The following is a 67,439-nucleotide window of genomic DNA, read 5'->3' on the forward strand; positions in this document are numbered from 1 at the left end:
GAACCCACTTATAGGAGCGGCTACACCGCAAAAAAAATAAATGTATTTCTCTCTCTGAGAGTGTGTAACATAGAATAATATGTGTATTATTCCAGAGTCAGAGTTAAAGTAACAGAGATGATTATATCCAGTGTTACAGTAACGCGTTACAAGTAACGTGTTACTGTAACACCGTTATTTTTTTCAGTAACTTGTACTCTAACGCATTCTTTTTTTAATTCAGTTACTTAGTTACCGTTACTACATGGTGCGTTACTCCGTTATTTTTTATATAGTATTTATATATACAGCGAGGCGAACAGTGACTGAGAATTGTACTTAAGTACAGTACTTGAGTAAATGTACTTATTTACTTTACACCAGTCTCTGTGTCACATGCGGAGACGAGCTGTGAGCGGCTTTGTAAGCTCGCTCGCTCGCACATACACAGCTTAACGTCAGGAAAGTTACACGACTCACTCACCCAGGTGGTGTCGATAATAGGCTTCTAATCACCGTAATTAATTCATTTGTTCGTCTATTTATTAACTGCTACCGCAGTCCCTGCGGTACATGAAAACTCCTGTTACAGTCAAGGATCACCTTCAACCTGGTGTTTGCACTTTCTCCATTTACGGTCCGTACATCTATATAAACGTTCAGATTTCAAATTATTCACGGGACTCTCAAAAGTACCCATATATTCTGTATTGTTCAATGAAAAGCATTTTAATCCGATCAGTGGCCATTTTCTCATAATGTATTGGAGTGCCTGCCAACCGATAGGGTCACTCAGTTGAAAGCATATGGAGAAAATGGCCACCGATCAGATTAAAATGCTTTTTATTGAACAATACGGATTATACAGGTACTTCTGAGAGCCCGTATATACATGTAACATCCGTGGCCATGGGATAAGCACTTTATATTTGAAATATGAACGTTTATGTAGATGTACGGGCCATAAATGGAGAAAGTGCAAACACCAGGTTGAAGTTCATCCATGACGGTCGTGACAGTCGACCGTCGTGTATCCATGGCTATTACTCATGTTTTTAGTTTATTGAAATAATGTCATGCACATTTTCCAGTGCATAGCCTACTGCAGGCCTTGGTGACTAGATTTAGAAGAGATTTTGAAGCTCTTGCTCCTGAAATGATCGATTATTTTTAAGGGGAAAAGCCATCATTTAACATGCAAGTCAATGGATGAGAAGCAGAGATTGCCAGGCGCAAATGGTAGTGTAGTAGGTAATTAATGTATTTGTGCAAGATGACCCTGCTACTGTATATAAAATGTGTATATTACTCGTTCATCATGGTTCATGTTCAAATAGCTCAATCCAAAATATAATGCTGTAGGCCTAAGTGTTAGGCTGTATTTACACACCTGCTTGTAATTAATGCTTAAACATAATTATGACCGGTATTTTTTATCAGATGATTTAGCAGATTACAATCCTATAGCGCGACCCCTGGTATAGACCAGTTGTTCTCAAACTTTTTCATGTCAAGGACCCCCTAATTGACACTTATTACCCTGCGGACCCCCATTTGAAAAGATAAGCCAGGGACCCCAATAAGAGAAGATTTTTACGGTTCTCTAGCAGTGATTCTCAACCATTTTAATTTCAAGGACCCCCAGTTTGACATGCATTATGGCTACGGACCCCCATTTAATGGCATTTATACCTCTGGGACCCCAATTCACATTGTAAAACCAATGTTAATTTAACTCTGAGAGTGTACAAATGGAATCAAATGGACCCGTAAGGGTTCATTTGGTTCCATTTGTACACTCTCAGAGTTACAGACCCATAAGGGTCCATTTGGTTCCTGTCCATCATCTAGCTGGGGACCCCCTGGAACCCCCTCAAGTACCCCTAGGGGTCCCCGGACCCCACTTTGAGAACCTTTCTTTCTTTCTTTCCTTTATTTATTCAGGGGAGCCCACTGAGAGCAAGCTCTCTTTTTCAGGGACGCCCTGATAACAGCAAAAAAAGACATACAGAATGAAAAACAATAACAAACATTTGAAACATATTACAATCATCACAGATGCAAAATAAACAGTGTTACATGAAACAGGTGCAGTTACTATGAAATGGGTGCATTTCGCCTTTCCGACATGTCGCCTTTCCGACGTTAACGAACCCTATACCTAACCCTAACCCTAACCCTAACCGCACGCGGAAGCCACTAGTCGGAGTGGCGAGATGTCGGAATGGAAGGAGAACCCCCTATGGTATGCGGTCCAGGTGGGACTCAGGATGACTGGACTTACCTGCCATGCACAGTCCCCAGTGAACATTTCTCACAAAGTTCACTGGCATTTCTATTTCATGTTATAGTTTGTAAACATGCCCAAAAACCTAAACCTTAAAGAAAGGTAAAATGGTTAACCCTAATTGGGAAAAAAAAAAGGTTTCCCCCCCCTCCCTCTAGGAAAGAGGTAACAGCCAAAAAGAGCTTAGGGCAAAGATTTAGAATGTAGTCTAAAGGAATACTTAATTAAACAGAATGTGAAATTATATGGACCTTAAAATTAAAGAGTAGCAGGATCCCAAAAAGACTTTCTTTCAAAAATAAGATGGCGAGAGCAAAAATTCCTTGCTCTGCCTTTTTCTGAAAGGATGACCTTTCTAAAAAGGCTTAGCACTGAAGTCCGACCCTAACCATTCCCTAACCCTAACCCTAACCGCACGCGGAAGCCACTAGTCGGAGTGGCGAGATGTCGGAATGGAAGGAGAACCCCCTATGAAATGTGTCCTCGAGAAGTACCCTAAATGTCTCTATTCAGACCGATCGCTCCAGTTTCAGAGAGTCCTGAAGTTTGTTCCATTTGTGTGGAGCATAATACACAAAGGCAGTCTTTCCTTGTTCACTTTTCTTACGTGGACTGGTATATCTAATGTGTTTTTGTGAACGTGTTGAGTGTCCAGAAACCTTTGGTTCTAAGAGTGAAGATAGGTATAGAGGAAGCTTGCCACACAAGGCCTTATAAATAAAAAGAATACAATGTTGTTCTCTGCGTACTGCGAGAGATGACCAACCCACTTTATCATATAAAATACAGTGATGTGTGATAGTCATCACCAGTGATAAAACGTAGGGCACTGTGGTAGACAGCTTCAAGAGGCTTAAGTGTAGAGATTGAAGCATGCATGTATAGCACATCACCATAGTCAAACATAGACATTATGACAGATTGAATAACAGTTTTTCTGCTGGAAAGAGAAAAACAGGATCTGTTTCTGTAGAGGAAACCAATCTGCCCTCTTAGTTTTTTCGTTAGGTTCTCCACATGAATCTTAAATGAGAGCTTAGTATCTATCCAAATGCCCAAGTATTTATAAGATGAGACCAGTTCAATTTGCTCAACCAATGGTATAGACCACATTGCTTAGCAGAGTTCAGTGATGCAAATGCATGTCAAGTTGATCAACAGATTGTATTTTTATCCAATGCAATAACAGTACTGAAATGAAGGCTATAAGGGCAATAATGGGAGCCCTTTTTTTTAAAAGTAACTAAAAAGTTACTTTTCACAGTAACGCATTAACTTTTGGTGTAAGTAACTAGTAAAGTAACTGAGTTACTTTTAAATGAAGTAACTAGTAATGGTAAATAGTTACTGGTTTTCAGTAACTACCACAACACTGATTATATCATACATTAATATGATTACATCATACAGGTTGTTCATTAATATGATTATATCATACAGGTTGTTTATTAATATGATTACTTCATACAGGTTGTTCATTAATATTATTTTTTATCATACAGGTTGTTTACCTGCTGTTCCTCCAGTCCACCTCATTAATACAGCACACAAAGGCCGACCAGACACCTTCACCCATAGCCGCGGGGAGACGTTTTAGGTTAAGGGTGCTGTAGCGCGTGCATGCGCACGCAAATTTGCGTTCTTTTTCTGTTTTTGTTACTTTAATTCGGTTAATTCTGTTCCAGAACACATATTGCACTAAATCCCCCCCAAATAACAACCAACAACAGGCACATGCAAAAATGCTTTTTTTATTAATTATTAATTATTCATTTTTTTTCATTAATTTTTTTTATACATTTTTTTTAGGGGGTGCTGAAGCCCCCCCAGCACCCCTACTTCCCGCGGCTATGCCTTCAGCTTCACCTTCACTTTCACCTTCACCTCCAGCTCCACACATCAAGGTAGGCTACATACTTTATATTGTTAATTCTTTATTCACAACTTTTTCACAACAAAGTGTTTTCAAAGTGTAAACAAGTTTACATAAATGGTGTAGTAAATAAAAAAATAAAAAAAGGTCACTGTAGGTCACAGAGAGATGAAATAATTTCAGCACATCCAGTGATGTGTGATGAACGTGCCTCACTTCAGTCTGTCACTCTAACATTATTTAAAATATATACAATATGTATATTTATGTATTTTATCTTGTCAAAGGGCTTAGTCGTTCATGTCAATTAACAGAGCCTTTGCGTCATTGTCTCCACCAGGCCGAAAGGCATGGCGAGAGAGTATGTTTTGCACCCTGTCCGTCCGTCCTTCTGTGTGTGTGTGTGTGTGTGTGTGTGTGTGTGTGTGTGTGTGTGTGTGTGTGTGTGTGTGTGTGTGTGTGTGTGTGTGTGTGCGTGTGTGTGTGTGTGTGTGTGTGTGTGTGTGTGTGTGTGTGTGTGTGTGTGTGTGTGTGTGTGTGTGCGTGTGCGTGTGTCATTCTGTCTGTGTACAGCTAATAATGTGGATTCACTCTCACATTCCTCCCTGGTATCAGTCTGGACTTCGGCCCATAGGGAGCGAGTATGAGAAATCAGAAAATGATTTTGATGCTTTTCACTGTTGTACGGACAGCAATTGAAAAGCAGTCACTGATTGGCCCGATACTTTTCTGATTTCTCATACTCGCTCCCTATGGGCCGAAGTCCAGACTGATACTGGGGAGGAACGTAAGAGTGAATCCACTTTATCAGTCCGGCCAATGCCAGGCTACTGTTATAGTGCCACCAGGAGGCCAATTACTCCTACAGATTTTGTCCAAAAATCCCACAAAAATCGATACATAGTATCTCTATAGTCATTAAACAAAAAGTGTCTTTGAGATTTTTCATATTCCATCCTGATTAGCTAAGATTGGCTTCCAAAGTTTGCATGAATGCTCCGTTTTGAACAAATTGCCTCTAATCATGAACACAGCATGCAATTTCCATTAAGAAATACCACTTGATTTTTTTATAAAATCAACCTCATGGTGGTGCTATAACAGGCGGATTGGTATTTTTACCTATAACTGCACCGATCTGTTTAAAACTTTGTATGTGCACTCCCTAGAGGTCAAGGAAAAACCTTTGCCCTGCATTTCTCACATCTGCCTTTTGTAGCGCCACCAGGAGGCCGACTATTTTAAACATTTTTTTTTATATTAAGCCTTCAGATTTTATCAAAATTTCACGCAAATCGGTACACATGATCTCTATAGTCATGTGATCAAGACGGATGTGTTTGATTTTCCATATTCCATCCTCATTGGCTAAGATTGACATCCAAAGTTTTACAGGAGTGGCCAGTTTTCAACAAAATGCTGCATATCAAGAACGCAGCGTCCGATTGCGGTGAAACTTCATATTTACTTTTAGTAGGCTATATGTTGCCAATACTTTTACTCAAGTAAACTTTGAATTCTGGACTTTCACTTGTAAAAGTGTAGTTCTACATTGTGGCATTCATAATTGTACTGAAGTAATAAATGTGAGTAGTTCTTCCACCATTGAATGATTGATTGATTGACATTTTTATTAGGCAAAAGAATGTAAAACAACACAGTTACATTTATAATACTTTTGTCTAAAAGGTCCGACCAAAAAAGTCCTTGTGGACTTATTTCCGTTGGGGTCCTTGAATTAATTTCATAGACATATATAGTAGCAACCAAACAGTTCAAAAATCAACATAAAAATACAGAGAAAAGGGGAGGGGGGTCGTCTGTCTACCAGGAAACTGGTACGACCTCCTCTTATGGCCTCCAGAAAGATGCGTTTTTAGGGCTGTTTTAAATGAGCCCAGCGAACTGCATTTTTTGAGGGATGGGGTTAGACTATTCCATACCTTGGTGGCCGTGCTGTAGAAGGAGAATTTGCCCATGTTTGTTTTATGGGTGGGTGGTACCAGATTGTTGTTAACGCTCCCTCTAGTTTCGTGACTGTGGGTCATGGGCCCCAGTCCGAGAAGTAGTCGAATCAGTTTGTTTTGGGAACTTTGAAGCTTAGTCTTCAGTGACACTGAGGTGTTGGAGTACCAAGAGGAGCAAGCATAGTTAAAAAAAAAGGGGCTGAATCAGGGCCCCTGAGAGGGTCCTGAGGGTTGACAATAGAGGAAACTCTGCCCATAAATCTGGTTCTCTGGTTTACTCTTTTGACCACCTTTGTTGCCATGCTTTCACCTGTCAGGTATTTGTCAAGAATACATCCCAAATAGGTAATCTCTTCTTTGCTAGAGATGAGCCTTGAATGGTAACCGCCTTCCATTCCGACATCCCACTACTCCGACTATGTGGCTTCCGCGTGCGGTTAGGGTTAGGTATAGGGTTAGTAACCGTCGGAAAGCTGACATGTAACCGCCTTGAAGTCATTTACTTTCATCTTACTGAGGGAATGTTTGGTCCCAAAGAGAATGGATTCAGTTTTCCCAAGGTGTAGTGACAGTTTGTTATCGGTAAGCCAGGTACGGATTTTTGAGAGTTCAGAGCTGAGAGGTTCCTCAACTTGCAACTTGTTCTCACCCGAGATCAGGAGTGCCGAGTTATCAGCGAACAAATATGATGGTAAGCTAAAAGCAATAGGTTTTGATGGTATGTTGGTGAGCTGGATGCAATATCTGGAGGGGAGAGAACAGGTGGTGGAGGTGAACGGAACCCTGCCCCCCCCCCCTCCCAGTGAGCTGTGGCCTTCAGCAAGGAAGTATACTAGGACCTCTACAGTTCCTAATATGAGTGCATCCACACATGATCGGAAGTCTAAAGTCCCATCCACTCCCATGTTAAGTTAAAAACCGGAAAGACCATCCCAATTTGCGTCCAGAAAATCATATCCGGGTTCCGCTCAAGAAACGATCACCCGGAATTGATAGGCACCAACCAATAGGACAGATACGTCCTGCACAGTCGCGCTGCTACGCGTTGTGAGCTTGTAGATCGGCTATTTTTGGCTTATGTTCCCTCCCATGCTGGGGTTCATGTGGTTAATCATAATAATGTAATGGTGTTTTAATTTTGTCAAAGCACCTTGACATAAAATATTAATATTATCCAGTGGTATGAAAACATTAGCTAATGTTTTCATATCACCGGATAATATTGATATTTTATATTGCACATGCATAATGTTTTCATGATGAGTAGTGTTATTCAGTCCTCACTTGTACAAATAGCCCTAGTCACGGAACTACACTTCCTGAAAAACTTTACTGCCCACCAGCTGCTCAAAGCTCCGGAAGATATCAAAGTAACGGCGGATCCGGAACAAGGGCTCGCGTCACCTAGCGTCAAGTTGGCACTAGCTGGCGCTCATGTGTGGATGCACCCAGTATGTGAACGACATGTCATCAGCATGTGACTGCAACCTGTTCCTGTTCGCAGATGACTCGGCTCTGCTGGTCTCAGACAGGGACAGGCTGCAAGTTGAAAAAACTCTCAGCTCTCAACTCGATACGATCCGCATCTGGCTCTCTGACAACAAACTATCATTACACCTGGGAAAAACTGAATCCATTCTCTTTGGGTCTAGTGTTAACCTTAGCCAGGTTGAAAGCTTCACAATCAAAGCGGGTGATGATGTTATCACAAGAAAAGAGGAAATTAAGTACCTGGGTTCCATCTTAGAGGCAAATCTTTCCGGTGATAAAATGGAAGAAAGAGTATTCAAAAAGGTCAACCAAAGAACATGTTTTTTTGTACAGGATTTCCTCTCTAGTCAGTAAGAATACTTTGAGGATTCTTACAGGGGTCTAAGGCCTTAAACAAAAGGCTCCCAACTGGTAAGGCTACTTCTTGGCCTAAAAGGAGAGAGCCGGACCAAAATACATATATATTGTGTCTGCCTATAATCAGTCACCAACATACCTGATGCAGTTGACTTTTTTCATAGAAGCCCCCCTGTGCTCCATTCTGCAGACCCCAGCCACAGCTAGAATGGAGCCTAGAGCCTAATCCTCCATTTGGCTATTTACGTCGCTCCAAACCTTCTTCTTTTTTTTCACGAATCGTCTCCATGTAGTGTCCTGGCACGCACACATGCACTGTTTGTCACTCATGAGCTGCCGTTCCTACAGAACGGCTCTGATGCGTGAACTATTTCACGTGTAGCGTTCCCTCCCCTCATATATTGTGTCTGATTATAGGCAAACACAATATATATGTATTTTGGTTCGGCTCTCTCCTTTAAACATACAACTCATCTAACCCCTGCTCATTTTGCTAGGGTCGGATGGCTCAGGGTTGAGGACAGAGTAAAATGTGGAATGCCCTACCAAAAGTAGTGAAGGAGTGTCAAACCTTACTCACTTTCAAAACTGCCTTCAAAGAATACATTTAGGAGGCTGCAATTTGAAACTGGCCCCTGTCAAAGCATAACCTTGCCACCCCCCCTCGAACTGCTTACCGTATATATTTTGTGTTTTTTTGTTTTTCTTAGCTTTGAAATGTTCATATGATGTTCTGCATAGTAGTGTATATCTGTCTGTCTTTTACTGTCTCCATGAATTGAGTACGTGAGGATCTCATTTGAAACAAGCCATTGCTGCTGTCATGGGCGATTCATTTTAGTTTACCTTGTATTGTAAACTGTACTTCCATGTGCTTTTCTCTGCAAACTTCTGAATAAAGTATTCAATCAACCAAAAACCACAAGCTTAATATGATATACAGTAGTTGGGGGGTATTTGAGAGATATGTGACGTCACTTTTAGCAAGGTACTGGTGAGTACACTTTAAACAAGGCTAAAATAAATGTTATATTGATAAGACGTGGCTAACTGAGCTAGCATCTCATTCTTCCATCACTCCTCCTGGCTTCTTCGCGTATAGGAAAGACAGAGACCCTGTACTGAGCGGTAAGCAACGTGGAGGGGAGTTTGTGCCCTGATCAACAACAGCTGGTGCAAAGATATTAAAATCCTAGATAGCCACTGCTCACCAGACCTTGAACTTTTAATCATAGCCTGCCGTCCTTTCTACCTACCACGTGACTTCAGCATTGTGATTGTAGCCGTTGTTTACATTCATCCTGGAGCTGATAAGGACACAGCTATAAGGGAATTACACCAGGCTATCAGTGCACAAGAAAATCGTCACCCGGAGCCATCTGCCTAGGCGACTTCAACCGGAGAGACCTAAAAAAAGTATTTCCCAAATTCCACCAGCATGTCACCTGCAGTACCCGCGGTGACAATATTCTTGACCACTGCTACACACCCTTCAAGGATGGATTCAAAGCTCTCCACCGCCCACCGCTAGGAAGCTCTGACCACTACGCCATCCAGCTGCTACCTGCCTATAAACAGAGGCTAAAAAGAGAGCCGGTCGTTCAGAAGGAGATCCGAATCTGGTCCGAGGACACAGACGCTATGCTACAATCCTGCTTCTACCAGACTGACTGGGGGATGTTTAAGAACGCCGCTGGGAATAACATCAACAAACTCTCAGACTCAGTCACTGGCTTTATCAGTAAGTGCATAGACGACATAGTCCCAAAAAAGACAGTTCGGATCTATCCCAATCAGAAACCATGGATGGACAGCGGAGTACGTGTACATCTGCATGCACGGGATGCTGGTTTCAAATCTGGCGACGTGGAAACGTGCAACATGACGTGCGTGGCCCTAAACATCAGGAAGGCGAAAAAGGCCTACACTGAAAAGATGCAAGACCAATTCAGCAATGGCGACATCGGGAGCACGTGGCAGGCGGTACACACCTTGACAGACTGCAAAACAAGAACCAGAAGCGAGGTGAACCCGCCTGCCTCCCTCCCCAACGAACTGAACACTTTCTACGGCGGCAGCCAAGCGGGGCCATCAGCAGCACCAGCAGCAGAGGAGAACCCTCTAACCATCTCGGAGAGAGAAGTGCGTACAGCCTTCGCACGGGTCAACATCCACAAGGCAGCCGGACCTGATGGGATCCCAGGCCGGGTCCTTAAGGCATGTGCAGACCAGCTGGCGGGTGTCTTCGCTGACATCTTTAACCTCTCCCTCTCCCAGGCTGTGGTCCCTGCAGGGTTCAAAATGTCAACCATTGTGCCCATTCCCAAAAAGGCCAGAGTGACATGCCTGAATGACTGGAGACCTGTCGCTCTCACCCCGATCGTCAGCAAATGCTTCGAGAAACTGGTGAGGGAATACATCAGCTCCACGCTACCTGCCTCGCTGGACCCGTGGCAGTATGCATACCGCAAACACAGATCCACCGACGACACTATTGCCATGGCTCTCCACACCGTCCTCTCGCACATGGACAACAAGCTGCTGAAGGAAAAATATGTACGTATGCTGTTCGTGGACTACAGCTCAGCATTCAACACCATTGTCCCAGCAATACTTGACAAAAAGCTCAGAGACCTAGGGCTACACCCAAGCATGTGCGACTGGATACAAGACTTCTTGTCCAACCGACATCAGGTGGTGAGAATGGGCAGCATCACATCTGACCCCCTGACCCTCAACACCGGAGCACCCCAGGGATGCATGCTGAGCCCTCTCCTCTACTCCCTGTACACGTATGACTGCATAGCCACACATGTCTCCAACACCATCATAAAGTATGCGGACGACGCGACAGTGATAGGCCGAATCGTCAACAACAACGAGTCTGACTACAGAGAGGAGATCAACTCACTGGCGCTCTGGTGCCGGGAGAACAACCTCGCTCTCAACGTCGACAAGACCAAAGAACTGATCGTGGACTTCAGGAGGCCGCGGAGAGACCATACGCCCATCCTCATCGACGGTGCTGCAGTGGAAAGGGTCAGCGAGTTCAAGTTCCTCGGAGTACACATCGAGGAGGACCTAAAATGGGAGACGTCCTAACAGGCTGTTTCACGTCCTGGTATGGGAACTGCACTGCCCGAGAGAAGACCAACCTACAGCGAGTAGTGAGATCGGCAGAACGAATAATGGGAAGCGAGCTCCCAGCGCTCCAGGATCTGTACAAGAAGCGGGGGGCATACGTTAGTCCGACAGACCATTACTCCGACTATGTGGCATCCGCGTGCGGTTAGGGTTAGAGTTCGGGTTTGGTATAGGGTTAGTATAGTAAACGTCGGAGGCATGCGCTGTCGGAGGAACGGTCTGTCGGACTAACGTATTGCACCCACAAGAAGCGGTGCGTGGTCAAAGCCAAGCGCATCATCAAGGACAAGTACCAATTCACAAACTGTTCAGAACCCTACAACGACCGCGGCCGGGCAAGGGGACCTACCGCAGTATTAAGAGTTCCACCACCAGGTTCTGGAGTAGTTTCAACCCGGCTGCTGTCAGAATGCTGAATGAGGCATGAGCCCCCTTCAGCAGCCTGACAACAGGCGGTACTGCCCAGCTGGTCGCAGATTTTTTCTGGCTCTTCCTGAACACACCTGTGGACTACACCAGGTACAAATTACTTTTTTTGTTGCTCTCCCTCATGGAGCTACTTGCGGAATATACCAGGGTCAGTCCACCCTCAGGTTGACACGCACTGACCTTTTGCACCTTAATTCCATGTATAACGCACAAACTTTTTTGTCTTTTTTTATTGCGCTCTTTTCTCTCTAAGCACCTTAACGTCTATAAGTATATCATGCACAGTATACATACATTGCTGCTATGCTCAGGCACCTTAGTTTGTTTCTTTATCTCAGGTACTTTGTAAATATGTAGATAACTTGTTTGGCCTTCCATTGTTCTCTTGTTCGATCTCCTTCCCACTTGCCCCCAACCCCTCTTCTTCTTCTCTCTCCCCACTCTTCTTTCTATGGAAATTAACGTTGCAACCCACTTTTTTACCTTGTAAACCTGTGATGTGACAATAAACCTGATTCTGATTCTGATTGATTGATTGAATTCTTACTTTAACAGTTTGCAAAACAACACATAAAGTACAGTTCTATACAAAGGAAAGCTGAAAGGATTTAACCCTAGAAAGCACTATGGCTTGTTTCCATTGGGTCCTGTGTATTCAATTCATCAACACAATACATTATGTTGTCTAATAGCGCTCACTCAGTCATTATATGATTAAAATAACATGAATTGGTACAACAGGATGCTGATGATGGCTCACCTTCAGAAAAAAGTGATGCAGAAAAAGGTGAGTGTTTTTCTGTTCTTGTTACAGTTCAATGCTTAAGTTAATAAGTTGTTAGCTGGTGCTACATTTTGTTTGCCCAGGTAAAACTGTAAATGTACCAGTTGTTACACTACTATGTATGTGGGATGTACAGATGAGAGCTTTATTTATCATTCATATAATGACATTATTTTCCACAATTTTTTCCTCTTGCAAGGTGAACAGTTTGTGATGAAGAACAGGGCAAAGTTGATTCAACGCGCCTCCACAGTCATGGCTATAGTAGACAGTCTAGGAACCACCATGGTTCATCATGAGATCTATCAAAGTATTAAAGCTGAGAAGACACCTATCGACCAAATGAGGATGCTGTATGCAACGGTGATAGTTCCAGGTGCAACAGTCATCAAAGCAGCATTTTATGATGCCCTCAAACAACACCAACCCGACCTGTTGAAGAGCCTTGGTAAGACCAGATGTAGTATTGTATTAGTTTATAGAAGCAGTGCCATAGAGTGAATGCAGCCCAATCACCAGAGGACAAACATATGTATTCTATTATAATATATATACTTTGACATTAAACAATCAAAGATTGACTTGATACCGTCCATATCTATAGACATGCAACAAAAGTCAAACTATGTGGATCAGCGCAAAGTTGCTCACTCGGCGCATACTCCCCTGGACGTGTGTTTGAGGCATTTTGAAGCCATAGAACCTGTCCACTAGGGATTGAGACTATAGAACCTGACTAGGGATTGAGACTATAGAACCTGTCCACTAGGGATTGAGACTATAGAACCTGACTAGGGATTGAGACTATAGAACCTGTCCACTAGGGATTGAGACTATAGAACCTGTCCACTAGGGGCTATGTTATTATCAAAAAACTTTTTTTTTGCTAAATCGATTGGGTGGGCCAGCTTTCTATGTGGGTGGCCCACCCAGGCCCACCCATGGCTGCGCCCCTGACACACACACACACACACACACACACACACACACACACACACACACACACACACACACACACACACACACACACACACACACACACACACACACACACACTCTCTTATAGATGGCTAGCCTCTTGCAGAGCCACACAGTTCTTTACCAGGCTACCATCAGGTTTATTACTAGAAACACCTGGTATCAATAGAGAGCAACTGATGTGTCATGCATTATGTTAATAAACATTATACTGTACAATGACAAGAGTCCCATTACATGAACATCATGTCTTCTCACGGAGCTCACATCATTATCCTCTTCTCCTTATGCAGGAGCTGAACTCTTATCAGAAGACTCAGCTAACAATGATGGTAAGGACCCACTCTGCTGATCAGCATTGTGAAGCCAATGGTCAGTTATGAAAGACAAGTATTGGTAAAATGTGGCTAGATTTAGTTTCCATATAAAAAACATTTTAGAATTTTAAAGACATATTTAGGAAAAGCTGAGGAAGGGGAGCCTTCTGCAAACTTTCTTTTCAACGTTAATGCATCTCAATATGGGCCTGGCAGACCACTTCGGCACGCAGATATTAACACATTGTATAGACATATTCTGAGGAGGTTTTCTGTCTATACTCAACATTGCGCATGTGCACCAAGACCAACTCTTTAAAAGGATCCCTGGCTAATAAGCCAAATATGCATATTATTATATATTTAATACATTATATTATATGCTTAATACATTATAATTGCCCTCTATAACTAAATTGTAAAATTAATAACATCTTAAATATTTTATTTATTTTATAAATAGTTCATCTTTCACTCAATAGGGGCAATGCCCGTTGCAAATTGATGATGTAATTTGCCCATGTGTGGTCTAGCCCTATGGAATTAATGGTTTAAAGCTGGATTTAACAACAGAACAAATTGTTTGTCAAATCCAATTTGACACCAAGGTTAGTGACCGTCGGTTTTATAAATGGCTGCAGGGCCCAGATCCAGAGAGGAGGGTGGTCTGAACACCATGACCTCTGTTTTGCGTGTCTTCTCCTCCATGTCATCAGCGCCCATACCCTAGGTGGGGTTGGCAAAAGGGCCTTTCTGGGTGGAGTTTGCATGTTAGTTAATACCCTCACAAAAACATGTAGTAATCCTGGTCGCTATACTGCCTCCCCTATGACAGCCTGATGGAGGGGAATGGAACTGGTTGGAATAACGTGTTCCTTCCACGCGCTACGTCCTACCGGGGAAACTCCCCCTTGTTGGGTGACAAGAAAGTCAGTTGGCTCTCATGCATTGAATGAGGCATGAGCTCGGCCCTGGGCTCCCTAGGCTGGTGGGGGGAGTGTAGTGCCCAGGATCACAAATTGGCACTGGGTGAAAAAAGGGTTACAAAATCGCGGGATAAAAAAAATAACACAAGAGACTAAGTCCCATACTTTAGCACTACGTGGTTGTCGACGGCCGGGAATTAAGCTTAGACATGTGTTCAATACAAACTGATGTCCAAAAACTTGTCTATTGAGTTTATAACTAAATCATTTATTCTCTGTAGTTGTCTGTCACCTCAGCATACACACATTATGCAAGATAAACAGTCAAACACACAGGATACAGACCACCAGCCCTCTCAAAACACAGTCAAACAACTGTTTGCCTCTCCCACTCAGCAACATCTGCGCTTGATTAGGGACCTTGTTAAATACGCTGGCAACCTTGGCCTTGACCATGCCCTGCAGTAATGTCACCAAAAAAAGAAACCAACAGAAAAGATATGGCTCTTACACAAGTTATAACAATAACATGCTGATGTTTAGACCACTAACTTTAGTCAACAGTCAGTTTTAGACAGAAATGTTATTCCATAATTCATTTCATTTTGTTTAATTTTGATATTATTAGTGATAAGTAATAATAAAATACATATTGTACAGCTCGGGACAGTGACATAGTAGTTTTAATATATTCATTATTAATCAAATGGAAACCTGTTCCAAATTTCATCAGCTATAGTAGCAGACACAAGATCCTCTTTTAAATTAAGAATTACCAAGACCTCTTATCTAAGGACTTTACCATAACATTACATATGTCCTCTGTTCTTTGGCCATTTAGAAACTCTTGCTGCTAAACAACAACTCAAGATGAATCTGAAGACAAAGTTTCAGCGTTTCTTCGGGTGGAAACTAAACGAGGAAGATCAAGGAAGCCCAACACCTCTGAAAGAGATCTTCACAGAGATCTACATCACAACGGGAGGGAGTGGACAGGGCAATATTGAACATGAGGTCAGACAGATTGAAGCAGTGTCCAGGAAATCAACCACAAAAGAAACATCAATCAAATATGAAGACATATTTAAACCTTCACCTCCAGAAAATGAACGGATCAGGACAGTGATGACAAAGGGAGTGGCTGGCATTGGGAAATCAGTCCTCGTTCAGAAGTGTGCTTTGGACTGGGCAGAAGACAAAGCCAACCAGAGTACTCACTTCATGTTTCCATTCACGTTCCGTGAGCTGAATTCTGTGAAGAAGAATTACAGCTTGGAGCAACTTATTCATGACTTTTTTGTTGAAACCAAGGACGTACCAATCTGCAACTTCAACAATCCTAATACTGTGTTCATCTTTGATGGATTAGATGAGTGTAGGCCTCTTCTAAACTTAGAGAACAATGAGATCATAACTGATGTCGCAACGCCAACCACGGTGGCTCTGCTGGTCACAAACCTCATCAAGGGAAAGCTGCTTCCCCTTACTCGCATCTGGATAACCACACGACCTGCAGCATCCAATCAGATCCCTTCTGAACATGTTGACAGGGTGACAGAAGTGAGAGGATTCACTGACCCCCAGAAGGAGGAGTTCTTCATCAACAGATTCCGTGATGACAAGAAGCAGGCCACAACAATCATCTCACACATCCAGACATCACGAAGCCTTCATATCATGTGTCACATCCCAGTCTTCTGTTGGATCATTGCTGCAGTTCTGGGGAACCTGTTGAGACTTAAGAAGAAAGTAGCGCTGCCAAAGACCCTGACTGCGATGTTCATCCACTTCATGCTGGTTCATTCCAAACATAAGAAGGCTAAATATCATAACAAAGCTGAGGCACAGTCTGACTTCAATCCGGATCAGGCCATTCTGTCACTGGGAAAACTGGCCTTTGACCAGCTGGAGAAAGGCAACCTGATCTTCTATGAAGAAGACCTGACAGAGTGTGGCATTGATATTGAAGAAGCAGCAGTGTACTCAGGAGTGTTCACACAGTTCTTTAAAGAGGAGCATGGGTTGCACACAGACAAGGTGTTCTGCTTTGTCCATCTGAGTGTTCAGGAGTTTCTGGCTGCTCTTTATGTATTTCACTCTTTCATCAACACTGGTGTCAACTTACTGTCACAATCCTTCAAATGGTCTAAGCTTGTTACAAAGAAGAAAACTCGCTTCCACCAGAGTGCCGTAGACAAGGCCTTACAAAGTGAAAATGGACACATGGACTTGTTCCTCCGTTTTTTGCTGGGCCTCTCACTGGAGTCCAACCAGAAGCTCTTACGTAGACTGCTTCCTATGAAGACAAGAAACATGTCGCAGACCAATAAGGAGACAATTGAGTACATCAAGAAGAAGATCAGGGAGAATCCATCTCAAGAGAGAATCATCAACCTGTTCCACTGTCTGAATGAGCTGAATGATCATTCTCTAGTTGATGAGATCCAACAGTACCTGAACTCAGGAAGTCTCTCCACAGACCAACTCTCTCCTGCTCAGTGGTCAGCTCTGGTCTTCATCTTGCTGTCATCAGGAAAGGAGCTGGATGTGTTTGACCTGAAGAAATACGCTGCCTCAGAGGAGGCTCTCCTGAAGCTGCTGCCAGTGGTCAAAGCCTCAAACAGAGCTCTGTAGGTGAACTGATAACTGGAAACATGTTATATTTTATGTCATCTTATTTTGTAGGCAAGGACATAAAAACATTTTGTATAATCACTTTTGTTTCTTCAGGCTGAGTGGCTGTAACCTCACAGAGAGGTGTTGTGAGGAGTTGTCATCAGTTCTCAGCTCCAGCTCCTCCACTTTGACAGAACTGGATCTAAGTCAAAATGATCTTCAGGATTACGGAGTAAATCAGCTCTGTATTGGACTGGGGAGTCCGCACTGTAAACTGAAAACTCTCAGGTCAGTAGTCCTGAACCTTTTAAACAGAAGAGCATGTATATCATGGCTTAAACACACGTGGAGTTTACCTGTTTAATTGATTTATATTTTATTAGGAGGAGACATACTGTGAAATGTAAATATCAGAGGAAATACAAATCCCTTAAACACTTTTATTAAAATTTAGAGGTCTTTTCAGGTTATCAAAACATTAGAACATGTATTAAACTAGAGAAACAAACAAGAGCTATCACCTTTTGTGTCTCTCCCCCCAATGGTGGGGTGATAGATAGATAGATAGATAGATAGATAGATAGATAGATAGATAGATAGATAGATAGATAGATAGAAAAGCATCAAGCTTTAGAACCAAAACTACGATGCGATGACAATGTTACATTACAACAAATGCTTCCTGCGAATTAAATTGTGAATCTTACTGGTATAAATCAAGTTGTGTCATTTGCTGTTGGTAAATAGTTTAAAACTAATTAATTCCTCCCCACACACATTTCTGTGTTGTCACTGATGTTGTATCCTACTGACTCACCTTTCTGTGAGGAGCCTCCACCAGGAGGAGATAAGGGCCTTCGTCCTACTCCTCCCGCCCAACACTCCCCGCTGACAGGTGCTGCGTCAACATGCAGGAGTACATGTAATGACCAATATCACCGTCCCCGCCCGACTTCCTTCCCCCTGAACACAGGCCAATTGTGTTCGCATAGATGTCCGACAAAGCCGGATGCACCACGATGGATTCGAACCCACAACCTCCATGGTGGTGGGCAGGCACTTTACCACAGTGCCTCCCAAACGCCGCTTTAAAGGCTATATATTATAGCCTTCAAAAAGTCCTATATTCTGCATTTCAATATAGTATTTGACGTTCTGGTCATGCAGTCCCATGACGACAGGAATGCAACGGAACCGACCTGCAGGGATGGGAATGTGTTAGAATATGATGATGGGAATTTGAATACAGCCTAAATGATCAAACTTACATCTGTTGTTCAACTAAGAGAATGAAAGTCCCAGGTAACGGCAACATGAAAGAGCTACTGTAGCCATGAAGCTAAAAATAATCACATCCAGCACACAGTATCATAATGTAACAAACATTTAGATAAACATCAACATTAGTCTCTTGCTACATTATTGTTAAGTTAAGTAGACCTAAATAACAGTAGTGTTGGCTAATTTTACCTGAAGATAGTGGAACAGAGCTGGATGGTAACTTGCATTGGTACCCGGACACATTGTAGAAGTTAGGTTTATGCAGTAGAGGTTCTACAGCATAAATCAGCACAAACGTTTTTTAGCAATGCATCCATAGTATTTCTACACATCCAATTTAACTTTATTTGTGGAGGATAATCCTTCTTCAACAATTCATTTGGAATATAAACACAACACAGTGCAAGAGCCCGCCTCCTCCACAGCTACATCCAATACTTTCCACACACACACAAACACATAACTGCAGACAGCTGTTTCCCTATCCTCTGATTCTCTCTAGATCACATATGTAAATGGTCAATACACATCACTGAGAAGCAACGTTAGCATCTCGCTAGCAGCTCCAGTATAGAACCAGTTACATTCTGTTCTAGTTGGTAATAAAGGGAAAGCTGACCAAAGACAAGACAGAGTGTCACAGAGCAGTAACTGCATTTGAGGTGAACAAATGGACGTTAGCCATGCATGCTACATGGAGAGCACAAAGCTTAATCAGCTCATATTGTAAACAAACAGATCTGAAACAGACTTGACAAGAAACAGTCAACGTGACGGTGACGTAGAAATGTAATTTGTCAACACATCCATTCACTATCGCCAGGGGAGGAGCTTTACCCTGGATTTTACTGCCATAGCCACGCCCCTGACCGCGCCCCTCACATGACCCTGTCTAAGCGATGTGATTGGTTAAAGACAAACTTGGTTCTGACCACAGACGAACCAATCAGATTCTAATCTCTCCCTGACCTCCGGTCCCTAAGAGGCCCCTGACCTCCGGTCCGTAAGGGGCCCCTGACCTCCGGTCCCTAAGGGGCCCCTGACCTCCGGTCCCTAAGGGGCCACTGACCTCCGCTCCCTAAGGGCCGTGACAAAAGGTTAAAGAGCATTGATAGTTTTAGGTATTAGATGTTCGGGCCACTACGCGGCCCTCACACCTACGTCGCACCACCAATCCAACTGATAAGCCCATATATGGGGATCTCTGTATCTGTGAGTCCTTGTCCCTTTTATGCCCATATAAGGAGATGTCTTTATCTGCCAGTCCTCGTCCCTTCTATGCCCATATATGGAGATCCCCGATGTCATCAGTATATGCCCATATATGGGCATGCCCCATTTGTGCCCAAATATGGAGCTCACAACGTGTCACGTTGTGATGCATTGAGCTTGTATATCTATCATTTTCACTAATTTGGAAATGTGCCTAAATGCCTAAGTGGTTAATTCATGATGTATTTTATGTTTGGTTCTCTGGGTTCGTTCCTCAAAATATAGTGGCGTGAAAATCCTAATGTAACATGTATCCTATGTATCCTAATGTGTGTGTGTGTGTGTGTGTGTGTGTGTGTGTGTGTGTGTGTGTGTGTGTGTGTGTGTGTGTGTGTGTGTGTGTGTGTGTGTGTGTGTGTGTGTGTGTGTGTGTGTGTGTAGGTTGTCAGGCTGCATGATCTCAGAGAAAGGCTGTTCTTATCTGGTCTCTGCTCTGAGGTCCAACTCCCATCTGAAAGTATTGGATTTGAGCGTCAATCATCCAGGAGACATCAGGATAAAGGAGCTGTCTGCTCTACCACTGACTCTCAGGTATGGAGAGAACCAGTGTGTTCTAGTAGGTTTAGAGTGAATCATATTGTGATGCTGTATAGTATTGTTTAATGTTGTAAAATCATTATCAATCAATGTTTCTATTATCAAATAGAATATTCACCGCTCACTTTGTCTCTCCTCCAACCCCAGGGTGGACCATTGTGGAGAGCACAGGCTGGATCCTTTGAAGAGGTGTAAGTGTGTATTCCGTTTCATTCCTGAAATCAAAGCAGCACACATCCAGATATTTACTTTATTTGTTTATTTGGTCTGGAGAATGCTCATTAATGAACGCTAAAACATGATGTATTTATTGCGTACAAGATTAAGTGTAAATATGCCGTTTTTAGCGAAAGCTCATTTCCATCCGTAGTCCCCAAAATATAACAATAGAAATACATAGATATCAAAACGCTCATAATCAGACATAGGCCTGTTACAAACATTTAAGAAAGCCTAAGTACAATTTAGGCATTTAGCAGACGCTCTCAATCCGGAGCGATTTACAGTAAGCAAGGACAACACAACGTGATCAAATCCATAGAAATAATAATCTACTAATAAACTAATACATAAGTAAACCAATAACCTATCATCAGTCTAACCGTAGAATATATATCTAAAAATTAAAAATCTTTACATTGAAACTATACACACTATAGGATGCCAGGTCAACAATCACCTGGCATCTGTCTACATAACATAATATCTACGTTACATTTAGCCTTTGCATAATCCTGCAAGGTCATCAAGGCTATAGGTAAGTGCTACGGGCTGAGGTGGAATCTCAAGAGGTGAGTCTTCAGATTACGGCGGAAGATTGGGAGTGAGTCTTCCGTTCTAATTGCAATGGGGAGTTCATTCCATAGTTTGGTTGTCAGAAGGGAGAAGGGTCTGGATGTGTCTGGATGTGTCTGGATGTCTCTGGATGTCTCTGGATGTGTCTGGATTAGGCACCAGGCTATAGTGGTTGCTTAGTCAGCCTGTGTGATCTGCTCATTAAAGGGGAAGTAACACAATGAACTCTATTTTGTCACAATTTAATTGTGTAATAGTTTTCCAATTGTGAAAATATTTGCCAATGCAACTATACACTGAAAGGGTCTGTGTTGAGAGCTGTCAGAAGAAGGATGTGCCATATTGGCCACGATTCCGAAAATCCCTCCCACTGCCTCGGAAAGGGCGGAGCCAAAACAACACGTCACACAATTACACTATTGTACACTCTTGCCCCAATATGAGCTTCATCTGTGGGTATAACCAGTGAGGTTATGGAGGAGGGGTTTTCTGTTTTTATTTTTCTCCCTCTCGATTGTTTTGTTCTGTCCGGCTGGAACAAACAATGACACTACATTAGATTAATATGTAGACCAGGCCCGGATTGGACGGTCTGGCACTTCTGGCAGATGCCAGAAGGGCTGGGCAGGCTGGGGCCGCGGCCAAGCCAAGCAAAAAATATATTTTTTTACAATGTCAAAAACAAAACACCCAGCCTGCACCGGGCCACGCCCACCGGCTCTTTAAGAGAAATTGGCCGGCCCGGTCCATTCACTACATTGTCATAGCGGGGTTGCAGTGATAGTGACACTTTGGTGGAGGGGAGGTGGAGGCTCTGTTCCCCCCGGCCCCCGCTCAAGTGGTTTGCTCCGTACGTTTGATGCAAACCACTTAAAAAAAAGCCGGGCAGGAATACGTCAATAGAATGTAAACAGGTGGATTTTACTGGCAGGTGAAATGGAGAGAAGCTAAAAAACGAAAATGTCTGGAGGCTGATGCGGGGAAATGTTTAAAAATAACAAAGATGTTTGCCCAGCAGTGCTGAAAAGAGTATATATATATACATATATATATATATATATATATATATATATATATATATATATATATATATATATATATATATATATATATATATATATATATATATATATATATATATATATATATATATATATATATATATATATATATATATATATATATATATATATTGTTAATGTCGGTCCATAGTGCTGCTGTCAGTGCAAGCACTAGTAGAGTAAAGAGTGTTAATGTCGGTCCATAGTGCTGCTGTCAGTGCAAGCACTAGTAGAGTAAAGAGTGTTAATGTCGGTCCATAGTGTTGCTGTCAGTGCAAGCACTAGTAACACCGCTGCTAAAGAAAATGTGACTCAAGTTGCATGTGAGCGAAGCTTTTCCACCGAAAGCACTGATGCGACAGCTTCTCATTCAATAAGGTAGAACATAGCCTACAGTTCTTGTTTATTATTCTATTCTATTCTTTGCTTTGGTCAGCTGCTGCTGTGCGTCTTTACGCAGTGCAATGTTGGTGTGTGCGTTACAGTGCTTGTGTTTTTGGCCGCCGTGCCCTGATCTTTGTCTCAGATATATTATATATATACATAATAGCTCAAAACACGTCACATCGTGATTCATGACGCGTTGTGAGCTTGTAGATCTGCTATTTTCCACATAGCCGATGTATACAGTAGGTTTAAAGGGCTCATGTGGCCCATATAGTCGCTTCTTTTGGGCTTGTTTTCCTAGACCTGGTTGTTAGTTTCTCTCATAGAACCTGGCAACACTGCCCGCAGCGGCAGTTGTTGGTGGCTTGTTTTACGTGTTTCTCTGTGGAGTGTGAAGCTGTATATTAAGTGCAACAAATAATCGTATGCATATAGACAATGTGTAGATGATTTGATAGACAAGTGAGCGCTATGATATTAAACTTGGACTGTGACTAGATCGCCGTAAAATTGAGCTACTGTACTGACGTGACCTATTAATGGAGTAATAGTAAAGAATGTTCCTATGTATATTCGTGAAATATGAACATCTACAATGGTTAAATAATAATTAGCATGGATTATTACAAACGAAAAACATCTACCATTTTAAATTGGTCTAGTAACTAATCAGGATGCAAAAGCAGCAACCATGCAGAGCTAATTAACACTCAGATTAAATACGCTATAGCTAAAACGTTTGACAAGCAATAATCGAAATACAACTAACACAATTATATTTTTCGTTTTGTTTTATATATATTTAGAACACACTATTATTACTGTTGCAATGTTATTTAAACAGTAAACCTATATGGCCTAAAATAAAATATAAAGTGAGAAAATAAGTAAAATCTGGCAAATATAAGAATTAAACGGACTGGAATTATCTGCCAGTCCGTGCCTGATGTAGACTAGCATTTTTTAATGCAATTAAGCGATTATTTATATTATTATTGAAGATTGTGAAACCTGGGCAACTACGTACTTGCATTAATTAATGAATAACCTTTTTATCAGCGAGTGTGAGTGATCACTAGTCTGGTCTGCCGCTCGGGGTCTGTCACCGGGAACAGAGGGAGGAATATTAATGGATTGCATAAAATACAAGTAAAAATATAGCTGCAAGCAGCGATAATACGGGGCCAGTGAATAGAGAGAGAGAGAGACATGGAAACGGAATAGATTGAAGAGAGAGAGAGTGACATGGAAACAATAGATTGATGAGAGAGAGAGATGGAAACATAATGGTTTGATTGGACATCTCAACCTACTGCCATTAACAGGATTCGAACTCTCAACCTTCAGACTAATAGGCTGCAACACTACCTATAGTGCTATAGCTTTGTCCAGGCTGATATTGTCTGTTGAAGATCATAAACTCTTGCCTTCTTTCATGAACCAAGCCCCTGTTTCACTAACACTAAGATCACTCGTTCACAAGCCATTTACCAATGAAGAAATTGTACATCTCCTCAGAACCAAAACTAATGAAAGTAGCCGATCTACAAGCTCACAAACCATGAAAAGTTGTGAGATTGTAGATCAGCTATTTTCAGAATGAAGTATGTCATACGTAAAAAACGTACTCTCAAATAAGCATTTCAGGTTATCTTTACCATTTGCACATGTATTCATTGATACAGTCATGTTGTTTGCAATTCAACTTAAATTAAGTCTACATCAAGTGAGGCTTGAACTGACGACCTTGAGATTGTGAGGCATTCATTTAAGGGAGACGCCATTGGCCCAACAGACAAGTAACTGTGAAAAAGGAGATCAGACAGATGATACAGTTTCACGCAAATAGCTGAAAAATCCTGGGTTTAAGTGTTTTTCAAACTGCTCAAAATTGCGGACAATCTAAGGGCGGAGCTTAATGGTCAAATCGATACGTGTGTTCCTCATGAGTCAAGGCACATGTGTAAGCAAGTTTCACGACTTTCGGCCAAACGAGGCATGACTTATGCCTGTTTAAAGTCTGCATTTTCAAAAAATTGCTATAGCGCCCCCTTTTGGCCAATTGGAGTAAGATTGGTTTCAGTGATATTTGGAATGACCCTGTACATTTCTGCAAAGTTTCAAAGAAATGTGAGTCTGCATGTATGTTTTAGGCACAGATGAATAATTTTCATAAAACTGTAATAGTTAAAATCTATCTCCTCCTGGGATTTTTGAGCAATCTGCACGAAACGTTTACCACTTGAACTTTGGACCTCTGCCTACAAAAAATTCCAACGGATTTTCCATAAGTGAAAAAATGCAGAAGTTAGGAGCCAATGACTGTTTTTCATATAATTCAAAATGGTGGGAGATCTAAAGGTCAGAGGTCAAAAGTCAGACCACGAAAGTTGTCGGGCATGAAGAGACGCATGTGTGTATTGAAGTTTCATGGTTGTAGGTCAAACAGGGCATGAGTTGTACCTGTTCAAAGTTGGCACTTTCAATTGAGTGCTATAGCGCCACCCTTTGACGAATGAGTGTGAGAATTATTTCTTGGTAGTTTTTCATGAGCATCTACCATATGGCCGAGTTTCGTAAAAAACGTATGCACGGTTACGCCAGAACTGGCAAAAACAAGTATTTTTCAAACTGCTCAAAATTGCGGAAAATCTAAGGGCGGAGCTTAATGGTCAAATCGATACGTGTGTTCCTCATGAGTCAAGGCACATGTGTAAGCAAGTTTCACGACTTTCGGCCAAACGAGGCATGACTTATGCCTGTTTAAAGTCTGCCTTTTCAAAAAATTGCTATAGCGCCCCCTTTTGGCCAATTGGAGGAAGATTGGTTTCAGTGATATTTGGAATGACCCTGTACATTTCTGCAAAGTTTCAAAGAAATGTGAGTCTGCATGTATGTTTTAGGCACAGATGAATAATTTTCTTTAAACTGTAATAGTTAAAATCTATCTCCTCCTGGGATTTTTGAGCAATCTGCACGAAACGTTTAGCACTTGAACCTTGGACCACTGCCTACAAAAATTTCCAACGGATTTTCCATAAGTGAAAAAATGCAGAAGTTAGGAGCCAATGACTGTTTTTCATATAATTCAAAATGGTGGGAGATCTAAAGGTCAGAGGTCAAAAGTCAGAGGGTGAAAGTTGTTCAGCATGAGGAGACGCATATGTGTATCCAAGTTTCATGGCTGTAGGTCAAACAGGGCATGAGTTGTACCTGGTCAAAGTTGGCATTTTCAATTGAGTGCTATAGCGCCACCTTTGGACGAAAGATTGTGAGAATTATTTTTTGATCGTTTTTCATGACCATCTACCATATGGCCGAGTTTCGTAAAAAGCGACAGCGCGGTTCAGCCAGAACTGCGAAAAGTGGCAGAAGAAGAAGAAGAAGAAGAAGAAGAAGAAGAAGAAGAAGTGACAGAATACTGCCAATAACAATACGTGTACAGAGCAGAGCTCTGTCCCCGTAATTACTCATTATGCAGAATGTTCCATTTCACAAGTTTTCAAATGTATAAAACCAGAGGTTCGGCCGTCTAGTAGTCCCGTCTAGCACATCGGAGACAGACAGTGTAGACGTTCATTGCAACACCGGTGCTTGTTTCAACACGCAAACCTAACTTGTTGGAGACCCAGACACACACACAGCCACGCATGCGCACCACTCTCAATTGTATATTAGGATGTATAGAAATCTTTTTTTTTTTTAGCAGATCTACAAGCTTGTAGATCGACTATTTTCAAATGGCTGAAATGTATATAGGGCTGAAGTGGTAAAAGTATGTTTTGTAATAATCAAAATCTACAAAGTAACTAGTATCTAAAGTTTTCAAATAATTGTAGAGGAGTAAAAGTACAATATTTGCCTGGATTTGAGTGGAGTAGACGTAAAAGTATTGAAAATTGGAAATACTCCAGTAAAGTAAAAATATCTCAAAATTGAACTTAAGTACAGTACTTCAGTAAATGTACTTAGTTACTTTAAACCACTGATACTCGGTGGTCTGAAGGGCTTTCAGTTTCCATTCTACTTCTCCCCCGGGGAGCGGGTGGAGGGGAGAGGACTCTCCCTGGGGCAAAAAATAAGTCTTGTGTCTACATGACTTGACTTTTTCTTTTGACTAAATAATCAGTGTATAGAATAATGTTGCTCCATTATATCTACACATCAGATCATGAAATAAACAATCTGTCTGTCTTTTTTTAAATGTATCTTGCTACCATAATTGACGGCCACAGTCATGGAGTGTACACGAGTGTATCGCCTCAATGGCCAAGCAGACACATGGCCCAACTAACTCCACATTTTCCCCCAAAATTCCTCAATATTCTGCCTGTCAAACCAGCTGCTTCGCATCCCATCACTGTACTTGCAGGATGTACAATTAATATCAAACGCATTATGCTCCAATACTTATGCAAATCACTTCGCCACCTCAAAATTCACGTCCGGGTGTTTCTTTTCACCAGCCAATCATAAGTGACCACCCTTTCACGTTGCCACGTCCGTTGCCACGTTGCGCTGACGTACGCTAAACAAGCGCTGCCGTGCGCACTATGCGAACGAGCCCAAAGGCGCGCAAAAATAAGCCGACCATTGCTTAGACACAAAGTCAGACCTGGCAACGCAGCCTACGCCAATCATGTGTGAGAGATCTACAAGCTATGGGGTAGAGACGCCGTGTGCCATGCACCGTATCTTAGCAACAACGAAAGCGCTCACTCTCATTGGTCCTGTCACGCTAAGAGCAGTTTCCAGACAATGGCATCGCAGAGAGCTTGCTGTAGTGTTTACATATATCTATGGCTGTAGCCATCAGTCAGTCGCAGCGACGACAGACAGGGCGCTGTGATAGTTGCCATATAGCTAACGCTAACGTGGTTGTCATACCTGCAGCGGCTGTGCAATCACTTTGTCAACTATATTCGTGTGGTGAATGTTATTATTGCTGCTCCGTTAGTCCATTGTAGATGATGTATGTTGTGGTATGTAACGTAATGGCAGGACCGCCCCGTGCAACGCACGTTTAGGCTGCATTATGTTGTAATTTCAGATAATTTCGGTCCGACTAGGGCAGTGGCTATCCCCCGCCCCCCCCGCCCCCCCCCCACATCATATTTGAACTGGGGACCCCCCCATTTTGTTTGACTCCGTTCCACAAGTCAATATTGTGAAAATAGCAGATCTACAAGCTCACAACCCTCACGTTGAGAGGCGTTGTGAGCTTGCAGATCGGCTATTTTCAACATGTTTGCCTCTTTCTTATATTATTTGACAATGTGCCCAATGTTTTATAGTATAGTTTGTTGACTACTTTTGTTGCAGTAATGGTCTATTCCTTTACTTTAGCTTTTTCATTGTCTCCGCCAGGCCGAAAGGCATGGCGCCAGAGTATGTTTTACCCCCTGTCCGTCCGTCTGTGGATAGCTAATCTCCCGCATCGTTGCCTTGCTCGCAGCGAAACTGTGCACACACTCCCTGCATGCCAATTCAGAACCTCTGCCCCCATTTCAATACACGCCGTCTCCGTTTGTAGATGTGTGTGTGTGCGCGCGCACACGGAAATTACTTCAACGCGCGTGTGTGTGTGTGTGTGTGTCTGTGTGTGTGTGTGTGTGTGTGTGTGTGCAGTACTGTGCGTCTTCTGATTATTAAAAGACGCATCCAACTCACCATTCGTGTGTCCACATGCACTGTTGTGCAAACACACAAAAACAGCCGCCATCTCCACACACATTCCTTGTGTGTGTGTGTGTGTGTGTGTGTGTGTGTGTGTGTGTGTACGAGCGCAACAACACACAAACGGCCGCCATTTTGACCAGATTGTACAGGGTCACACATTTCCGTATAACACCCGCCACCGAAAAGATGTGATGACTCATTGTATTATTATTTGATTATTAGATAATGATTATACATGCCCCATGATTATTATAAGATCATATATCTTAATCAAATATTATAATCATATGATATAATTAATCATCAGAACTTATTAATACTCATAATAAAATAACAATATTAAATAACAATATATTGCCCATTTCCCCCCAGCCATTTCGCCATTTAGATATGTATATATATATAGAGAGAGAGATAGATAGAGATAGAGATAGAGATAGAGAGATAGACAGATAGATAGATAGATAGATAGATAGATAGATAGATAGATAGATAGATAGATAGATAGATAGATAGATAGATAGATAGATAGATATCCAGTAAAGTGCAGTACTTGAGCACATGTAGTTATTTACTCACCTCTGTAATTTAATTCATGACTCCCAGGATCCATTCTCTTTTGGACTCCTCTTAGGACATGCTTATGTCTCCTACAGACTACGCTAGGCTACTTTACAGGTCACACTTGGACCATTGATAGGCAGGAGTAGGCAGCTTTAGCTTTGTAAAAGGTGTGAATGGGCCAGCCAATGTATCACTTCAGTAACGTCACTGGCGGCCGGCGGCTGTGTCTATTGTTGTCGGAGCAGAATTCATTTTCCTGGCAAATCTTCACTGACCGGGCCATGGCCCCACTAGCCCTCATGACGCTACGCCAGTGATCGGCGCTGCCAAGTGGTCTCTACGTGGGCGTGGGCGCTACGTGGGCGTGGACGCTACGTGGGCGTGGACGCTACGTGGGCGTGGGCGCTAGATGTGAGGCCGGCACAGCCGGCCGAACTTCTAGTTTATTTAACCAGTAAAATCACATTGAGACCATAGTCTCTTTTACGAGTGTACACTGGCCAAGAGAAGAGGCAAATTAATGTTACACAGCTCTGCCAGTAACAACAAATACATGTGTACATGTCTACATGTGTACATGTCTACATGTCTACATGTCTACATGTCTACATGTCTAGATGTCTACATGTCTACATGTCTACATGTCTACATGTCTACATGTGTACATGTGTACATGTCTACATGTGTACATGTCTACATGTGTACATGTCTACATGTGTACATGTCTACATGTCTACATGTCTACATGTGTACATGTGTACATGTCTACATGTCTACATGTGTACATGTGTACATGTCTACATGTCTACATGTGTACATGTGTACATGTGTACATGTCTACATGTGTACATGTCTACATGTCTACATGTGTACATGTGTACATGTCTACATGTCTACATGTCTACATGTAGACATGTACACATGTCTACATGTCTACATGTGTACATGTGTACATGTGTACATGTGTACATGTCTACATGTCTACATGTAGACATGTACACATGTCTACATGTCTACATGTGTACATGTGTACATGTGTACATGTGTACATGTCTACATGTGTACATGTGTACATGTCTACATGTAGACATGTGTACATGTCTACATGTGTACATGTCTACATGTGTACATGTGTACATGTCTACATGTAGACATGTAGACATGTGTACATGTGTACATGTGTACTTGTGTACATGTCTACATGTCTACATGTCTACATGTGTACATGTCTACATGTCTACATGTCTACATGTCTACATGTCTACATGTGTACATGTCTACATGTCTACATGTCTACATGTGTACATGTGTACATGTGTACATGTCTACATGTGTACATGTGTACATGTGTACATGTCTACATGTCTACATGTGTACATGTCTACATGTCTACATGTGTACATGTCTACATGTCTACATGTCTACATGTCTACATGTGTACATGTGTACATGTCTACATCTACATGTCTACATGTGTACATGTGTACATGTGTACATGTGTACATGTCTACATGTGTACATGTGTACATGTGTACATGTCTACATGTCTACATGTGTACATGTCTACATGTCTACATGTCTACATGTGTACATGTGTACATGTGTACATGTCTACATCTACATGTCTACATGTGTACATGTGTACATGTGTACATGTGTACATGTCTACATGTGTACATGTGTACATGTGTACATGTGTACATGTCTACATGTCTACATGTGTACATGTCTACATGTCTACATGTCTACATGTCTACATGTGTACATGTGTACATGTCTACATGTCTACATGTCTACATGTCTACATGTGTACATGTGTACATGTCTACATGTCTACATGTCTACATGTAGACATGTCTACATGTCTACATGTCTACATGTGTACATGTGTACATGTGTACATGTGTACAGTACATGTCTACATGTCTACATGTCTACATGTCTACCGGCTCCGGCCGTGGAGGGAACAGGACTCCTGTCTCCTCTGCCCCGACACAGCAGCAGCAGCAGCTGAGCGGGGAGACCAGAGCCGACAGACCACAGAAAATAGGAAGTACTGCAACATGATTTGTTATTTTTACTTGTTAATGTATGTATATAAAATATAGATTCCTGTGGAATCTCCTAATTACACCAACATTGTTCTTGTGAAGCTGTTAGTTTGTCCTTTTTTATTAAGTTAGATTTAGTCATTTCTGGCAGAGGGAAGCACATGATGCTTGGCGGTGAGACGGTCTGCCCAGAGAGCAGGCTGTGGTAGCAGGTAGACAGACAGAGTTCAGCTTAGTTATAAACATTATATTAACTAGTCTTATTGCTCATCTACAGCTTCTATTTTACATTTCAAAATGCAAGCTGAGCTGTGAAATATTTCCCTCATATGTATGACGTCACGGAAGTTGCGTAATCGCTAGTTTCCCGAAGACGAGCCTCTAGAGGGAGCTCTGTTTATAACTTTAAATGTGTCTGTGTGTTTTTCTTTTTTTAAATCCCCAAAATGTGTTTGGACATCCTTAGGGGGTCTTTGACAGATATACGTCATTACTTTAGAAAAGGAAAGCTCCTGGTTCTCTTCCTTTAAGGGTAGGATTGGTTGGGTATCGAAACTCGGTTCCAAGTAGGAACCGATTAAGAAATGGCGGGTACCAGGTACTCATTAACATAATGTAATTTTGGTTCTGCATATCGGTTCCTAGACGCGCTAATAACCGTTCAAACAAAGGCTTCATGATGACAAGTTGACTATCTGTCAGGACCTGTCTAACTTATGTGATCATATCACACATTCACACTGCACGCGCACACACACACACACACACACACACACACACACACACACACACACACACACACACACACGCACACACACACACACACACACACACACACACACACACACACACACACACACACGCACACACTTTATTTACTTTATTTATTATTTATTATTATACATTACATGTAGAAAGTTAATTAGTGCTCAGACAGGTTATACGTCTAATATGACCAAACATTTAATAACATTAAACATTTATTACAACTCAATCAGACGTCAGGACAGACTGACAGAAACACCTGAACCATCACTCACTGTAATGGTTCTGAAACTGAGACTGAACCCCCCCTCCCCCTCCCCTAACCCTTGTGTCAGGGACCCCCCCATCTGAAAATGTTTTGTGTCAGGGACCCCCCATCTGAACATGTTTTGTGTCAGGGACCCCCCCATCTGAACATGTTTTGTGTCAGGGACCCCCCATCTGAACATGTTTTGTGTCAGGGACCCCCCCATCTGAAAATGTTTTGTGTCAGGGACCCCCCATCTGAACATGTTTTGTGTCAGGGACCCCCCCATCTGAACATGTTTTGTGTCAGGGATCCCCCATCTGAACATGTTTTGTGTCAGGGACCCCCATCTGAACATGTTTTGTGTCAGGGACCCCCCCATCTGAACATGTTTTGTGTCAGGGACCCCCCATCTGAACATGTTTTGTGTCAGGGACCCCCCATCTGAACATGTTTTGTGTCAGGGACCCCCCCATCTGAACATGTTTTGTGTCAGGGACCCCCCCATCTGAACATGTTTTGTGTCAGGGACCCCCCATCTGAACATGTTTTGTGTCAGGGACCCCCCATCTGAACATGTTTTGTATCAGGTATCCCCAGAAATCAAAATTATTCAAACTCTTTCAAACAATTTCAAGTTTCTTCAAAATTTTTCATAAATATCAGATGTAAAAGCTTGCAGCGCGGCACGAAGTGATGCACTGTGAGCTTGTAGATCTGATATTTATGAGAACCACTGTTCCAAAACACTAAAATCTAAAAGGACACTTTCCTGGTTTTAATGGGTTAACACTGATTTTACTGTGTGTGTGTGTGTGTGTGTGTGTGTGTGTGTGTGTGTGTGTGTGTGTGTGTGTGTGTGTGTGTGTGTGTGTGTGTGTGTGTGTGTGTCAGATGTAAACTTCATATAGAGCGCTTATAGATCAGCTATTTTCAATAGTTTTGATTAATATGGAGATACAAGGTTTCTGCCTGACAGCAACAATATACTTTGTCTCAGTATGAAAAGTGCAAATAACAGATCTACAAGCTCACAACAAATCACAATGTGACACATTGTGAGCTTGTAGATCTGCTATCTAATGTAATTAGATCTATCTAATTGAAGCATTATCTTATACTTACTACAAGCTCATAGCGTGGCACCGAGTGCCGCGCTATGAGCTTGTAGATCTGCTATTTTTTTAAGAAACTTTGAATATATATATATTTTTAAGGTGAACATTATAGACATTATAGAACATTAAATGCTCATAGCGTGGCACCGAGTGCCGCGCTATGAGCATTTTTAACTCAAACAAACATTTTTAACTCAAACAAACATTTTTAACTCAAATCTTTCCTTCTGGGGGATTCTTCAAATGATTCTAATTGTGGGGGTCAAGGACCCCCACAATTATATGGATTTGGCCGCGGACCCCCATCTCAAAATATGTTGTTCCAGGGACCCCCAGAAGCAAAGATTTGAGTTAAAAATGTTAAAACATACATATTTATACAAAGATTTGCAAACAGTTTCAAGATTTTTCAAAAATAGCAGATCGGTGCCGCGCTATGAGCTTGTAGATCTGCTGTTTTTGAGTAGCCCAAGTATAAAAGGCTAAAGTAGTTAAAATGATTGTGATTCTATATTAACACATTTTGCTGGGGATCCCCTGGAACCCCCCCAAGGACCCCTGGGGGTCCCCGGACCCCACTTTGAGAACCATTGCTCTGAACAACCTTCATAGTCACAGTGATTTATTTAAAGGGCCAGACCACTGTGGTAGAGGTTTGGTTTGTGTAGTTACCTTGATGTCATGATGGAACTCCAAAGGACAAGAAATGTAAAATAATTTCTCCATTGATTAGAAATTAATCATTCTAAATATGCTCCTAATTACATTGTACGCTGAAACAGATCTCAAAGTCACTCTTTTACCACCTAAACAAACACAAACAAAGCTGATTCAGACAATATAGAATATCACCAAACCCACTACTGAACATGTTTTATGTTGGGGACCCCCAGAAATCCTTTTTTTTTTTTTTCAAAAAGTTTCATGCAATTTCAAGTTTTTTTCAAAAATGTTCAAAAATAGCAGATGTACAAGCTCGCAGCGTGGCACAAAGTGACATGCTGTGAGCTTGTAGATCTGCTATTTATGAGAACCACTGTTCCAAAACACTTTCCTGGTTTTAATGGGTTAACACTGAGGATTTTTTTTGTCTCGGTATGAAAAGTGCAAATAACAGATCTACAAGCTCACAACACATCACAATGTGACACATTGTGAGCTTGTAGATATGCTATCTAATTTAATTAGATCTATCTAATTGAAGCATTATCTTATACTTTGACTATTCAAAAATAGCAGATCTACAAGCTGCTATATTTATAAAATGCTCATAGCGTGGCACTGAGCATTTTTAACTCAAATCTTTGCTTGGATTCTACAAATGTCTTCTAAATCATTTTTCTAAACGTATATAATATCAGTGGTTCTCAAACTGTTTCCATGTCAAGGACCCCCACAATTATATGGATTTGGCCGCGGACCCCCATCTCAAAATATGTTGTTCCAGGGACCCCCAGAAGCAAAGATTTGAGTTACAAATGTTTGCTTTAAATTTATATATACAGTATATATTCAAAGATTTGCTTAAATTTTCACGATTTTTCTAAAAGAGCAGATCGGTGCCGCGCTATGAGCTTGTAGATCTGCTATTTTTGAATAGCCTAATTATAAAAGTTGAAAAATGATTGTGATGCTATATTAACACATTTAGCTGGGGACCCATTTAACCCATTAAGACCGAGAACGCATCGCTAATCAAAAATATCAGATCTACAAGCTCATAGCGCGGCACTATGAGCTTGTAGATCTGCTATTTTTGAAAAATCATGAAAACGTGTGCAAATCTTTGAATATTATAGTTTTATAAAGCGAACATTTGTAAAATATTTTGTTCCAGTACAAGCTCGTAGGCCGCGCTATGAGCTTGTAGATCTGCTATTTTTGAACAGCCAAAAAAAGAAAGTTTGAAAGTGGTGTAAAGTAACTAAGTACATGTACTCAAGTACTGTACTTATATACAATTTTGAGTATTTCCAATTTTCAGTACTTTTACTTCTACTCCACTACATCTCAGAGGCAGATATTGTACTTTTAACCCACTATTTTTTTCATTTTAAAACTTTAGTTACTTTGTAGATTTTGATTATTATTACAAACCACTTCAGCCCTATATACATTTCGGCCATTTAAAAATAGCAGATCTACAAGCTCACAATGAGACGCATTGTGAGCTTGTAGATCTGCTATTTTCAAAAGATTTTTATATGTTTTATACATTTAAAAACTGGGTAATGAGACATTCTGCATAATGAGTACTTTCTACTTTTGGTACTTTAAGTACATTTTGATGCCAATACTTTTGTACTTTTACTCAAATAATTTTTTAATTCCGGACTTTTACTTGTAACAGAGTATTTCTACATTGCAGTTTTGATACTTTTACTTAAACATTTGAGTATTTATTCCACCACTGATTATTGAACAGATAAATAAAAGTTAAAATGACACAGATGCGTTCCTGGTCTTAATGGGTTAAGTTTCAAAATGTTCAGCATTAATAACATGGCCGACACAGTGACTCAGGTGTAAAGTGTTTCATTAGTTGTGATATTTTGTCTTTTGTTTTTCTCACAGATTTCTGTCAGCTTTCACTGGATGAAAACACAGTGAACAACTACCTCATCCTGTCAGAGGAGAACAGGCAGGTGACTAAGGAACGAAGAGAAGTCCAACTTCGTCCTGAACATCCACACAGATTTACCTCTTGGTCTCAGGTGTTGAGTAAAGAGAGTCTGCCTGAACGTTGTTACTTTGAAGTAAAATGGAGTGGACGTGTTGCTGTAGCAGTCAGTTATATAGACATCAACAGAAAGGAGGCGGGGCTATCACGCTTTGGTCACAATGACAAGTCCTGGATGTTAGATTGGTCACATGGTTCAGACTACATGTTCCATCACAACAGCATTCAGACTAAACTGTCAGGACCTGATGCCTCCACATGGGGGGGTGATGGTGGGGGGCTAATGGGCGTGTACACAGATCACAGAGCAGGTACTGTGTCTTTCTACTGTATTAATGACAACAAACAGACCCTCCTCTATACAGTAAACACCACCTTCACACAACCTCTATATGCAGGGATATGGGTTAATGCTGGTGCTACAGCAGAGGTGTGTGAGATCTGGTAAACGTGTTGAAACACTTACACCCTACAGTATGTATAGAGAATATATAGTAGAGCTTACAGATACAATATATACATATTACTGTACTTAACTGACTGGAGTCCCCCAGGGGTCTGTACTTGACCCCCCCTCCAGTGCAATGCTTGTAGATCTGCTATTTTCAGACAGGGGGATGTGTTGTGAGCTTGTAGATCTGCTATTTTCAGACAGGAGGGATGCATTGTGAGCTTGTAGATCTGCTTGCGTTGTGTGCTTGTAGATCTGCTATTTTCAGACAGGACGGGATGCGTTGTGTGCTTGTAGATCTGCTATTTTCAGACAGGGGGATGTGTTGTGAGCTTGTAGATCTGCTATTTTCAGACAGGAGGGATGCATTGTGAGCTTGTAGATCTGCTTGCGTTGTGTGCTTTTAGATCTGCTATTTTCAGACAGGAGGGGAAGCGTTGTAAGCTTGTAGATCTGCTTTTTTCAGACAGGAGGGATGCATTGTGAGCTTGTAGATCTGCTTGCGTTGTGTGCTTGTAGATCTGCTATTTTCAGACAGGAGGGGAAGCGTTGTAAGCTTGTAGATCTGCTATTTTCAGACAGGAGGGGAAGCGTTGTAAGCTTGTAGATCTGCTATTTTCAGACAGGGGGATGTGTTGTGAGCTTGTAGATCTGCTCTTTTCAGACAGGGGGGTATGCGTTGTGAGCTTGTAGATCTGCTATTTTCAGACAGGGGGGTATGCGTTGTGAGCTTGTAGATCTGCTATTTTCAGGGTGGGGGATGCGTTGTGAGCTTGTAGATCTGCTATTTTCAGACATGGGGGATGTGTTGTGAGCTTGTAGATCTGCTCTTTTCAGACAGGGGGGTATGCGTTGTGAGCTTGTAGATCTGCTATTTTCAGGGTGGGGGATGCGCTGTGAGCTTGTAGATCTGCTATTTTCAGACAGTGGGGGATGCGTTGTGAGCTTGTAGATCTGCTATTTTCAGACAGGGGGGATGCGTTGTGAGCTTGTAGATCTGCTATTTTCAGACAGTGGGGGATGCGTTGTGAGCTTGTAGATCTGCTATTTTCAGACAGGGGGGATGCGTTGTGAGCTTGTAGATCCATTCCACATTAAGTTAGCTCCACCATTGAGAAGTTCAAATCCAAACTAAAGGCTCTGTTGTTGTTTGTTGTTGTTTTGTTTGTATTAGTTTTAGTTTTCTGGTTACGTAATAGGCTTTTATTATAGCTTTGTGAATAGATCTCACAGTCTATATGTTGATATTGTCTCTTAAAGCACTTTGGGTTTTTAAATGTGTTGCAGTATACAAATAAACTTGACTTGACTTGACAACCTCAATCTGTTTTTATTATTACAAACCTTTATATTTATATTTATATAAAACACATCAAACAAGTCATTACATGTATTTGGTCCCTGGAACAACATATTTTCAGGGGGGGTCCGCTGCCAAATACATACCATTTTGGGGGTCCTTGACATGATAAAGTTTGAGAACCACTGATATTATAGCAATATACGTTTAAAAAAAAAAAAAACTGTTAGGATTTAGAAGATTTAGAATGTCAAGGACCCCCACATTTATATATATTTGGCCACAGACCCCCATCTCAAAATGTTTCGTTCCAGGGACCCCCAGAAGCAAAGATTTGAGTTACTGATGTTCACTTTAAAAACATATATATATTCAAAGATTTGCACACATTTTCATGATTTAAAAAGAAACTGCAGATCTACAAGCTTGTAGATCTGCTGTTTTTGAACAGCCAAAGTAGGGGATGTTTTTGTGTTGTGATGAAAAACTATGACATACATATGATTTGTGTACATATGTGCCTGGATGGAGATGGATTTAAAAAAAGAAAACATTTTATCACTGAAAACGTGTTATGTAAATGTGACCGTAGTCTAGTTGTTTCCCCAGCGTTAATATATGCCTATTTAAAACCTTAGAATTACTCAATGTAATCAACTCAGTCAACAGGTCTTTAGAAGCTACTACCACTTTAAAGGAGACACACCATGAATTTCACTTTTTTTTTTTTTTTTTGGGCTCCCCAGTGTCTCTTGTTGCCCAAAAACATTTTTTTTTAAACATTCAGTCATTCATTCTCATTTCAGAGATTTTCAGAATGGGCGTGTCTAAACAGGCCATCTCAGAATGGCAAGTTTGCTTACATCACAAAACTTTTTGCCCATGTATTTTGACAGACAGAATTGCTCAGTACCGCAGTACAGCACCCCTCTGCCCAACAGGACGTTTTGGTATTGCAGCTGAAAGTGCTTTATAAGCCTGAGAGAATTGACTTGGGATGAGTATATCTGAGTGTTGATTTAGGCTCAAACCTTTTGGAAATGGTTTGAGGGACATACACCATATGATATTAAATATCAAATATTTTTTTTTAATTCATGGTGTGTCTCCTTTAAGAGATCAGCCTTGTGTGCATGGGATCTCATCTTAAACAAGCTCAGTGCTTTATGAATCTTCCAGTTTAGTAAACCTTGTATTGTGAATTTGTACTTCCATGTACTGTTGTTGATTGATTGATTGATTGATTGAAATTTGTATTAGGCAAAAGAATGTAAAACAACACAGTTACATTTATAATACTTTTGTCTAAAAGGTCCGACCAAGAAAGTCCTTGCGGACTTGTTTCCGTTGGGGTCCTTGAATTAATTTCATAGACATATATAGTAGCAACCAAACAGTTCAGTTATCAACATAAAAATACAGAGAAAAAATACCACGATGTACAAAAAAGCATCTCATGTCCTAAATTAAGTACATCAATCAAACAATCAATCAATCAAAAGCCTAACTGTGTTTTCAGACTGTGTTCCTTTTAACTACCTCTGATTGGTCATTGTGACGGTCCATCACTTTTCCAGGCGTATGATTGGTTGGGGGGCGGGACGAGCTAGGAGGTGGGTGTGCTTAGCCGGTTTTAGGAGGGAGAGGTTTGGTGTGTCTGAAGAACTTACATGTGTGTCAAAACAGGAGCATTACGTGACAATATTAACACTTAGTGTTTAAGTGTTGAATGATTTTACTCATCTGTATTAACAGTGTTTAATATTTGTCCTGTTTGGAGTCAAGGCGAGTCCTGGTTCTAACGTTTTACTGCAGTAAGCAGGGGGCTAGAGTTACACTGTTGTTAGCTTCATGCTAGCTGAGTTTCAATGTTAATATGTAAATATTAACTGGCAAAGATCGCAGCTGAGACAGAGCGCAAACGTCGAGGCACAGACGGCTGTGTTGTTGACGGACAACGGATGATGAGAAACAAAAATACAACGGATGCACGCTTATGAGAAACAAAAATAAATATTCACTACTACGACTACTTTTGTATTTGACATTTTCCAATTTCTCTAAATATTATAAACTTTCACATATCGCGTATGAAAAGGCTACTATGGGCTACAGTGAAGTCGGACCGAATGACTGAAACGTTTTTTCTTTTTTTACTCTTGGTGTGGGGATTATGTTATGAAAGAAGAGAAATTGCAACTGCTTTAGTCCATGGGAAACCATAAACCTACATCTAAATGAGTTGCCATATTTACATATTAACATTGAAACTCCGCAAGATATTCCTCTACACTTATTTAGTGAGAACATTGCTCCTCCTGGCCGCCCAGCCCCGCCCCTCGCCCCCTTCTGGCTTCAACCACCCGGGAGAAGACTGTTCGCGGGCTAGACACTGTTGTTAGCCTCATGCTAGCTGAGCAGTAAGCAGGGGGCTAGAGTTACACTGTTGTTAGCCTCATGCTAGCCGAGCAGTAAGCAGGGGCTAGAGTTACACTGTTTTTAGCCTCATGCTAGCTGAGCAGTAAGCAGGGGGCTAGACACTGTTGTTAGCCTCATGCTAGCTGAGCAGTAAGCAGGGGGCTAGACACTGTTGTTAGCCTCATGCTAGCTGAGCAGTAAGCAGGGGGCTAGAGTTACACTGTTGTTAGCCTCATGCTAGCTGAGCAGTAAGCAGGGGGCTAGACACTGTTGTTAGCCTCATGCTAGCTGAGCAGTAAGCAGGGGGCTAGACACTGTTGTTAGCCTCATGCTAGCTGAGCAGTAAGCAGGGGGCTAGAGTTACACTGTTGTTAGCCTCATGCTAGCTGAGCAGTAAGCAGGGGGCTAGACACTGTTGTTAGCCTCATGCTAGCTGAGCAGTAAGCAGAGGGCTAGACACTGTTGTTAGCCTCCTGCTAGCTGAGCAGTAAGCAGGGGGCTAGACACTGTTGTTAGCCTCCTGCTAGCTGAGCAGTAAGCAGGGGGCTAGACACTGTTGTTAGCCTCATGCTAGCTGAGCAGTAAGCAGGGGGCTAGACACTGTTGTTAGCCTCATGCTAGCTGAGCAGTAAGCAGGGGGCTAGAGTTACACTGTTGTTAGCCTCATGCTAGCTGAGCAGTAAGCAGGGGGCTAGAGTTACACTGTTGTTAGCCTCATGCTAGCTGAGCAGTAAGCAGGGGGCTGGACACTGGTGTTAGCCTCATGCTAGCTGAGCTAACGTTCAGTGTGAGAGGCAACACCGGGCTCGTTTTGGAATAATAAAGACTTTCGGACACTGTGTTCGTTTGTCCTTCCCCTCGTGCTGCTACCTTGCCGTGGTGGGGAGGCTTGCGTACCTCCGTGACTCTGAAAGCTATTCCGGAGGGGGTTCATACCCTCAGTAGGTGCAACCAAGCCGGGCAGGTTTTAGAGTAGAGGTCGGACGAAAAGCAGCACCTGGTCCTCCAGGTTGGGGGTTGGGCGTGGGGCCAACAACCCCACCCTGTAAAACATTTGCAGTTACAGAAACGACGACAAGAAAACTAAAAGAGGACACGGCACTGGGAGAGAAAAGCTCTTCAGCTCGAAGACGCATGACGTTGTGTGGTGAAAGCCAGGATCCCCTGGAAGCTGCAGGACCGACCACCCTTCTCTCAACCAGGGAAAACATAACCATTGGAACATGGAATGTAAGAACAATATACCAAGCAGGGAAAACATTTCAAATAGCACAAGAGATGAAAAACTACAATCTTGCACTACTGGGAATCAGCGAGGCAAGATGGACGCAAGCAGGACAAAAAAGATTGGTAAGTGGAGAGCTGCTGCTGTACTCGGGCCATGAAGATGAGGGTGCCCCACACACAGAAGGGGTAGCTCTCATGCTATCAAGATCTGCACAGAGGGCATTGATAGAATGGGAGGCCCATGGACCAAGGATCATTACAGCATCATTCAGAACAACAAACAAGAAGATAAAGATGAAGGTCATCCAATGCTACACACCAACAAACAACAGTGAAGAAGAAGAAAGGAGGAGTTCTACGACAGACTTCAGAACATCCTGGACAAACATTCAGAGAAAGATACCACCATTCTCATGGGAGACTTTAATGCAAAGGTAGGAGAAGTAAACATCGGATATGAAGAGGTGATGGGAACACATGGTCTGGGAGAAACAAGTGAAAACGGAGAGAAGTTCATGGACTTTTGTGCACTGAACAAGCTCGTTATCGGAGGCACCATCTTCCCCCATAAGAGGATCCATAAAGCAACATGGGTATCACCAGACCATACTACAGAGAACCAAATAGACCACATTTGCATAAGTAAGAAGTTCAGAAGATCACTACAGGATGTGAGAGTTAAAAGGGGAGCAGATGTAGCATCAGACCACCACTTGCTAACTGCTAGACTGAAACTCAAACTAAAGAAGAACAAAACGGAGAGAACAGCTAACAGACAGAAATACAACGTGAGCATATTGAGGGAGGCAGAAAAACAGGAAGAATACAGACTCAAACTCTCAAACAAATTTGAAGTTCTCCAGGACCTACTCGAAGACTGAAGCAGCATTGACAGCCAGTGGCAACACATTAAAGACACATTCACATCCACATGCCAAGAAGTGGTAGGATACAAGAAATTTCAACAAAAGGAGTGGATATCTACAGAAACTCAACAAAAGATCCAAGCAAGAAAAGAGAAAAAGGCAGCAGTGACAAATAGCCGCACGAGAGCATCAAAAGCAAAGGCACAACAAGAATACACGGATGTCAACAGAACGGTAAAGAGGAGCATTAAGGCAGACAAGCGGAAATACATCGACAACCTAGCAGAAGAAGCAGAGGAAGCAGCAAGAAACGGGAACATGAAACAGTTATACGACACCACCAGAAAGATGTCGGGCAAATATAGTAGGCCACAAAGACCGGTCAGGGATAAAGAAGGAAACAGCATTAAAACAAAGGACGGCCAATTACAGAGATGGGCAGAACACTTTGAGGAACTGCTTAATAGACCCCCACCAGCAAACCCCCCAGATATCCATCCAGCACAGACCGACCTCCCCATCAGCTGTGACATACCCAGCAGAGAGGAGATCAGGAAAGCCGTACAACAGCTGAAAAATGGAAAAGCAGCAGGGCCAGATAACATCCCGGCAGAAGCCCTAAAGACAGATGTTGATACCACCGTGAGCCTGCTGTATCCACTTTTCAAAAGGATCTGGGAAGAAGAAACCATACCATCAGAATGGAAAGAGGGCCTTATTAACAAGCTCCCAAAGAAAGGAGACCTGGGAAACTGCAATAATTATAGAGGGATCACCCTACTCTCTGTGCCAGGAAAAGTGCTAACTAAAGTCATACTGGAAAGAATTAAAGATGCAGTTGACCAGCAACTAAGAGATCAGCAAGCAGGATTCAGAAAGAATAGGTCATGTGTCGACCAGATTGCCACTCTCCGTATAATCATAGAGCATTAGAGTGGAACTCCCCGCTCTATGTCAACTTTGTCGAATACGAAAAGGCATTCGACAGTGTACATAGAGAGACCACCTGGAAGCTACTGAGACACCATGGAGTTCCCCCTAAGCTAGTGAACATAATTAAAAACAGTTATTCTGGAATGACCTGTAGAGTGATACACGAGGGACAGTTCACAAACCAGTTTGAGATCAAGACCGGGGTTAGACAGGGTTGTCTATTATCCCCATTCCTGTTTTTACTAGCCATTGACTGGATTATGAGAACAACAACAGCACAAAGGAAAAATGGAATCCGGTGGACATTATGGACACAGCTGGATGACTTAGATTTTGCAGACGACCTGGCACTATTATCACATAGTCACCATCAGATGCAAGACAAGACCAAAACACTTGCAGAAACTTCCACACAAGTAGGACTCAATATTCATGAAGGAAAAACTAAAACAATGAGGATAAATACGACCAGGGCAGAACCAATCTCTCTAGGAGTCCTTCACCTACTTGGGGAGCATCATCAGCAACCAGGGTGGTACGGATGCAGATGTGAAAGCTAGGATAGGCAAGGCAAGAACAGCATATTTACTTCTCAAGAACATCTGGCGCTCTAGAGAGATACAGCAAACAACAAAAATCAGAATATTCAACTCCAATGTAAAATCTGTCCTGCTTTATGGGTCAGAGACCTGGAGAATCACAAAGATAAATATAGCTGCAAGCAGCGATAATACGGGGCCAGTGAATAGAGAGAGAGAGAGACATGGAAACGGAATAGATTGAAGAGAGAGAGAGAGTGACATGGAAACAATAGATTGATGAGAGAGAGAGATGGAAACATAATGGTTTGATTGGACATCTCAACCTACTGCCAGTAACAGGATTCGAACTCTCAACCTTCAGACTAATAGGCTGCAACACTACCTATAGTGCTATAGCTTTGTCCAGGCTGATATTGTCTGTTGAAGATCATAAACTCTTGCCTTCTTTCATGAACCAAGCCCCTGTTTCACTAACACTAAGATCACTCGTTCACAAGCCATTTACCAATGAAGAAATTGTACATCTCCTCAGAACCAAAACTAATGAAAGTAGCCGATCTACAAGCTCACAAACCATGAAAAGTTGTGAGATTGTAGATCAGCTATTTTCAGAATGAAGTATGTTATACGTAAAAAACGTACTCTCAAATAAGCATTTCAGGTTATCTTTACCATTTGCACATGTATTCATTGATACAGTCATGTTGTTTGCAATTCAACTTAAATTAAGTCTACATCAAGTGAGGCTTGAACTGGCGACCTTGAGATTGTGAGGCATTCATTTAAGGGAGACGCCATTGGCCCAACAGACAAGTAACTGTGAAAAAGGAGATCACACAGATGATACAGTTTCACGCAAATAGCTGAAAAATCCTGGGTTTAAGTGTTTTTCAAACTGCTCAAAATTGCGGACAATCTAAGGGCGGAGCTTAATGGTCAAATCGATACGTGTGTTCCTCATGAGTCAAGGCACATGTGTAAGCAAGTTTCACGACTTTCGGCCAAACGAGGCATGACTTATGCCTGTTTAAAGTCTGCCTTTTCAAAAAATTGCTATAGCGCCCCCTTTTGGCCAATTGGAGTAAGATTGGTTTCAGTGATATTTGGAATGACCCTGTACATTTCTGCAAAGCTTCAAAGAAATGTGAGTCTGCATGTATGTTTTAGGCACAGATGAATAATTTTCATAAAACTGTAATAGTTAAAATCTATCTCCTCCTGGGATTTTTGAGCAATCTACACGAAACGTTTACCACTTGAACTTTGGACCTCTGCCTACAAAAATTTCCAACGGATTTTCCATAAGTGAAAAAATGCAGAAGTTAGGAGCCAATGACTGTTTTTCATATAATTCAAAATGGTGGGAGATCTAAAGGTCAGAGGTCAAAAGTCAGACCACGAAAGTTGTCGGGCATGAAGAGACGCATGTGTGTATCGAAGTTTCATGGTTGTAGGTCAAACAGGGCATGAGTTGTACCTGTTCAAAGTTGGCACTTTCAATTGAGTGCTATAGCGCCACCCTTTGACGAATGAGTGTGAGAATTATTTCTTGGTAGTTTTTCATGAGCATCTACCATATGGCCGAGTTTCGTAAAAAGCGTATGCACGGTTAAGCCAGAACTGGCAAAAACAAGTATTTTTCAAACTGCTCAAAATTGCGGAAAATCTAAGGGCGGAGCTTAATGGTCAAATCGATACGTGTGTTCCTCATGAGTCAAGGCACATGTGTAAGCAAGTTTCACGACTTTCGGCCAAACGAGGCATGACTTATGCCTGTTTAAAGTCTGCCTTTTCAAAAAATTGCTATAGCGCCCCCTTTTGGCCAATTGGAGTAAGATTGGTTTCAGTGATATTTGGAATGACCCTGTACATTTCTGCAAAGTTTCAAAGAAATGTGAGTCTGCATGTATGTTTTAGGCACTGATGAATAATTTTCATAAAACTGTAATAGTTAAAATCTATCTCCTCCTGGGATTTTTGAGCAATCTGCACGAAACGTTTAGCACTTGAACCTTGGACCACTGCCTACAAAAATTTCCAACGGATTTTCCATAAGTGAAAAAATGCAGAAGTTAGGAGCCAATGACTGTTTTTCATATAATTCAAAATGGTGGGAGATCTAAAGGTCAGAGGTCAAAAGTCAGAGGGTGAAAGTTGTTCAGCATGAGGAGACGCATATGTGTATCCAAGTTTCATGGCTGTAGGTCAAACAGGGCATGAGTTGTACCTGGTCAAAGTTGGCATTTTCAATTGAGTGCTATAGCGCCACCTTTGGACGAAAGATTGTGAGAATTATTTTTTGATAGTTTTTCATGACCATCTACCATATGGCCGAGTTTCGTAAAAAGCGACAGCGCGGTTCAGCCAGAACTGCGAAAAGTGGCAGAAGAAGAAGAAGAAGAAGAAGAAGAAGAAGAAGTGACAGAATACTGCCAATAACAATACGTGTACAGAGCAGAGCTCTGTCCCCGTAAATATAGCTGCAAGCAGCGATAATACGGGGCCAGTGAATAGAGAGAGAGAGAGACAGACATGGAAACGGAATAGATTGAAGAGAGAGAGAGTGACATGGAAACAATAGATTGATGAGAGAGAGAGATGGAAACATAATGGTTTGATTGGACATCTCAACCTACTGCCATTAACAGGATTCGAACTCTCAACCTTCAGACTAATAGGCTGCAACACTACCTATAGTGCTATAGCTTTGTCCAGGCTGATATTGTCTGTTGAAGATCATACACTCTTGCCTTCTTTCATGAACCAAGCCCCTGTTTCACTAACACTAAGATCACTCGTTCACAAGCCATTTACCGATGAAGAAATTGTACATCTCCTCAGAACCAAAACTAATGAAAGTAGCCGATCTACAAGCTCACAAACCATGAAAAGTTGTGAGATTGTAGATCAGCTATTTTCAGAATGAAGTATGTCATACGTAAAAAACGTACTCTCAAATAAGCATTTCAGGTTATCTTTACCATTTGCACATGTATTCATTGATACAGTCATGTTGTTTGCAATTCAACTTAAATTAAGTCTACATCAAGTGAGGCTTGAACTGGCGACCTTGAGATTGTGAGGCATTCATTTAAGGGAGACGCCATTGGCCCAACAGACAAGTAACTGTGAAAAAGGAGATCACACAGATGATACAGTTTCACGCAAATAGCTGAAAAATCCTGGGTTTAAGTGTTTTTCAAACTGCTCAAAATTGCGGACAATCTAAGGGCGGAGCTTAATGGTCAAATCGATACGTGTGTTCCTCATGAGTCAAGGCACATGTGTAAGCAAGTTTCACGACTTTCGGCCAAACGAGGCATGACTTATGCCTGTTTAAAGTCTGCATTTTCAAAAAATTGCTATAGCGCCCCCTTTTGGCCAATTGGAGTAAGATTGGTTTCAGTGATATTTGGAATGACCCTGTACATTTCTGCAAAGTTTCAAAGAAATGTGAGTCTGCATGTATGTTTTAGGCACAGATGAATAATTTTCATAAAACTGTAATAGTTAAAATCTATCTCCTCCTGGGATTTTTGAGCAATCTGCACGAAACGTTTACCACTTGAACTTTGGACCTCTGCCTACAAAAATTTCCAACGGATTTTCCATAAGTGAAAAAATGCAGAAGTTAGGAGCCAATGACTGTTTTTCATATAATTCAAAATGGTGGGAGATCTAAAGGTCAGAGGTCAAAAGTCAGACCACGAAAGTTGTCGGGCATGAAGAGACGCATGTGTGTATCGAAGTTTCATGGTTGTAGGTCAAACAGGGCATGAGTTGTACCTGTTCAAAGTTGGCACTTTCAATTGAGTGCTATAGCGCCACCCTTTGACGAATGAGTGTGAGAATTATTTCTTGGTAGTTTTTCATGAGCATCTACCATATGGCCGAGTTTCGTAAAAAGCGTATGCACGGTTAAGCCAGAACTGGCAAAAACAAGTATTTTTCAAACTGCTCAAAATTGCGGAAAATCTAAGGGCGGAGCTTAATGGTCAAATCGATACGTGTGTTCCTCATGAGTCAAGGCACATGTGTAAGCAAGTTTCACGACTTTCGGCCAAACGAGGCATGACTTATGCCTGTTTAAAGTCTGCCTTTTCAAAAAATTGCTATAGCGCCCCCTTTTGTCCAATTGGAGTAAGATTGGTTTCAGTGATATTTGGAATGACCCTGTACATTTCTGCAAAGTTTCAAAGAAATGTGAGTCTGCATGTATGTTTTAGGCACAGATGAATAATTTTCTTTAAACTGTAATAGTTAAAATCTATCTCCTCCTGGGATTGAAAAAATGCAGAAGTTAGGAGCCAATGACTGTTTTTCATATAATTCAAAATGGTGGGAGATCTAAAGGTCAGAGGTCAAAAGTCAGAGGGTGAAAGTTGTTCAGCATGAGGAGACGCATATGTGTATCCAAGTTTCATGGCTGTAGGTCAAACAGGGCATTAGTTGTACCTGGTCAAAGTTGGCATTTTCAATTGAGTGCTATAGCGCCACCTTTGGACGAAAGATTGTGAGAATTATTTTTTGATCGTTTTTCATGACCATCTACCATATGGCCGAGTTTCGTAAAAAGCGACAGCGCGGTTCAGGCCAGAACTGCGAAAAGTGGCAGAAGAAGAAGAAGAAGAAGAAGTGACAGAATACTGCCAATAACAATACGTGTACAGAGCAGAGCTCTGTCCCCGTAACTATAAATAAAGTGCAAACCTTCATCAACAAATGTCCCAGAAGAATCCTGAATATACACTGGCCGGACAATATTAGCAACAACGATCTGTGGACAAAAACTAAACAACTCCCAGCAACAGACAAAATTGGACGAAGAAGATGGAGCTGGATCGGGCACACACTGCGCATGGGTGTTCACTCTCCATTCCGACATCTCACCACTCCGACTAGTGGCTTCCGCGTGCGGTTAGGGTTAGGGTTAGGGTTAGGTATAGGGTTCGTCAACGTCGGAAAGGCGACATGTCGGAAAGGAGAAATGCACCCCTGCGCAAGCCAGAGTCAAACACCACCAGACAGGCAGTTGACCCAGCTCTATCTACAAGCTCATAGCGCGGCACCGAGTGCCGCGCTATGAGCTCGTAGATCTGCTATTTTTAGAAAAATCTTGAAAATGTGTGCAAATCTTTAAATATATATATATATATATATATATATATATATATATATATATATATATATATATATATATATATATATATATATATATATATATTTCTTTTAACATTTGTAACATATTTTTGTTCCAGGGACCCCCAGAAGCAAAGATTTGAGTTATACATATATTCAAAGATTTGCACACATTTTCACGTTTAAAAAAAAAAATAGCAGATCTACAAGCTCATAGCGCGGCACTCGGTGCCGCGCTATGAGCTTGTAGATCTGCTATTTTTTGAATAGCCAAATAAATCTAAAATGACACAAATACGTCCCCGGATTGAATGGGTTAACAGCTATAACAGATGACGTCACACTGGTTGGAAATGAAACCCATAGACCATATTCACATGGCGGCCATATTGCCATTAAGTCAATGAAATGCCACCCCAGTTGCCACAGCAACGCAATGTTAAATTCCAAAATGGCCACTGTGTGAATATGCACTATTCTGTCAGGTCTCACTAGGACACGCCTCACTAGCCAACACACAGGAGGAGGTTGTTGACACAACCCCCAAACAACAGGTTGAAAATTGATTGGATGAAACGATCACCTGTGCGTCCAGTCTCAATGTTAGTGAACAAATCATTGGTCTGTAACCAGGCTAAGTCTGAACTCAGTGTGAGGTTGGTTTAACTGACTCCTGGTGTCTGATGGGAGAGAGAGACGTCGTCTTTTCCACTGAAACGTGCTGCTGTGTATGGAACCGTAAGAGACACTGAACTGTTATCATGTCGTTGGGTGAGTTAACCACAGAGTTATAGTTATAATAAGACACTCGTGGGGGGGGGGGGGGGTTGGGACAAGGGTTTTCTTATTGAAAAAGAAGTGGAAGATATTGGTCTGAAACTTAACAGATGCCACATGCAGATGTTGAGATGACCAAAACAATTGCTAAGCACAGAGTTCATGTGGAAAGAGCCATTGGCAAAATTGAAAACTTTAAGATTATTTCTGGTAAGATCCCAAATACTCGTCTAGGTAATATTATATGGTATGTGGTTAGCATGCTGTCCAACTTCCAACCACACATCATCAAAGACGAGTGATCGAACTCCTTGACATTGAAAATGTTTTGCTTTTCCTCAATGTGATTCCGAAGGTTGGTTTCTTTTTCCTTTTTTTTTCTTGTTGGAATAAAGGGTTGATGGTACAATCTCTACTACCCACTATACTGAAACTTGTGGAATGAAATTTGTATTGAAACAATACTCTCAGTTCAGCCAAGTGCTTTTCATTTACCTGATGGCTCAAACCACTTCCAAGGGGGTATTTGCTTCCTCCTACAGCTACCTCGACAGGGGGTCTGTTGGCCAAATAGCTGATGGGTGCTCCTGTCTGTCGCTGCAGCAGGCTCAAGTCCTCCTCTGTTATGGAGTTGCTCCTCATCCTAGCAAAAAACAAAAAAAGAGTGTACTGCTATGAATGATCCCATAGGAACTTGGTTGTTAACAAATATCTTTATGTTACTGTATGTGTGGACCTCATAAAGATGAGCTGATGATATGCATCAGCCAATGGTTTCTTAAGAAATAAACTTAAATCAAAAGAGGCATGGCGCATATTGTGAGTTAACCTTGTTTGTAAATAATTTAATAATGATTTAATAATACGTCTGAATACCCCTGCCCCCCGTTCATCTTGAATTTACCTTTTCCCAGTGTAGTGACAGTCAACAGGTCTCCGTTTGCGGTCTTTCTTGGCTCTTTCGACCACGACGGACGATATGGGCACCCGGTTTATTTTGGGTCCTCTGGGTTTGTGCCATTGTTGTGGCAAACTAGTGCACGATCTTATTGGGCTTTGTAGTTGTGCTTTCATGACATCCAGAGTGTGAATCAAACCCACGATGTGGGAACAATATCCAGGTGCGCTAAAAACAAATGGAAAACAGGATGATTTAGCAATGGGCTAAAACACATTAGCCCTGAAACGTGACTGAGTCCCCCCGGTTTATAGCGGTGTTCGATTTTTTTTTAGATTGCCAACTCTCACATGTACATGAACGTTCAGATTTCAAATATAAAGTGCTGACCCCACGGATGTTACAAGGCGACCCGGACCGCGATAATTACCCGCGTCTCCCGTATTGTTCAATAAAAAGCATTTTAATCTCATCGCCGGCCATTTTCTTTTATTTATTTTTTTTGTAATGTATCAGAGTGCAATACACCTCCCAACCATTAGTGTCGCATGGTTGAAAGTGTCGGAGACAATTTGGAGAAAATGGCCGGCGATCGGATTAAAATACTTTTTATTTAACAATACGGGAGATACGGGTACTTATCGCGGTCCGGGTCGCCTTGTAACATCCGTGGCTCTGGGGTAAGCACTTGCCACTTTATATTTGAAATCTGAACGTTTATGTACATGTGAGAGTTGGCAATGTAACAATCGAACACCGCTATAAACCAGGAGGACTCGGCACCTCATGTGAACCATGGCTAAAAACACATAGCGCTTTTATCCAAAGCGCTTTGCAATGATTGTGCCATTCACCCATTCACACACACATTCATACACCGATGGAGGAGGAAACCATGCAAGGCACCAACCTGCTCATCGGGAGCAATTAGGGGTTCAGAGTCTTGCTCAAGGACACTTCTCTGGGGGAGCACCCCAGCCCGGGATCTAACTGGGAACCTTGCGGTTTCCAGTTCACTCTACCCGGCCATTCTACCCCTGAGCCACTGCCGCCCACTGTTGCTAGTGTACTGAGATTTTCACTGGCAGTACAAACAATTGCCCCAATTTCTTTCACTGGTGAGATCAACCGTTCTCCCTTTTACTCTATATTTTGAAAACACTGTAAAATACAGTGTACATTGATATCCCATGATAGTGTTGATTTTGACAGCAAATGTTTATTTAGTTTTAGTCATATATAATAGTCTAGTCATAGTCTTTTGAATAAAATTCCATATAGTTTTTGTCATATTTTAGACATTTGAAAAGTTTTAGTTTTTGTCTAGTTTTAGTCGACTAAATATCATAAGATTATAGTCGACTAAATCTACAGTTGATTTAGTCGACTAAAATGTATGTTGGCGGTGCCTTGATGGTGTCGTAATGGCTGATTTTATACTTGGTTGCATGCTGAAAATAGCAGATCTACAAGCTCACAACGGGTCTGCGACACATTGTGAGCTTGCAGATCTGCTATTTTCAGAGCGAAACCAAGCATATTACTTGTCTTTTAGTTCTCCTGGATCTCTGCTCCACTAGTTCTACTGGATCTCTTCTCCACTAGTCTTAGTTCTACTTGATCTCTTCTCCACTAGATCCCTCACTAACCTTTTAGTTTAGCTTTTATTTGTTGACGAAATTGTTGATATATTTAGTCTTAGTTTTAGTCTTAGTTTTAGTCTTAGTTTTAGTCTTAGTTTTAGTCTTAGTTTTAGTCAACCATGATTTACTTTGAATACATTTTAGCAGGTACACTTATTTGTCCACGGTTCACATTTACCCACACTACAACGGTCACCCCCAAACCTTCTCACCTGGGTCAAATCCTACTAAATGTACACTTTACTTTACTTTGGCGTCAAGTGCAGATATCAAGCAAAACTGAATGTTCTTTATGTTCCTAATCCCTGTAGGTTAATAGTTTACCGTTCTAACGTAACCACTGTTTGTACCTTATGTCTCATCTTTACCGTTTCACAGAACCTTGCAGACATTGACAGAGCAAAGTTGAGGTAGAATTTATTTTTTATTAAATTCCGTTTTACCCAACCTCCAAACATTCTAACTTCCATGTTCACATTTAAACAGTCAGTGTAATTTTTTAAGTTCACAATCAGGTCCTGCTCAATAGTGCAATTTAACAGGAACATAAAACAAAATAAATGTGCAAACGGTATAGTTTTAACACATTTGACAAAGTATGAAAATAAAATTAAAAATGCAATTTAACAGTTAAAGTTCAGTTTGAACAAAGTGGTCACAGGATAGAGTCCAAACTAACAGCAAAATCCCTTTCTGTAGTGAGGCGTTTATAAGGAATAATATTAACATGGACAAAACATGCTGGATATTAAGACTACATTTTGGGATGTTGGCTGTATGTTGTCAAATGTATTAATCTATATTTTGTTGTTGATCAAATGTGGGGTTTTGTAGTGTGATTTTGATGTGAACATGCATGCGCTGCCACTAACAATCAATGAGACAGACAGCTGTTGTGCAGTTCACTTGTTCTACTGGGTAGTTCTAGTAAAATGGTAGCTTGAACGTTTTAAAACGCAAGTGTAGGTAGGCTACATTAATGATGCTAAAATAATTGGACCACATCGGTCTAATACTTTCTCTCTCTCTCTCTCTCTCTCTCTCTCTCTCTCTCTCTCTCTCTCTCTCTCTCTCTCGCACGCGCTCTCTCTTGCTCTCTCTTGCTCTCTCTCTCTCCAGCTCTCCGGTCTCTCCTCTCTCTCTATCAAAAGCATTGCTTGGCTTGCGCGCATTTTAAGCTGGAATATAGGCTCGAAATCAACCCTACCCACTGTTTATGCAGTGTTTCACTTGATGTTGAGTCTCAACTAACTGGTGTCTACCGTATTGACAGCAGAGGAAACGGTGAAATCAGCGTGGGGGGGGGGGGGGGGGGGGGGGGCATGGGGCATCACGGCCACTTGTGTTTTATTTTGTTCATTACTGTTACATTCAGTGTGTCCCATATTGGTTCACAACGGGACGATGGGACCCTGCCCTGGTCGGCAACGCCGCAAGTAACTTGGCTAATTATAATAGTAATTTCTCCACGCTGTAGATAGGCCTTTCTACTAATTAGTATTCATTTGTAACAAGAACAAAAACAACACTGGGATCTCGGGAACCTAACCTACCACCTACCCCCCCCCCCCTCTCTCTTTCTTCTTTTGTACATATTTTTCACTCTTCATACCAGTAAAGTATCATTCATAGTCGGACGTAAGGATACGTAACGAGCGCCGGCGCTCCTTGCGTTGTCGTTTTTTACTCCCCCTCCGTCACTTACGGCTCCCGTTTTTCCGTCCGTTCAGTCGACATTCACCGTCAGGCCGACGCACGTTCACTACGTTTTGCCTGTTGTACCACTGGGCTACAATGCTAGTTTCATAGTTTCATAGCATTGTAACCTGTTGCCAGACTTTGTGAGAGAAATAAGTAACCAGGTCTATGAAAACAAGCCCAAAAGAATCGACTTGGCCACATATGAACAGTGGTGGAAAAAGTACTCAAATGTTTTACTTAAGTAAAAGTATCACTACTCCAATGCAGAAGTACTCTGTTACAAGTAAAAGTTTGGAATTAAAAAAGTACAAAAGTATTGGTATCAGAAGTAAAAGTACAACATTTTTTGAAAATAGCAGATCTACAAGCTACGAGCTTGTAGATCGGCTATTTTCAAATAGCCTATGTATAAAATAGGGCTAAAGTGGTTAATGTATGTTTCATAATATCATCATTTATATCTGAAAAGTAACTAGTAACTAAAGTTTTCAAATAATTGTAGTGGAGTAAAAGTACAATATTTGCCTCTGAGATGTAGTGGTGGTGGTTTACTAGTAAAAGTAAAAGTATTGGAAATTGGAAATACTCAAGTAAAGTACAATTACCTCAACATTTACTTAAGTACAGTACTTAAGTAAATGTACTTATTTACTTTACACCACTGCATATGAAAATAGCAGATCTACAATATATATTAGAGAATCACTGGTTTAAATAGTAATTGGCCCAAATAAGCAACTACACTTTAGAAACAAGCCCAAATAAACCCGCAACCACCAATAAAAAATTGCTTGTTTGTTTACAAGCAACTATACAGAAAAATAAGCCCAAAGTCGCTTATAATAAGCAGACATGGCAACATTGGGTACGTGCAATCTCTCCCTCCTGAGCGACCATGCATGTGTCCGTAAAGAACGGACGGAATCCCTCACCGCCTGACGCACGTTAAAGACCCATCTAGGGACTTTGAACGGGCCTTAACCTGTAAACTGATTGTATGACATTCTGTATAGTAGTGTGTATCTGTCTGTCTCTTATATGTCATCATGATTTGTGTGCATGGGGATCTCATCTAAGTGCTTAACTGAGCTATCCAGTTTAGTAGACCTTGTATTGCGAATTTGTACTTCCACGTACTGTTATGTACTGTTCTCATGTCTTACTAAATAAAGTACATCAATCAATCAATCAAACCGAAGTCAGTTCCCGGGATTCCCGGTGTTAAACCCTACTGCTTACAGGTGGCTGCAATTCGGAACTGGCCCCTGTAAAAAGTTAAAGAAACTTTCATGTCTGCTTATTATAAGCGAGTTTGGACACATTTTTCTGTGACGTTGCTTGTAAATATTGGTGGTTGTGGGTTGTGTATTTTGGGGCTTTTTTTTAAAGTGTAGTTGATTATTTGGGCTTGCTTCACAATTTTAGAATGATTTTAACCAGTGGATCTCAATAATCTTTATGTCATGGACCTCAAAATTAATATGTACCCCCATCAGAAAATGTTTTGTGGCAGGGAGCCCCGTACCAGATTTGTTTCAAAGATATGTTCAAATATTTCACATTTTATTTCAAGATCTTTTTTTGAAAAAAAATATCAGATTTACAAGCTCACAACGCGTGGCATTGTTTGAGCCACTGTGACAAATGCACATGAATAACGTTGGAGCCCAGCGGAGGAAGGAACCTGCTGTTGCTGCCGTACGTGCAGGGACGTGCACAGATAGACTCTAGGTGGTGCTAGAGCACCTGCCCTTTGCCCTCTTGACCAGAAGTGCCCTTTTGAAAAAAAGAAAAAAACACGTTTTTTTTCCAGTTTACAGCAGGGGTCTTCAACAGGGGGTCCGGGACCCCTAGGGGGTCCTCAGAGTTACTACAGGGGGTCCGCCAAATCTTTATGTGATATGATTTTTCTTTTTACCATAACCACTCGAAACCTAGCATCCCTTTTCTGAGGAGAACTTTAGCCAAAAATAGCCGATCTACAAGCTCACAACGCCTCGCGCTGCGAGGCGTTGTGGGCTTGTAGATCGGCTATTTTTGGCAAAGAGGTATAGGTGTAGAGGGAAAAAAGAGCAGACCAAGTAAACAAAAGGTGCGCAAGGTGCCCTTTTTTTTTACTTGAGCACCTGCCCCTCAAAATGTCTGTGCACGCCACTGCGTACGTGGGACATCGAGACACCGGTCGGTGTGTGGAGACGGGAGGAGCCGAGGCCGGTGAGATAAAACCAAGAGTCCAGTTCTTTCTGGATTACAAACTACAGGGTTACAACCTTAGATACGATTTGGGCCGCGTCGTGCGGAAGAGACTTTTCATTTCATTTGGATTAAGGAAATTTGCGTTTGCGGAAGCGCGGTAAAGGAGAGGACGATCACAGGGACTATTTATTATTTAGATAACCGTTATTTAAATAATAAATAGTCCCTGTTATTAACAGGTGTGTGTGTGTGTAGCAGACTTCTAAACACTGTGTGTGGTTGTTTATTGTTTATATTTACATTGTGATCCGCGGGGTTACAAAGGACAGTGGGATTTGTTTCTGTTGGGAGGGACCTGTGAAACGATTATTGTTTGTTGATTTGTTTGTTTGTTTGTTTGTTTATTTTATTTATCAGGGACAGAGAGAGACAGGGACAGGAGTACTTTTCGAAGTGTACTCAAATCAGTAATAAGTATTATTTTAGTACCGTTTTTTTTTTTCTTTGGTTAATAATTATCCTTTCAGTTATAAAGGCCGATTGTTACACCTGTTGGAGACTGGCTAAAGACAACAGACAAATTGTGCAATGTAATAATTTGTAACCCTTCAGACAGCCGTCTCCGCACGTCCGTTGAATTGGTGAAATTAAGAGCAGACAAGACTTAAAATTAAGTGTATTTAATAATAAAGCAGTAAGTTAAAATAATTACAGATTGAATATAGAAATGTACTTAACAGAGATCTCTGGGCTCCCAATGAACTTTCCTTAACAAACAAGTTATGTTCCCTCTAGTTCATGAGGTCTAGCGGGTCTCTCTCTCCCTGGAGCCTATATGCCTATTATCATGAACAGTTTATCAGTAGAAGTCCCCATTGGTCCGCCAGGTTCTCTTCCGCAGGGTGTGTGAGTAGCCCCCCTTGATTTACAGGTTCGACCGATGACCGGATCTCACAGGCCGAGTCCCTCGCACCTGCGGAATGCAATCACAACCTCCCTAACTAGTGGATGCAGATATCATTGTAAGCCTCCTCTGTCTCAGTGTCAGCCCGGAACAGGGGAGTGAGTTTTTGTCTATACTGGGTGATCACACACAGAGTTCCGCTATGCAAGCAGATTAATATGAACATATTTATCACAATAACTCTACTTCTAAGAATATCATACTAACAGAGCTATAATGATTTCATAGGGTAATAATGTATTTTCTTTGGGTGTTTATTCACAACAATGAAACAACAGTATTTAGGACACACATATGCTCTTAGTCTAACCAACTGCTAATAACTAAAGCTTAAAAGGATATAAGTTGCCAACACACCACAGATGAATATTGTGAAAATAGCAGATCTACAAGCTCTTAACACCTCGCACTTTGAGGTGTTGTGAGCTTGTAGATCGGCTATTTTCAAAATGCTTGCCTTTCTTCGGTAATATTTGACAATTTGGCCAAATGTTTGACAATTTTTTTAATAGTATAGTTGGTTACTTTTGACACAGTACTGGTCTTATTAGTTTATTTTTATTTGTCGTTCTATCTGTATTAAAAAGGTCTTAAAAGTCCTTAAATGGTCTCTTAAAGACACATTTTTTTTACTCAAATCTTTGCTTCTGGGGGTCCATGGAACAACATATTGTATTTTCAGGTGGGGGTCCGTGGCCAAATGCATATCATTTTGGGGGTCCTTGACATGACAAAGTTTGAGAACCACTGATATTATAGCAATATAGTTTAAAAAAAAAAAAAACTGTTAGTATTTATTTATTTGTAGAAACTCGGTGCCGCTCTATGAGCTTGTAGATCTGCTATTTTTGAATAGTCAAAGGAATTAAAAAAATACGTTCCCGGTCTTAAGGAGTTCAGGAAATGTCAAAATGTTGAACATATATCATGATAAATGTAAATGCCTCTTAGCTGCACATAGTGTTTGTTGAGTCAATATCTCTGCTTTTTAGAAACAATTGAAAATAAAAATGACACATAATGTTGAGTACTTTGTTGACACGTATTGAAAGAAAAAGGTACACAAGAGACATAACATACTTAACAGGGGAATATATTGGTTAAATATGGTTGAATATTTAACACCTAAATGTAGTGTATGGATAAAATGTTTTGTTTTGTGTAAGGTGATTATGGCCATTATGATTCATTTTCTGTTGACATGGTTCACTCATAGGGGGCGCTGTGGGGAAAAAGCAGCACATGTAGCAAAAGTTCCACAGGAAGTGAGGTATCAGGAACAACTATAAAAGTACAGGAAGTGAGGCGGCCGTGGGTTCCATTTTAGGTTTTGAAAAAAGTGTTTGGTGGTGTTTGAGAAGGAGACTCTTACTAAACCAGCCTATACAGCCTCTACTAAACCACTGAGCAGTGTGGCCGGAGAACTTATGGATCTGGAAGGAGAGAAGTTTGGTGGAGGAACATTTCTGAGGGTTTAGCTCTGAAGCCAGTCAGAGCTTTTGGACAAAGAAACCCATGTGACTGACCCTGACTTGAAGGTTGGTTGAGGAATATACTTTTTTATGTAATGTATTGCCTTTTCATTTGATGACTTTGGGGACCGCCTGATTTTCGGAAAATATAAGATCGACAATATCTGTTTGAATACTTTTGGATTACTTTTGGATTACTATACTCATTGGAGACATTGAGACAAGTGTACTGATCGTTTAATTGAATTGAATAGAATTATTATTTTGGTTGATTAATATTGGGTCAGATAAAATACTGCATTTAATTTCAAAAGCAACAGTTTAGTGTTATTTTTGGTCTGCAATACAGTTTGTTTACAGTATAAAGAATTACTGCCGCAGGTACAGGACCTTTATTTCTTTAATACAACTTTATGGTTCTGATTGTTATAAAGTGGCTTCATGTTAACAGAGCTGTTAAAAAGATACAATGATCATCTAAAAGGACCAGTACATGTTCTCATACTGTGACTACATAGCGGGGCGATGTCTTACACAACCTGGCTGAAGTTACGTAAGAGAGAAACACAGGAGCGTAGCTTTAGACACGCCCCTTATGATAGAAGAGTTCCAGCGTTGTACATTCAACCATTTAAACCACACACAGCGTTGCAGTGAACAGAACAGGCTGGATCAAAGCATACACATTCATGTAGGGTAAGTGTTATCCATCAATATACTAGAACACATCCCTCTAGTCTGGTCTGCTGGGATAAAGGTTCATGTCTGCTGTTCTCACCTTTATCTTTATGAAGGTTAATGTTGTGCTGTGTTTTATACAATGTATTACAACCACTTGTAATTATGTATCAACGTTTGGTTGAATGTAAAATACAAACAATGTAGGAGAACTTTTAGTTTGTTCCTTTTCTCTCTGTCTCTCTACCTTCTGTATCAGTCTGTTTAGTTCTGTGTGTGTGTGTGTGTGTGTGTGTGTGTGTGTGTGTGTGTGTGTGTGTGTGTGTGTGTGTGTGTGTGTGTGTGTGTGTGCGTGCGTGCGTGCGATGGCAGTGCGGAGGTGAGACGCATGTGGACACCAGCAGTGTTAATGTTGTTGACTAAGACTAAGAGACTAAACAATGTCAGAAAACTAAAATATGTCTCAAACTAAATGGAGTTTTATTCTAAAGACTAAATCAGAATTTTCTGTCAAAATGAACTCTGGAGCTAGTGTTGTTTTTTGTAACATCTAACAACCACACCGTTGTACCAGTGTTAATGTAGTACAGTAGGTGCAGATTTAACATGCATTTTGCAACGCTGCTGCTTGTGCCATGGACTGTGTGTGTGTGTGTGTGCGTGCGTGTGTGTGTGTGTGTGTGTGTGTGTGTGTGTGTGTGTGTGTGTGTGTGTGCGCGCGCGCGCGCGTGTAAAGCATGTTGGAGAGAGGTTGTTTAAATGCAATATTTCTGTCTTAATTCTCTCTCTTGTTAGAACTTGTTTGGCTGAAACCAAAGTGGAAACAAACACATTCTCTCTCACTTGCGCTCTGTCTCTCGTTCTGGCTTTCTCTCTTTATCTCTCCCTCTCTCTCACCTCTCACCCCCCCCCCCCCCCCCCTACTGTCAACTGTCACTCTAGCAGAGTCACTTTTATTTCTAAATGTCTCATGCATGAGCGAGGAACGCACGTGGGCGTGCACAATGTTTAACATGAGCTGAGTTCACATGCACACAATCTGCTGTGTGTGTGTGTGTGTGTGTGTGTGTGTGTGTGTGTGTGTGTGTGTGTGTGTGTGTGTGTGTGTGTGTGTGTGTGTGTGTGTGTGTGTGTGTGTGTGTGTGTGCGTGCGTGCGTGCGTGCGTGCGTGCGTGTGCGCGCGTGCGTGCGCGACAATGGTGGCACGGAGGTGAGACGCCTGTTGACGCCAGCAGTGTTAATTTTGTTGACTAAGGGCAGCTACACCCTGTAGGACTTTTAAAGAGCTTTTGTGCGCACTCCGCCATCTCTCTTTGATTCTGTGGGGACCGGCTGTATAGTTTATCCATAAAGGACTGGAAGTGGTTAACCCCACCAACATCTTTCACTGCATCAGATACAACCAATTCCAGCCTATGGTTAAGACAGTGCCAAATAATAATATTGAGGTAGCGCTCTGATAATCTCTTGACAACACCTGATTTTCTACCCAACATCACACTAGCGCCATCACTTGTGAATGCAATCACATGTTTTTTAAGGTAGTGATCATCAAAACCATGCCTATTAAAAAACAGGCTAACATACTGTGTTCTATTGTCTCTGCTTTTTGGTCTGAGAACTCGATCAGTTCTAAAAACAGTCTCTTGTCGGCTCACATTTTAAATGAATAGTTTACTGATAATCCTATAGTTTACTGAGAAACTACACTGTCTCTGTATTCTATGATCCTATAGTTTACTGAGACACTACACTGTCTCTCTGTATTCTATGATCCTATAGTTTACTGAGACACTACACTGTCTCTGTATTCTATGATCCTATAGTTTACTGAGACACTACACTGTCTCTCTGTATTCTATGATCCTATAGTTTACTGAGACACTACACTGTCTCTCTGTATTCTATGATCCTATAGTTTACTGAGAAACTACACTGTCTCTCTGTATTCTATGATCCTATAGTTTACTGAGAAACTACACTGTCTCTCTGTATTCTATGATCCTATAGTTTACTGAGAAACTACACTGTCTCTGTATTCTATGATCCTATAGTTTACTGAGACACTACACTGTCTCTCTGTATTCTATGATCCTATAGTTTACTGAGACACTACACTGTCTCTGTATTCTATGATCCTATAGTTTACTGAGACACTACACTGTCTCTCTGTATTCTATGATCCTATAGTTTACTGAGACACTACACTGTCTCTGTATTCTATGATCCTATAGTTTACTGAGACACTACACTGTCTCTCTGTATTATGTTTATGTGTTTACCTTGCCTACTGTTCTCTCTCTCTACGTTGTCCTCAGACGAGCCCTCCATCGGCGTCTCCAGTCATCTGGGTTCTCCATACATCTGGCCAGCTCCTTTGTGCTTTCTGCACCAGCATCTTTCCTTAGTACATCCACGTAGGTAGGTGTTTATACATACTTATCTTTGTTGAGATCGTGTGTGTGTGTGTGTGTGTGTGTGTGTGTGTGTGTGTGTGTGTGTGTGTGTGTGTGTGTGTGTGTGTGTGTGTGTGTGTGTGTGTGTGTGTGTGTGTGTGTGTGTGTGTGTGTGTGTGTGTGTGTGTGTGCGTGTGCACGCACTTGCTAAACCATGTGTGGGCAGACACCTCTTATCTCTGTATTTTAACTTTTTCTGTAAATTAATGCCGTACTTTACCATTTGATGTCACGCAAAAATAGCAGATCTACAAGCTCAAAACGCATCGCACTGCGACACGTTTTGTAGATCTGCTATTTTTTCTATTTTTGAAAAGTAACATTTTTATTTAATTTTAAATGCATTTAGTTATACTTATGTTAACTTTATGAACTTCAATACAAATACATTGGACATAAAAAAGACAATAGAATGTTAATACTATAAGCTACTTATATAGACTGAAGTCATTAAAGCGGGTCATGTTTACATGTTAGGAATCATAACAGCTGAAATCAATAATATATCACTATTCTGATATTAACCTGTGGGCCGCATTAAGTGAAGGTGGGGGCCACATGTGGCCCCCGGGCCACCAGTTGCCCATATATGGTATAGACTACTCTATGTAAGGGGGGACAACATTTTGGGCCTCCACTTCTTTACCATTTATCATGACTGGTGAGAAGTATTTTAGCAAAGAGAAAATCAACGCCACGTTTATGTCTTATAACTCACCTGAGCTTTGTTGACAGTGTGTGTAGGTGACCCCCCCCCCCCCCCCCACTGTGTGTGTAGGTGACCCCCCCACACACACACAGTGTGGTGTGTATTGTAAAGGTTATTGTGTCAGTGTTACAACACTTTGACTAAATCTAATCTAAATCTTACAAACTGTGAAGGTCTGTCTGTCTGTCTGTCTGTCTGTCTGTCTGTCTGTCTGTCTGTCTGGGGACAGACACATCTTCACTGATGTAGGATCTGATCTGAACCAAATGGACCCTTACAGGTCTGTAACTCTGAGAGTTTAAGTAATGGAACCAAATGGACCCGTAATGGTCCATTTGGTTCCATTTGTTACTCTCTGAGTTACAGACCTGTAAGGGTCCATTTGGTTCAAACACTCTCTGAGTTAAATTGACACTGTGAATAGATGGCGTCCATGGCAGATCTACAAGCTCACCCCATGCAGGCAGACAGACAGGCAGGCAGGCAGACAGACAGACAGCCAGGCAGGCAGGCAGACAGACAGACAGACAGACAGACAGACAGAAAGACAGGGGGAGCAGACTGATAACCTCGTCCCATTGGCTACCGTAAACGCCAGTCAATATGTGTGACATGTCCTGCCCTAGCTGTTGCCAGGCAACATGTCTGCTCAGTGTGTTCACTTCCTGTTGTCTATGATGACAGGAAGCAGCTTCTCTACTCTGACCACACGTCTCTGCACTTCCCTTTTCTTCCTCTCTTTGTGATGTTTAATGTTCATGAGTGATGAATTGAATGACAGGACCACAATGTGTTATCCTTTTAGCATCATTGTAACATCATACCACTGTACTGTTTACAAACTGTGTAGAAAGTACTGAATGCAATCAATACATCAATCAATCAATCATGACACAAACCTTTTCTTTTTCAAGGACTCCATAACTATGAGAATACAAATGGATCCATAATTTCAAGGGTCATTGTCAAGGGTCCATTTGGTTCCATGTGTACACTCAGAGTCACAGACCTGTAAGGGTCCATTTGGTTCCATGTGTACACTCAGAGTCACAGACCTGTAAGGGTCCATTTGGTTCCATGTGTACACTCTCAGAGTTACAGACCTGTAAGGGTCCATTTGGTTCCATTTGTACACTCTCAGAGTTACAGACCTGTAAGGGTCCATTTGGTTCCATTTGTACACTCTCAGAGTTACAGACCTGTAAGGGTCCATTTGGTTCCATTTGTACACTCTCAGAGTTACAGACCTGTAAGGGTTCATTTGGTTCCATTTGTACACTCTCAGAGTTACAGACCTGTAAGGGTCCATTTGGTTCCATTTGTACACTCTCAGAGTTACAGACCTGTAAGGGTTCATTTGGTTCCATTTGTACACTCTCAGAGTTACAGACCTGTAAGGGTTCATTTGGTTCCATTTGTACACTCTCAAGAGTTACAGACCTGTAAGGGTTCATTTGGTTCCATTTGTACACTCTCAAGAGTTACAGACCTGTAAGGGTTCATTCGAACCACCTTAAAGGGCAAGACCACTTTGGTAGAGGTTTGGGTTGTGTATTTACCTTGCCATGATGTAACTCCAAAGGTGGACAAGAAATAAAAAATAATTGCTCCATTGATTAGAAATTGATCATTCTACATTTGCTCCTCATTGACTTACATTGTATGGTAAAACAGCTCTCAAAGTCACTCTATAAGCACATAAACGAACAAGAACAAAGCTGATTCAGACAATATAGAACATCACCAAACCAGTACTGTTTTTTTTTTTTTATAAAAATGATTCTATTTGATCCACTGCACTTCCTTGTTTATCGTGGCACAACAACGGGGGAATACCAAAACGCTCGTGCCAAAACACAGTCACCCCGGGGCAAATCCGGCGGTATTACAGAAAAACAAATGACAGTATTGTGGAATACTGTCATTTGTTTTCTGAGGTGAACTTTTCCGCCCAGCCCAATAGTTATGGAGTACTTTCATTGCGTAAGCAAGGAAATACTTTGTTTTGTTGTTACTTTTGGGTCAATTTATTTATTTATTAAGTAGCCGTGTAATAAGCGGGATAATGCATGGGGATTATGCACCTTGGCTCCGCCTCGGTGCATAATCAGTAATCACCCTGTCAGGCTTTAAATTTCAATAATGACCACCTCCCCATGCATTATCCCTTGCCTAATCAATGGAGCGATTATTTTTTATTTCTTGTCCACCTTTGGAGTTACATCATGGCAAGGTAACTACACAACCCAAACCTGTACCAAAGTGGTCTTGCCTTTTAAGGAACCCTGAGGGTCACTGACCTTTGAGAACCATTGTTTTTAGAGTGAAATAACCTCAGGCTGTGATCATAGCTGACAACACTTTTTAAATATAAAGGTTCCAACTGGTACTTGCAACACACACACACACACACACACACACACACACACACACACACACACACACTCACTCACTCACTCACTCACTCACACACACACACACACACACACACACACACACACACACACACACACACACACACACACACACACACACACACACACACACACACACACACACACACACACACACACACACACACACACACACACTCACTCACTCACTCACTCACTCACTCACTCACTCACTCACTCACTCACTCACTCACTCACTCACTCACTCACTCACTCACTCACTCACTCACTCACTCACTCACTCACTCACTCACTCACTCACTCACTCACTCACTCACTCACTCACTCACTCACTCACTCAAAGGGTCTTCCTCATGGTGTGCATATATATTCCTAAACTTTCCTAAAGTAAATTCCCCCCATTGGTGCTAAAAGCTGTCAATCATGCAGGGGGACGCCCCCTCTATCCTCTGAATTTTTTTTAACGGCGAACAATGGCCGCCGTGTTCATTTAAGATCATTGAAATGTCACCTTAAAATGCATTTTAATACATTACAGAATGTACCTAAACAAATATAAGTGTCCAATACATATAAAGGTAAGTTAGATAAAGGTGCGACTTTATCTTAGTATATTTGCAAAATTCTGTATATATATATATATGTATGCAAAGGGTGTTTAAACTATAGTAGGACAGCACTACGTAGTTGACGTAGGCTACGTCCAGGAGCTATTTACGTGCATGCTGTCTCACGAATGTAGTTTTAGCACAGACGTAACGGAACCTACGACGATGGTGTCTCCTGAAGCCAATTTAGATGAGACGTTGGGCACACACAGCTGCTACTAACGAAGATAGTGCGCAGCGGGGTTGCTACTGCGCAGCTGCGTGGAGGCACCTACGCAGCTTCTAGGCTACGCAGGAGCTCAAATTCGTTTGGGAAACGCGGCCAATATCATTTATACAATTGGGGTGGTTGTATTTTGTCTCCCTTACAACAATTAGCCTGACTCAAACCAAGCTAACAAAATCTCAGTGTGGTAGCTAATCTGCACAAAACGTGAAGTGTAAAAGCAACAATATAATGTATTAACATACTTGCTGAGTGCCTGTTGCAAGTTGTTTGCAGCTGTAAGATTAACGAGATTTGACATCACTGTATTAGGTGAAAAGTGAAACTGACTGATGGCAGCCTGCCAGCCAGGAGCCAGCTTTTGATTAAAATATAGTTATAAATAATAATTATGATAGTGGAATTATTATTTTGTCAAATGTTCTTCTTGATAAGGGCCATTGGGCAGGCCATTACAAGAAACCACCCAAATGCTTTATTAGCCTACCATTTGGTCTGGGATGTTAAACTTTCTAACTTATTTCTTCTCATTTACACATAATACTTAACCCTTCTATTGTGTTAAGGCTTCATGATATCCTCAGAAACAGCTATTTTAACGCAACAACATTAATTACCACCATTTTAGTTAATTCTGATGGTCTCCAAAAGAAAAAGGGACACCTGTGGTGTTAAGGGTCAAATTTGACCCGGCAGAGAAGTGTGGCTCAATTCCCCCCAAATTGTCAATATTCAATGTTTACAGTATGATGATGATTTTTCTTTATTTAAGTGTCATGCTTCCAAGGAAGCCCAGCCCATATGGACTTACAGAACACTTTTGATGTACATTTACATGTTTGAGAGTGAGAGAAACTTCCTCAATTAGCATTTGCTATCAGGAGTAAAATAAAGTTTGAGTTTATGAAAAATAAATGACTTTTTACCTTCTATGGTATACGGGTCAATTTTGACCCTTAACACACAAGTGTCACTATTTTTAATAATATTATCATTTTTTAAAGTAAAAAAACTAAAACAAGTATTTATTTATTTTTGGAAGTGTTTTCTGATGTTAGTCTATTATAGCTATCATTATCCATTGAAAACGAGATGTATTGAAAGATGAAACCCTAACCCAACATAATATTTTAAAAAGTGTTTACATGGATGCATAACAAGTAAGTTATGAGGTAGGAGAAAAAAAAGAATGAAAACATTTTTATTTTGGGCTGAGTTAAATCACGGGTGAAATTTGACCCGCTAACACCAAAAGTGTATGCAGGGGTTAATTCACATTCAGTTGACCCATCGCTCGATGGTCTGCAGATCTGAGCGATGCAGATGAACTTGCTGAAACGTTGGTTTCACAGTTGGATATTTCCGGTTGTGCATTTGATTTAGGAATGTGCATTTGATTTACAAAGTGGGATTCATGATCTGATAAACCTGTGATCTGCACAAATCAAAGATTTACACACCCTCTGAATGTCACGTGGGTCTTTACGTAGTCGCAAAACTACACTCAAATATAGTAGAAAATGTATGAGCAGCTTTCTGAATGAGGCCCATTCTCTCTGGAGTCATGTGATCAAGATGTATTGGTAAATATTTTCAGAAATCCTTTCCGATTGGCTATGACTAACTTCCGTCTGTTGTGTGATTTGCTTTGTAATCCCTGAATCAAGCAAACTGCATCTCCACTAATGGGTGAACTTCACAAGCTACTCAGCTATACTCACAGCTCATGTTATGTCATGAAAAGTTGTCCTACAGATCTCAGTATTTTCCCCCTTTTTAAAAGAAAATATTTTGATAAATATCATATTGTGGATTTTTTATCGTGATACTATCACATTGTGAGCTTTGGTTACCGTTACATGCTTAGTATTTAGGACATGGTTATGGAGTATTACTGAGTTCTAGAGCATGGGTTCCCAAACTTTTACAGCCCGCGACCCCAAAATAATGCGGCCATTGACTCGCGACCCCACCTAACCCTGGAGGTAATTTATGCACATAAACTTGCTCGTTCGGTGCGCATTTGTAATGTATTAAAATGGTAAAATGTACTATTTGTAATCATTTTAGATTATATTTCATCCATTCTGTTGAATAAAAAAAAGATTATTATTATTTTTTTAATGACCCAAAATAATTTCGCAACCCCACCGTCAGTGTCCCGCGAGGCCGCGACCCCACTTAACTTTGGGAACCCCTGTTCTAGAGGATAATACATTTACATAGTGGGTTAAAC

General features: G+C 41.4%; 2 protein-coding genes across 3 annotated transcripts; both read left to right on the forward strand.

The window, feature by feature from the left end:
• Positions 1–4,116: 4,116 nt before the first annotated feature.
• Positions 4,117–18,074, forward strand: LOC311041277 (NLR family CARD domain-containing protein 3-like; the record flags this gene model as incomplete). Its single annotated transcript, XM_084086183.1, has 8 exons — positions 4,117–4,170; positions 9,452–10,234; positions 12,269–12,314; positions 12,511–12,759; positions 13,583–13,621; positions 15,374–17,162; positions 17,263–17,436; positions 18,044–18,074. The coding sequence occupies 8 exons, from the start codon at positions 4,117–4,119 to the stop codon at positions 18,072–18,074; spliced, it is 3,165 nt and encodes a 1,054-aa protein (XP_083942309.1).
• Positions 18,075–20,089: 2,015 nt separating this feature from the next.
• Positions 20,090–37,344, forward strand: LOC311041276 (stonustoxin subunit alpha-like). Of its 2 annotated transcripts, XM_084086182.1 has the most exons (4): positions 20,090–20,232; positions 20,386–20,429; positions 35,480–35,753; positions 36,789–37,344. In XM_084086182.1, the coding sequence occupies exons 1-4, from the start codon at positions 20,096–20,098 to the stop codon at positions 36,805–36,807; spliced, it is 474 nt and encodes a 157-aa protein (XP_083942308.1). In that variant the 5' UTR covers positions 20,090–20,095; the 3' UTR covers positions 36,808–37,344. The 2 variants fall into 2 exon arrangements, with proteins under 2 accessions (XP_083942308.1, XP_083942307.1); XM_084086181.1 differs by lacking the exon at positions 36,789–37,344 and having other exon boundaries at positions 35,480–36,035.
• Positions 37,345–67,439: the final 30,095 nt, after the last annotated feature.

This window comes from Gymnoscopelus microlampas (assembly GCF_963454915.1).
Source record: "Gymnoscopelus microlampas genome assembly, contig: SCAFFOLD_81, whole genome shotgun sequence".
Taxonomy (NCBI): domain Eukaryota; kingdom Metazoa; phylum Chordata; class Actinopteri; order Myctophiformes; family Myctophidae; genus Gymnoscopelus; species Gymnoscopelus microlampas.

Excerpts from the sequence above, each read along its gene's own strand:
- LOC311041276 (XM_084086181.1), top strand. The coding sequence starts at position 20,096 with ATGATCTCAGAGAAAGGCTGTTCTTATCTGGTCTCTGCTCTGAGGTCC. Across the intron at positions 20,233-20,385 it reads GCTCTACCACTGACTCTCAG|GGTGGACCATTGTGGAGAGC; the intron begins GTATGGAGAGAA and ends CTCCAACCCCAG. Across the intron at positions 20,430-35,479 it reads GCTGGATCCTTTGAAGAGGT|ATTTCTGTCAGCTTTCACTG; the intron begins GTAAGTGTGTAT and ends TTTTTCTCACAG.